Source organism: Pseudochaenichthys georgianus, chromosome 1 (genome assembly GCF_902827115.2).
Source record: "Pseudochaenichthys georgianus chromosome 1, fPseGeo1.2, whole genome shotgun sequence".
Classification (NCBI taxonomy): Eukaryota; Metazoa; Chordata; class Actinopteri; order Perciformes; family Channichthyidae; genus Pseudochaenichthys; species Pseudochaenichthys georgianus.
In genome coordinates this window covers 24,969,738-25,041,826 of record NC_047503.1, presented here as the reverse complement: position 1 = coordinate 25,041,826, position 72,089 = coordinate 24,969,738, and the positions used below count along the sequence as shown (strand labels likewise).

The following is a 72,089-nucleotide window of genomic DNA, read 5'->3' as shown; positions in this document are numbered from 1 at the left end:
TTATTTTAATGATTTGGTTTAACTTATAGAGAAACTTTATTGTTATTGCACATATTACAGGTACTGAGACAACGAAATGCAGTTTAGCTTCTAACCAGGTGCAACAAGCAGTGAAGTGGAAAGTAATGTACACAATCTACAGAATAACATATAGAATGAATTGAATGATGAATAAACAGTGGGGTATGAATACACTAGATATCAGCCTGTGAGCAGTATGAACAGTGTGTATGAATATGCTAAGATATATAAAGTATGAAAACGGTAAGCAGTAGTATAAAATATATAGATATTAATTTCATGATGATAAACATTGTGGAACAATGATGAAAAATGGGAATGGATGTGGCGACGTAAAACTGACACAAAACAACAACAAACTTTTGCCAGCCAATTGGAGAGTTTCATCAGCAGCACGTGGTAAAAACCACCAATGAGCGCTCAGCTCGAGATACCAGCGAGCCGTTTCCCATCAAGCATTTCGCTTCCGCAGCTCGTGGAGAGCAACTGCGCCAACTCGCCTCGCCTCGCTCTCAAGGCTGCGGGCGTCTTTGTCCCGCGAGATTTCAAAGTCTCATGTGGGCGGGACTCCAGAGCAAGTCGGACAAAATGACTAACCATCATGCAACGCACTAGCAAGACATTGATCGCAACTGCGCAGGTCTGCGCAGGTCTTGCTTGTCTCAAACAAGCCTATTAAATGGCCCGCTGGCCCGGAAGCACTATTTCGACACCCCGGGTCAGCATAACGTACTTTCCACTTGCCCTCTCGGGTCACTAAAAATATAAAAATTGTCCTGTGGTATTGGTATTTTGACTAGCAATTTAATTAAATTGTTTCGTTTATCAACGCTACAACATAGCGTTCCGTGAGTCGGTTGTCGTTGTTGTTGGGTGAAAAGCAAACAGCTGTTTGCTCCGGAGCGCAGCGGGAGCAGGCTCCGGTGGGCGGGAGCGCGCTCCTTCACTACAGACTATCGCGCCACCTAACCATTCGCCAAATGTTTTTAATACCAGCGGTAACCGGCCAAGCGCCGGGCAAAAAACAATCTTCAAATAAAAGAAAGTCACCGGAGGAGTTGAAGGAGAGTGACAGGGAGTATGAGAAGAAGAGGGAGAGAAAGTTTCAGCCAGCTTGATCGATGGAGTTGGCTGCAGTGACGCGTCCTAAATCCCTTTTATAATCTATCGATTAGATTTATGATTCGAAAATTATAAAAGTAGGGTAGACATGTGGAGATTACCCGGCTGAACAAAACGTGCATTTATCAAACGGGTTTGTTTTCCACAGACCTTATTTCCAGCTATTTTCCAAACCCCTTGTCGAGGGAACCAGCAGCTTACTTCCTGGTTTTAGGACGCGTCACTGGCTGCACCTCTCAATATGATGCCAATATAAACAAGGTCTTCTGTCGGCTCTGTACATTAATGCCGACCTATGCTGACAAGTAAGTGAAGAGTAGACAATATAAAGGTATTGGCCAAATGTCCCACCAGTTTAGGATAATGAAGGTTCTAATCAAATCTATTACATATAGCCATTACATGTCTAACTCCTAATGACAGGAAGGCAGAAAGTGCATTATACAAATAATAATAATAGCAGACATTTTTTAACAATGACCACAATATCATTATTTTAATAAACCAAATATGAACAATTGAGGAAAATGAGGAAGAACTGATGATTAAAATGTTGTAGTAGGCTACAAGTAGTAATGTAGTTAGTGCATACATTACTATTGCAACAAATGTGTTAATTTTCTTCATTATTAGTCGATTTTTGTTTTGGAGGAATGCTCCGGGCCAGTGGTTACAATGGTGGGGCCAGTGATAATACAAGTCCACCAGCCCGGAGGTAGACATTATTTACCCTTAATGTCTACCGCTAGTAAATTGTCTACCCCCCCAGTCCCCCGACAATTTACTAGTGGTATTTACTAGCGGTATTTACTAGCGGTATTTACTAGCGGTATTTACTTGCGGTACCGCGGTGGGCCGGCGGTACCGAAGTGGGCCGGTCGAGAGTCCCGGGCTGATTTGTAGTCCCAGTCCGCCCCTGGCTGGATCTCTGGATACAACAACGTTGTAATGTGATTGTACACGTTATAAAGAGAGTAAAGAGTGACGCAATTTATAGTTTTAATTGTTACGTCACATCAGGTGTAGGACTCAAAGGACTCGGGTTAATCGAGAGGGAGACTCGTCACGACCGGCTCATTACTAGGATCCGGGTTAATGATCCGGATGAATCATGACTCGCCCATCTCTACAACGTACACCGATGAGCAGTGGATTAAAGATTTCCGAATGTCCAAGCAGTCTTTTCAATACCTCTGTTCTCGCCTGGGAGCAACGTTGGGGAGAAGCGACACAAACTTTCGGGAGTGTGTACCTGTATGTAAAAAAATCGCCATAGCACTGTGGAAACTTGCGACCAACTCTGAGTACAGGACCATCTCTCATTTGTTTGGAGTCGGCAGATCTACGGTGTGTTGCTGTGTGCACGAGTTCTGCTCCTCTGTTGTGACGCTACTCCTTCCTGAGTTTATGCCATGGCCGAACTCTGAGAAGTTAAAGGAGATGGCGTTATTTTTTGAGCGCAGATGGGGTGTGCCACAGTGTGTAGGTGCAGTAGATGGATCACACATCCCCATTCTGAGACCAGAGGAACACCACAACGAGTATTTCAAACGCAAAGGCTGGCACTCGCTCGTCTTGCAGGGTGTTGTGGATGGCAAGGGCCTCTTTTGGAGTGTTTTTGTTGGCTTACCAGGTAGCATGCATGATAGCAGAGTGTTAGGCTTGTCATCACTGGGTAGTTTTGTGGATAGGGGTGGTCTACTTCCTCATGTGACAAGGGATATTGGTGGACATGATGTGGGTTACTATTAGGGCTGTGCATCTTCACTGGTCTCACGATTCGATTCGATTACGATTATCCTGTCAACGATTCGATTCGGTTCGATATCCCGGTGCATCACGGTGCATCACGATTCATACCAATGCGTTGCATCCTCAATTTTCTATATTACTGCACATGGCTTATTTTTCATCAATGCATACATGCAGTAAATACATATGAACTCTCTTTTTATTATTTAGAAAGTGCTTCAGAAATCAATAACATAAATGTCTTGACATTAATTTATAAACCAAAATAAATGAATTGTATAGGTCTAGCCTCCGTGTGTGAAGTTGTTCCATCCTCAAAAACAAAAAGCTAATGCTTCTGCAGTCTAGCTGCAGCTTCTAGCAACAGTCTTTCAGGACACTGAATGTCCTGAATGAGGCATCACACACAGGACTTGAGTCTGAACACAGCAGACAACAGGAGTATTTACAACAGCATATACAAACAAAAATAGTGCATGTGGGTGCACACTTACATTCTCTATTTTACTGTTACATAAATCCCATGAATGTATGAGATTAAATTAGCTTCATTATATCTCAGTGATTAAGTGAATAATAAAGTTTCTATCGGGTCACTATCAGCATGTCACTCATTATTTTCAGGGAGGGGGCGGGGCTTGGAGGAACGGAAAGGAGACGGTGATCGCGGAAGCTTTTTTCCTCCTGCCTTCACAAACTTTACACACGTATATATCGTCTGAAAATTGCTAGAGGACATTCATACTTTGCAATCCAAGACTTAATTAAATCCACCAAAAACCTGACATGATTGTAACGCGATTATTTTTGAAAAACATAAATCCCTGTCACACTCCGTGTCGCTGCGGCTCAGAGACACAGGGACCCTGTGTCTCTGACACGGAGTGATTGAGAGCGGGTCCTTCTGCTGTCGGTTCTGGACTGGTGTTCTTGTGTTGGTGGATAAAGCAGACTGCTCCGTGTTGCTATGCCGCTGTCACGTCTGTTCCCTGATCTCTGCGTCACCGACCGATTTGATATTAAAGTGACAGAAAAAATGTTATAGTAAAGCCGCGGCCGGAAAATCAGGAAGCAACGTTACTACTCTATAACTGATTATCTTCCGTCACTGCATCGAGACCGAATCGTCCACGTCCGCATCGCAATGCATCGTAGAAACGATTATTTTCAACACCCCTAGTTACTATATCCTTGGTGACTCAGCCTACCCCCTGCAAAGATGGCTGATGAAACCGTTCCAAGATAATGGAAGGCTCACACCCGAGCAACATGTGTACAACTTCAAGACAAGCCGAGCACGAGTGGTGGTGGAGAACGCTTTTGGCAGACTGAAGGGCAGATGGAGGTGCTTGATGAAGCGAAACGACTGCAAGATTGACAAGATAAAAATCCAGGTGGCAGCATGTTGCATACTACATAACCTTTGTGAGAGTAATGGCGATGAGTACAGGGCCGAATGGACTGCCTTACCGGCGACCCAGCTTGATGGGCCAGCGCCAGCCATTGGCGAGGCTGGGGGGCAGCCTCCCCAAGACACGCGCACAGCCCTTATGAGGCATCTCAACAGTGTTGACATTTTTTAATTGACAATAAAACTGATATTTCTACAGTGCTTTTGGTTCTCTTTTATTTACCAGTCAAGACAGACACAATTGCAATAGTGCAGACACACCAGTTATACGGGTACTTTACAACTATGTACATTTATTTATATAGTGTCCTCAGGCTGATTTAGCAAAAGGATATTAACCCTTGTATTTTCATTATTTATCTCAATGATATGATAAATTATTTGTGTGTATGCGTAAGACTAAGAGAAATAAGCAAGATACAGGATCTGTTTAATCGCTATGTAGGTTCTCTTTTATTTAGCACAGTCAAGACATAATAACGGCATCACGCTGTCCCAGGTGTGTCGTATAAGTTAAAGTTTTAGTACCAAAACAATATAGTAACAGTGGCAATATATATATATAATAACAATACAAAATAAACTGTCCCAGGTGTAGGGATAGGCTCCGCTGCAGACACACACTAGTGCAAAAGTTAAGTGTCAGTATCAAAACAGTGGCAATATATATAACAACAATACAAAATAAACTGTCCCAGGTGTAGGGATAGGCTCCGCTGCAGACACACACTAGTGCAAAAGTTAAGTGTCAGTATCAAAACAGTGGCAATATATATAACAACAATACAAAATAAACTGTCCCAGGTGTAGGGATAGGCTCCGCAGCAGACGCACACTAGTGCAAGTAAAGTGTCAGTATCAAAACAGTGGCAATTACATTACATGTCATTTGTTAGACGCTTTTATCCAAAGCGACTTACATACTCAATACCGTGGACAACCACAGGAGCAATTTGGGGTGAAGTGTCTTGCCCAGGGACACAACGACATGCTGACTGCAGTAGGACTCGAACCGGCTACCCCCCGATTCTAAGTACAGCCTAATATCCACTGAGCCACAGGTGCCGCTGAGACACCTCAGCCTGGCGCGCCGATGCCTCAGCCTGGCGCGACATCGCGTCAGCCTGGCGCGACATCGCGTCAGCCTGGCGCAACATCACCATGACCAGATTGTTGTCCGTTTCCTGGGACTTATGAACAGACAACATCTGTTCGTCGTGCATCTCCCTGCTGGCCATGGCACGTCGGTCCTCACTCTCCTTGCTGGCCATGGCACGCCGGTCCTCCATCGCCGCGATGGTGTCAAGGAAGCTCTCATCCCGAGCCCGCTTTCCTAAGAGGACAAATAAGTGTTAGCCAGTTCAGCCTAGCATGGCCAGCTCGATCTACTGAGCAAATACAGTTACATATGAGACCAGTATTGTGCAGATTAAAACAGTGCAGTGTATGTAGTTTATTTTTACCTTCTTCGTCGTCGTCGTCGTCGTCGTCGTTGAACACTGAATCCGCCATTTCAGCGGCCTCCCACACCAGCGCGCCCGAATCGATTGTCGACGCTGTGCCGGAGAATGAGGGCCTGTGGCCGAGCAGAGCATCTAATATATCGTACCATTTGCTCGTCCTCCGGTCGTTACCACTTTTATTATTGTGGTCCTTTATTTTTTTGTAGTCCTGCCTGAGCTTCTTTATTTTGTCCCTACATGAGTTAGCGCTGTGGAAGATTCCCAGGTCGCGTAACTTCAGTGAACAACGGTCGTACAACTTGGCATTGGAAACTGCCTTTAGCAGAAGCCGCTGGGTCGCGTCCTCGGAATAAATCGACAGAAGCGCCGACACATCCTCATCACTCCACCGCTCCGATGACTTCTTTGCAATAACTGCTGCCATAACTGCTTTCAAAAACAATACTCTCTCCGTTGGTGCGCTGGGCAATAATGCGAGGAAATAAAAATGGCATTCTCAGAGTTTCACGGGGCGTGGTTTGCAATCCGCCCAGCCAATCAGAAATATAGCTCTTTTCTCAAAAAAGAGCCGTTCGAAAGTCCCTGCTCTCTAGCAGGGACTTTCGAGGGGATTAAAAGGTTCGCATGAACTACTTTTAGTACCGGCTCTTTTTGGTGTGAACGCGAGCATGAACTAAGTTCGCATGAACCTTTGTGGGAAAAGTACCGCAGTGTGAACGCGGCTAATGGGGTTGTTTGCGTGGTGCCGACACGTAAATGTAACAAAGTTTGTGACTCCACCACGCATTGTGGTGTTAAGGAGTCGTGGTGGAGTCACGCATTCTGGTGAGATCAGGTTGTTATAACGGGATCAAATCAAAGTGAATGGCCTGCTGCTGCTGAATGCATGGGGCAAGTGACTGGAAAAAGTTTTAAAAGTTATTACATCGTTTTAGATAATAAATAATAATGATAATTCATTGTATTTAGGGGCGCCTTTCAAAGCACCCAAGGACACCTTACAATTCATAACATATTCCAAGGAAAGGTTTTAAAAGAAGAATGCAGTCTGGGTGATGTTTTTTATGTGTGGTGCAGATGAGAGAGCTGTCCAGAATGACACCAAGATGTTGTGTTTGTGCTCTTGATAAGCCATTAAAACAGTAAAATACGTGTCTCCTGTGCACCAAAACATACCCATCTGATATGGAAAAAGAAAGTATTCCAAAAGTATTCCAAAAGTAATCTGCCACCGGTACCGGCGGGGATTGTTGTCCAGTGTCTCTGGGTCAGTGCACCGCTGAGGTCGCACACTTCTCTCTGCAGTGGTGGGCCAACCCTTCGTCTCTCAAACACCGGATCAACACAGAGGGTTAGTCCGTGTTCTTCTGTATTCTTGAAACCTCAGTTTATGTTATGTTCTTTGAGACTAAACCATCTCCGTTTCTCTTCCTTGTCCTCAGGATACTCCGAGCTGTGCTCCCAGCTCTCCTCGCCTTCTTTTAAAGGTGTCGACTCCTTCTACGTGTGGGTCAATCTCAACATGGAGCCTCACGGGGACCCTCCGTCTCTGGGTGTATCCTGTGATGATATTGTACACGTCAGAGACGCAAGACACAACCCTGTCCTCAGGAAAATATTGCAAAAACTCTAGCTCAGAAACATCAGGTTTTAACAGATGTATCATTTACAGCTTGGTGACACAGACAGATTGTGAACAAAGTCACCTGCTGACCTACAGTGACAATGAAAATGTCACGATGAATAGCATCATTTATGTCACACAGTCACTGACCATAAAGGGCCGGACATACAGGACTGGATCTGTGCTGCCTCTTAAAACACAGCATCAAGGGGAGCACTTATTTGGGGAAATTATTCAACTTATACCCCACTGTGAGACATTTCACTCTATCATTAGAATACTGCAAGTTCAATACTTTGATGATCATTTCTTTGCATACGTGTTATGTGTTTGTGCCCTGATCAGGCGCTCCTAGTGTGATGTGTCATGTCTAGCTGTAGTTTCCTGTTATGGTTTTGTAGTCCTTATCGTTTCTCCTCCAGGTGTACCCATTTGTAATTAACCCAGGTGTGTCTTGTCTCGTCATTACCTCATGTATAAGGATTCTGCTTTCCCCTTTGTCTGGGGCTGATCCTGTCTGTGCAGTACGTGTTCTTGTCTGTCATTACTTTATATTTCCTTTGTCCAACCATGGTGGTAATTATTAATTAAATTCTTCTTTTGACTACTTCGGCTACCGTCTCCTTTATTTATGTTGCCTTGACTCGACATTGAGCCTGCTAACAGTCAATGGTAACGTAATAATACGTTATGCAAGAAACTGAAGACTTTGAAATGATAACATTAGGCGATGTTGCTGATGTTACACCTCTTGATCTACTTTCGGATTTTAGCACTGACAAGCTTTATCTGAATCCGAGTTATAAGATTTTTTTAGGTGGGCTATAAACTGATCTGTTTTAAAATTATCATGTTTAAATGACTTTCTTAATGAAATAGTGTGCACATTGAATATTTGTATGATAACAGCTGGATGGAAACACATCGCAATGTCAAAGACTTCAAATGTTTTGGCATTTTCATAATAAAAACTCTTAAGTACTGTATATTTAATATTAATATTTAATAACATCTGCTTGTAGTGACTCAGTGATATTAAACATTTGACAATTATGTTTATGCAACAATAGTTTGCTGAAGATTAAGTTTGTTTTAACCAAGGTTTTTTTAGGTGTGATTTTATGAATTATCTGTTCCGTCAACATTTGATGAATTTGAAAAATATTAATGTTTTTAAATGTTAAAAATTATTTTCTTAATGAGATATTGTGCTAATGAAATCCTTGTAAATAAATGTCCAATGAATGTATTCTTGCATTTGATTTTTGAATAAAAACCATATCCACCACCTGGTACTTCCAGTAATCGTCATTGACATTGACACACAATGTGCAGGTATAACACAATCAAATGTTAATTCTGGTTAAAGAAATAGAACACAAAATGTGGAGAAATAAGAAATGAGTGTGTTCATCTTGGTTACACATTTATGACACACAATGTGTAAAATGTGCACATTGTGTGTTAGGGGCATGTAACACATTTTGTGTGTAAAATGATTTACACATAAATTAACACAACACGTGTTGTCCCTGAGCACACTCTGTAGGTGTGTTGAAATTCAACACATGTTGTGTCATTTTTTACACATCCCTTCTAAGAGTGTGCGACTCAAGGTTGCGGTCGGAAAATCCAAAAATCAGCTCCTAAATTCTAACCCTATCTCCTATTCCTTGACCTCTGAGTGAAACGTCACGGGGTTAAGGGATAATAGTGGATAGGAGAATTCAAAAGGACTAAGGAGAAGAGACTGTGGTACTTCAGAGAATCCGAATGCACTTTCACTATCCGACGTGTTTATGTTGCGCCAGAGGACGTCATAAATGTGCATCTGCTGCTGTGGGGAAACTATGGAAACTACAGTTTTCTATACAGCGGACTACAACATGGATGTTCAATAAGAACGAGGGACTCATCTAGAGACTCTGCACCGTGCTCTGATGCTGCTGCTTTGCTTTATGAACCTGGAGAACAGAGAAACATATTCTTCATGACCAAAGTTGGAATTTAAATAAAAAAGGAAAGTGAAACTTATGCTCGTCACCCTCTCCCTCCGGTCCACATTAATACCAATGATCCCAATACGTATGATTGTATGAAAAGATCTTAAAATCAATACAAATGTATTTATTATAAACGTTAGTCCTTAACATCTATCACTGTGTATATCACCATTCAAACATCTTTTAAAAGTTGAACAAACCCCACACAGCTCAGTAAAGACTGTGAGATGCTGACTTTATTTGATAACTTCAGTAAAAACTAACGTTCATATTTCTCTTTTTGATTATAATACTGATGAACGTTCATAAAAAAGCACTTTGGCAACTTACCACATACGTTTTAAAATGCTTAATAAGCACCGTAACTTTCATGATATAATTTCTCCGTCATAATCGTTTGTTTCCGTGAACGGCCGACTGTTGTGTGACGGCAAATGCTGCGGCTGCAAGGCATTGTGGGGCAGCATTTTCTCCTCTCCTTTCGGTGAGGGAGGTCCAGTGGTTCCTAAGCTAAAGGAGGTTATAAAGGAAGTTTGAAACCTCCTTTCCTATCATCTAGAGAATTGGAACGGCGCTTATCATGGCTGCCACTGAGGGACTTCCGGGTCATTTCACTCAATTAGGAAGGTTCCTAAGCTAAATGGACTATTCGACTTCAGCCCAAGTCTGACTCGAGTCAAGTCATGTGACTCGAGTCCCCACCTCTGCAACCTTGATCTGCCATTGAAGGCTCACTTCACTTGTCTCATTATGTTCTCGCATTACATTTCACTCTACAGTACGTCATTTTATGATATCAACTTAACTTCAAACTTTTGAACCTGAATCTGTTTTTTAAGATCGTCTGACTCTCTCTGGGCTACCTGTCAGTTGTAATGATACACATTTATATGTATTTGCTGTAAGCTAAAATTTAGAAACCCATCTGTAAGCGTAGTGGAAAAACAGTCAAACCAATGCAAAGTCATCCAGTTAGGTGTTGAGTGGGCCAATGTGTGGTCTTACTGTCAAGACAGTGCAGGTCACTGAGGTTCTTTTCAGTCTGAACACCTGTTCCCGCTCGGCTGAAAAAAAGTCAGTGTAGCTTGTCAATCAATCAATGTTTATTTATATAGCCCAATATCACAAATGTTACATTTGTCTCAGTGGTCTTCACAGTGTGTACAGAATATCAAGTTTGGGGTTATGTTTCTGCAGGTTGTAAGTGTGAAAGGTGATTTAGTGATTAAGTAACCGTAAAGTAGTGCAGTAGTATGAAGTGTGTGTGAAACTGTGGTGCAGTATCTGGATTGTTTCTACAGTATGTGTCAGCTTATGACTCAGCGGTGTCCTTGAGACACTAAATACCAAATTACCCTGATGGTAAAGCTAGCAGCTAAGGTAGTTTTTTGACATCCATGTGTGAGTGATAGGATTATGAGAAGCAAAAAAAGGTCTTATAAATACTATCACACTTTCTATTTACAAGCTTTGCCATGTACCTCATATCAGGACAGCATGGCCATTATGTGGTTGCACCATTATTATTAATTATTTAACTTTCTTTGCTGCATTCTGGTGACTTTCAATAAGTTATTTGCCTCCAATGGGAAAACAGCAATTTTCAAGAGCAACATCACATCGACCAAAATAGGGACAGAATTCTAAAACCTAGAAGATTTCAGTCGCAACTTATATCGCTTTAAATATAAATGAACAGATGATTTGAATAAATACGCGAGAATAATATGATCTCATGGATGTATGGCATCAGCAAATGCAGCTGAAACGAAGGCACTGCATGCATATAGGAAAGATGAAGCATATAGGGCACACTTATAATAAGATAGATGCTGCATTATTAATAATTCAAAATTATTTTTTACATATGTTTGCCTATTCCAGACCTGAATTTAGTTTGTTAATCCCTCTGTATGAAAGGTTAACAAATTACTATTTTACAGAAATGTAACACAATGAAAATGCAAGGTTCAATTCACTTGTGTTTCCGAAGCTTTCAAACTGAAATTGTGACAATCCTCATTAGCAGGGTTGCTCAACTGTCTCAGAAGTGCCTTTAGATTTTGGTTGTGGTTTTAGTTAGTTGTTGCTGTTCCTAATATTAAGATACACTTACGTGTGTGTGTGTGTGTGTGTGTGTGTGTGTGTGTGTGTGTGTGTGTGTGTGTGTGTGTGTGTGTGTGTGTGTGTGTGTGTGTGTGTGTGTGTGTGTGTGTGTGTGTGTGTGTGTGTGTGTGTGTGTGTGTGTGTGTGTGTGTGTGTGTGTGTGTGTGTGTGTGTGTGTGTGTGTGTGTGTGTGTGTGAGAGAGCTTTTTGGTTGCAATCATTTCCTGTCTTCTGGTTTAGAAAAGATGTTGGCATGACAACATGACACTTGGGAAGGGTTGGAGGGTAGACATGGAGGGAAAAGAGGAAAACAGTGCTCTCTCTAACTCCCATAAATAGACGACTGGAGGTTTCATGCCAGCTTTGAGTGACAACTTCTTGCCTGCATTTATTTGTGAACGCACATCAGATCTCAACTTGCAACTCCATCTAAAAATATCTATGAAATAACGGGGGGGAAAAAGTACAGATTTGAACATTAACATATATTTCAGAAAACAACCAAAACAACAGGGTGTTAACATAAAACTAATTAAATTATAATCATGTTTATATGTTGTTGTAAACATCCGTCTGTACGTCACGTTGTGTGTTTTCTTTCTGGCATATCTATATATAGTAATTTCTAAATTGGCTTAATGCATTCTCCGTTTCCTCATTTGAGAGGCAAAGCCGAGATGGCCAGTCATTATGAGACATTAAAGTAATTCAATAATGCTTGCATATTGATCCCGTATACCTGTTATTCCCTCATATAATATTTATGAGGAGGCAGTGTACTTTATTCCCCCATAACCACAGATACCAGTACGATTCAACACTGCGGTGTGACTTACTGCCATTCAAGTGTTTCCTTAAACTTTGTGGTATAAGTAAAAAAGAAACTGCTAATATCTAGCTGTGTGGATGTTTAACATTGCATGTTTTTAAAAAAACAATAAATAAAATGATAAATGCAAACATACAGTGCAAAAGAGAGGAGGAGGGTAAAACTGGGGATGTTATCACCTGAATTATTAATCATGATAATTCAAGTCTCAATGACAAGAATATAAATCTCTTCACCACATTGCAAACACACATTTTCCCATCTGCAAGCACAAAAGCAAACTCACATACACATTTGTTCTTGCATATGCACTACACACTTATATCTTGCCTATTTGACAGTTTAAAATGGGTCAAGAAGACAAAATGAAAATCGAGAAACTTCTCATTGCGTGAAACGGATAGACAAGGAGAGACACAGATACACAGGGGAAGGAAGAGAGATAGGTTGGGGCTAGAGGGAGGGAGGAAGACTTGTTTGATAAGAAAAGTTCCTTTCAAAACTCACAAGATTGCAAATAGAAGTCACCTCATGTTAGTAGATTCAGTATTAATATCAGGATTTTTTTTACACATTATGCATGTGTGGGTGGCTCTGTGTTTGTGGGTTCAACCTTGTGTGTATGTGCCGAGAAACAATGGACCCAAAATACACAAATAACAAAGTCCCATTCACCGTGCAGCGAAACTTGTTTTCTGCATAGACTTCTTTTTCCTGTCTGTTACCAAGACAACTGACATGTTTTATTTCAGCTCAGATTGCCACTGGCTTTATTTTCTCCCATAGATCAAAATGACTGAGAGCATACAGTGTAATAATATATATATATATATATATATATATATATATATATGGCTAACGATTCAGCTTTTGAAAAAAAATCCTTAACATAGGGGTGAATGTAAGAAGTACCCAGTAAATGTGAAGTGAGGCAGCAGAGGAAGACGAGGGAGCATGGCTAACACCCACATTGACAAATAAAAGACAGATCTTGGTGTCGGTATGATCTAATAAACATTTGTTGTATTTGCATATCTTTTTCTTTTCTGGCAATCAAATCTGTTTAATAAGGACAAGCTGCTGCATGGTAACACAGCTATTAACATTCATCATGGCGTCATACAAACATGCCTCGAAGCAGTAGTGCACTAAGCACTGAGGTTTTCTTCCCTCCCCTATTGCTGCTGGCTTTATAGTAGTCAAATAAAAGTTTTTTTAAGATCTAAATGGAATCAGGTTGAAAAGAACAATGCAACACAATGAGAACTGACAAACCATGACACTATCAAAATGTAGCTTTATTGAAATGTAAAAGGCAAACAGCTTCTGGACGCTTATCAAAGCACATTTCTAATCACATTGTCAGGCTTTTAGCTTGTATCAAGACATAGCAGCTGAAGGTCATTTAGGACGAAAAGCATGGCAATATTACTTTGATAAAGTGTGTGAAAGCTGTGCGTTTTGCAGTCTTACAGCATGCTTTTTGAGTCTTCCTGTCTCTGTTTGGTTTCCCCGTAGAAGGCTATTTATACCACTGCCTATGAAACATGTGTCTGGTGTGTCATATGAGGGTGTATACGTCCTATGGTGCACCTATAGGCTATCCTCCACTTGTATCATCACTCTGTCAGGCCTTACTGCTGGCTGAAGGATAAGAAAAGCCATGAAGGAAGAAAACACAAGCACAGATTGTTAGCTATTTTAAAAACATGCAGCAGGATATATATGACGCAGTTAAAACTCACAAACTTCATAAATATAAATTAGCTACAGTGCGCAAAGCTGACTTTTTGCATTTGTTGTACCAGTTCTCTTGTACTTAGTTATTGTTGCTGTCTTTACCTAAGTACAAGAGGACTGGATGTAGATAATATGTATGTTAAATGCACACAGAATATTACTATATACTCCACATCAAAACACACTTTGCAATCACATTCATTTGGTACAAATCACATAAATCCGCCTTGGTAGGATGATTCACATTGTCGTCTTGTGCAGTATATTTTGCATTTACAATATGTTCAGCTATGTAGTTTTATAGTTTTTAAATAGGTTTTTTTTCTTCCATCTATCACTGATAGTGTACCAACTGTACAATAACTTTCTAAAACTAACTATCCAGTTTCAACAACCACTTCCCACGTTGATTGGCCAGAGGTTAGAAAGCAGCCAGGGTTTGCACTTCTCTCTACTCTTCTTTCATTATTCACACAACGATTTCTGTCCCTTTTCATATGAAAGGAGAGACTGTCTGAAAATATGCACAGTAATAATACCCATTTCAAAACAACATTTCTGATGACCGGCTTTCCCTCCACCATCGAGTGTGACTGTTCATCACCACCTGTTAGTGGGCCCGAGGGCAACATTATAAGTTGAGCTGCTTTTGAACTAAATTCCACACGTCTCATACCCTCTACACACATATCAACACTATGAGTAGAGAAGAACATATATTGTAGAGAAATCTAAAAATAAAAATCTCTCTGAAATATATGCTCATGGCAACGAGGGTATTGAAAAGGTTGCGGTTAATTTGATGGATTGCTGAGTGCATATATAATAGAAAACGTGAGGCTATTTTCTGTAATAGCACTGAACATTAGACATAAACTGTGAGGAGCAGAATCATCAAATATGGAGGTAATTTCGAAGACTGGGGCTGGTTTATACCTCATTGGCTCTAAATTCATATTAAATACACAGTACACAGCAGGGGAGCACTTGGTAATCCAGCCTTGGATAAAGGAAGAAAAAGTGAGTGACACGGAGAGATGAGAGATCCAGATTACTTGAATGTAACTGCAATGCGTAGGATTGCACATTATATGACAATACATTAGCTGAATGATCATAATAACAGTACTTCAACATATGTGGAATTTGTTATGCATGATTCATTTGCAGTTCTAGCATCTTCCTCAAACACATTTCATTTAATTGTTTTCCTCTCACACAGCAGTCTGTGTAAGTCAGTCAGAGGACATTTAATTTGCCAGCCAACTCCTGCTGATAATGGCATTAACCATGTGTGGTCTTGCAACAGCCATTTTGAAACCCAGCTGCTACAAGAAATGCTGAACACCACAAGAGCATTTATGTTTTTAATTGTTTCGCCTGAAATGCAAATGTAAAGACATTATTCCAATATTTTCTTAGTGCAATAGGAAATGATAAGCTATAAATGTACAGTATAATGACATGATAAATATAATGATACCTATGATGATATTTCTGGCAGTCTGTGTCGTTCTTGCTACAGGTCTAGTAAAAATTGGCATTTTCCTTTCATCGTTGCCTCTGCCTTTTCCCTTCAAATGTGCTTAAGTAGTTTTAAATTCATTATTTTTAGCCCCTCACCCATAATAATCTTGCACCATGGATTTGCAGGATGAAACGGAGTGGACCATGTGGAAATGTTTAATAAGAAATCCATTGGGATTTCTGCACAATATGTAAATGAATGGAAATTGTCTGTCATGCATTTATAAGCTGTGGTGTTGAATTCTTGAAAGCTTTTCATATACACATTGAAATCATAAATAATGAAGAAGTTTATACAAATACAGGGAAAACTATAATTTTCTTCAAACATCCATACCACCATATTCAAAATACCTTTCTAACGTTTACATTCATAAGTCAGCCACATTTTAGTATTATTATGCAGTTTCCAGCATTTAATATACGCTGAACATTGCAAAGAACATACAACTACGAATTTCCTTTTTAGTACTAATAGTTATAATACAAAGTTTGCTGAGGTTCTCTGTACCACTCAACTGCAGTTACTCTGTACACACATGATTCTGCTGAGTACCAACTTTTGTAATATAAAATATAAAAAAGGTTGTATTGAAATGAAATATAGGATATGAGTTGCTGCACTGAAACATGTCGCAAACACGCATGATTAATTGAGACATTTTAGATGTTCATTAATCTAATAGCTTTAAATATTGAGCTCGTAAAGAGAGACTAAGATGCAACTGCAAAATGTTTCTATCCAGCAAAATGTCTGCCTATATGTGTACTTTTCCAAGTAAGCAAGAACATTTTTAGGAAATTAAAGGTTTCATGTGGGACATTCTGAACATTAATAAAGCAGCAAACAGCTATGAAGTTAAGGCCCTGGTGCACAGAGCCAACAGTCGGCTGTCAGTAAGCAGCTGTGGGCGCGCACACACACACACACACACACACACACACACACACACACACACACACACACACACACACACACACACACACACACACACACACACACACACACACACACACACACACACACACACTGTAAAGCTTATAGCACACTTCATTTGTGCTCTGACAGCGCAGTACATGTTCTAGATGAGAGAATTGACAGTTCAAGGTGACGGCTACCTCCAATCAATCCAGTGTTGCGTTGTGATGTGAGCTTAGGGTGTGTACAGGATGTGTGTGTGTGTGTGTGTGTGTGTGTGTGTGTGTGTGTGTGTGTGTGTGTGTGTGTGTGCGTGCGTGCGTGCGTGCGTGCGTGCGTGCGTGCGTGTGTGTGTGTGTGTGTGTGTGTGTGTGCGTGCGTGCGTGCGTGTGTGTGTGTGTGTGTGTGTGTGTGTGTGTGTGTGTGTGTGTGTGTGTGTGTGTGTGTGTGTGTGTGTGTGTGTGTGTGTGTGTGTGTGTGTGAGCGAGTGAGCACATATGTGTATGTGTCCTCTTTTGTAGTGTTGGTCTAGGGGGTTGCTGACAGGTGTCCCTTTTTCTTAGCCATGCAATTTATCACCCCACTGGTGGTAGGGACCTTTGCTTGAGTCCAAATTCCCATACAACAAAATGCTTTCTCTCTATATGTCTACCTCTCTCTTTTTAACTCTCTCTCTTTCTCAATTTCAAGTAAAACAAACCAATTTCAAACCAAAGCCTTACAAATATGATAATATTGCTCTTACAACATGTTATAGTCCCGTCTTTCTGCTCTGCTCCCTCTCTCCCTCTCTCATTAGCCATACACTGACAATGGCAGCGAATTTATTCTAACCAGAACAAAAAAGTTGAGGCATGCTGAGCAGCCATGGAGATTGTAAGTCTTTTGTTCTTCCTGGCTTGATAATAAAAAGGGTTGCCGGGCTCGGTATGAGCCAGCTGTCAGAAATAAACCATGGCTATCAATATAACTCCCCAGATATCATTATTTTAGTTCTTTTCAATTAATTATGAGAGCGTGGTGAGACGGTACTTTAGATCTCATTTCAGGGCTTAAATTGGTTTGTGAGCATAACAACCTTTTTTGTGAATGCCCTGTGGCACTCACATACACACACTTAGACATATACACACAAAAAATAGTTTCGAGAGTGAGTTTGGAGCCATCCATCTTCTCCCGCTTATCCGTGGTCGGGTCGCGGGGGTAGCAGTTCCAGCAGAGAGCCCAAAACTTTCCTTTCCCTGGCGACATCGACCAGCTCTGGGGATCCCAAGGCGCTCGCCAGCGAAGAGATTGAGTTTGGATATGGAAGTTAAATGCATAATTTGATCGCTGAAGATCACAACGTTTTGCTGGATATCGACCAGCTCATCATCAAGCTTTTATTGGAGGTAGAAGTGTCTCTCTTGATAGTTCTTTTTTTTTTGTATCTATTGAAATGCACATTCCTTCACTCTCTCCTTGGTAACTGTAGCTTTCTCCACTGGGGGCCCCTTACCAGTACCCCACCCAAACCACCCCCAACAGCTCTCCTTCTATTCATCCATTTCTGCTGTACCAAATCAGCTGGGGGTGAGGACTTAAGGGAGAGCGGGGGGAAGGGCATCAGGGTTATGAGGGAAGCCTTGAACCATGAAAACAACACAAGCATAAAGAAAAGCCTTAAAGCTGAGATACAGATTTGATTCCTTGTTTTTTTTCTCAGCCCTCTCTTCTATTCCTCTCGCTCTCCTTGCTGTCTTCATCTGCCCCATCTCCCTCTCTCTCCTTGGCAATGGACAGAAGGAGTCGGGGTGATAAATAGGTGGTGTCCGATGTGCTTCTCCTCTCCTGTCGTTCTTTCTCCGACTCTTCTGCTCTCCTACCTAGTCTCGCCTCGACGCACTGCCAGCCCAACGGCGTGTTCATTCCTGTCAGCAAAAAGAGAATCACTGGAACAACCAGATCTACAGCACACATGCGCAACAACACACACACAATCACATGCACACACACAAATACACACTTTTCCACATCACACACACTCAGACAGGCCCACAAACCCCCGTAAATAACTAGAGAGAACATATTAGGGTTGATCAAATAGGGCCCTGTTGGTATGTAAAAAGCACTTTGTGAATCACAAGCTGCTCACTGAGCTTACAGTACATGCAGAAACACACTCACAGCCAGAGTCTCTTAGTGTTCATAAAGCACACAGTCTGGATGAACTAACATCAGTGGTTTCCAGCATCACACTGCCCTTATTTATCACAAGCACAAGAAAAAAGGAGGAAAAGAAAACCTAAGTAGGAGTAGGTGGTCAATACCTACCTCAGTCATGATGGATTGTGGCCCTGGAGTTAAAGCTGAATGTAGCTTTATTCCTCCTACCCGCTAGTGACATGTGTCCTCCCGGAAAGCCATTATCAAAGCAAATGCCCGTATCTCAAGCAGCACCATATATGTAAGCGTCAGAGATTGGAATGGAGCAGAACCCCCTCATCCGTTTCAAATTATCTTGAAACAGCTACCTATCCAGATTTTATCAATATATTTTAAAGATGAGCAACACATCATACACTGCATTTAAGCTTATAATAACATAGCCTGCAGCTTCAGTTCCCCCTCTCAAAACACTCTCAGTGTAGTGCACTTCCCCTGACCCCTTGCTAGGTAAGTGAGTGTGTCACTGCAGCTTTATTGAGGAACAATTGGTGTAAGCATCCCCTCAACGCTGCCATGCATCACCTGTTGTATAATTGAAGAGACTGAGTGCCTGTTAATGATCCTCTGCTTGACCCTGGGCCTGCATTTGCATTGTTTTTAGCTTAGCACATGGCTAATAGCTAGCCTAAAGCCATGTCGGCCTTCCTAAGGATCGAACAACAATTTCCTTCATGCCAAAGGCTAGCTTACCACATCATTTGGAACTCGAGAAAAAACGTGCATGTCTGCACCTATGGTCTGCACACAAACACAGCCACTCGTTCTCTTTATTTCCTGCCACATGCACACTAACGCACTGTATAAGTCAATCTATGTGGCCGGAGGTTGTTGAAAAGGAACAGTAAAAGGTTCTATTTATTTAGCTGATGAGAGTGAACCTATTAGAATAGAGGCAGAAGGAGAGGCGCCTCCACCTCCAGAAACCTGACTCTTTTCTCAACCCAGTAAGGCATTTTAAAGAGGTCAGGGTGAAGAGCATGAAGCATGCTACAAAAGAAGATTGAGCCTAAATGAAACATGCTATCAAACAGACCCACCCCACACCCCGCCATTTTTCTGAACATGTCTTTTAATTGGGTTTTAAAAATGTGTATCTATCGGGTTTATGAGAATCCAATCTGCAACAAGGAGGGGATGAGCAACAGAGCAAGTGATAAAAACAAATAAATCAATTTAGTTACCGGGTTTATTTTCCGATCACAGAGAGAAGTGAGTAATAAAAACTGTATTACACCAATGCTAAGCTTCGCTTGCAGTTTTCATTTACGTGCATAGCATTTGCGTGTGTGTGTGAATATATTTGTGCAAGACAGTTGCCTCAGTCTGCGACAACAGCACTTTTTAGTGTGCTTGTGACATAAATGCGGGTTTCTATTAGCAGATGCACAATGTCATAACCAGTGCACAGTAAATGCCCACTGAGTTCCATTAACAATAAACTATTTCTATAGTAGGCTATGTGTGCAGATACAAACAATGTTATATCCTTTTCTCTGGCTCGCTGCTGTCCTCATGCTGTGTCTATACTTCACTCTCTTTATGGCATTTATTATTGGAAAGTCAACAGACATAAAAGTCTCATGTGAGTAGAAAAGCCCAGCCAATGTTTTAGAGACATTTGGCGGGTGTATTAGAGAGAATATTGGGAGAAGGGCAGCAAAATAGCTTCAATTAAAAAAACTATAGGCCTACAGGAAATAATTTACTTGGACTTTATGTCTCCAGACACTCAACATTTAAAATGGGCTCTGCTACTTTAATTGAAAGGGATAGAGGGACAGGGAAAGAGAGAGGAAAGCTGTTACACACAAGTGCGTGATTTATGAAATCCACCCCTCTGTTCGTCAGAGCAAGCTCATTATGTATGCGCAACAGTGAGAGTGTGAGAAGACGGATGAGTCGTCCCGGTGGCGGAGGAAGAGGAATGGCGGGGCTAAACTCCGCCGGTAATCAACTGGTGAAATTAAACATAAAAAAACCAGAAATGATTGTGTGCGGCAAAGCGATTTGTCTGCAATTAGCGACCAGTCGCATAACTCACACTCAGGCACACATAAACACATTCACACTTAATGGAACAAGATGTGTCACAGAATGTGTATTTGTGTGTGTGTATGCAGAAATACCGTATGGGATAACCATTAAAACAGCAAGTTAATAAACTTGAGAGACATTAACAGGACCTAGGGCAATTGGTGAATAGCTACTTCATTTGTCAACAGCTCTTATTGAACGTTTTCTGAGAGGTGACTGCTTGTATTTATAGCCTTTTTCGCCATCATTTGTTAATGCTATTTTACTTAATGTGAGAGAGGGAGGGAGAGGGATAGGCCGAGGAGGAAAAAAGAGACCCAACATTGTATTTATCGTCAGTGTCTTCATTGTGGTTTCAAAGCTATTTACATTACTTTTATTACATAAAGTATTGTAGATCCTTCCCTAAGAAGCTTCTGATATGTTTAAAGCTTGATCCAGTACACAAAATGCACTCAATATAAATGCAGTATGTCTCAGCTTTTTTTCTGAAACGGAAAGGCAGAAGGAATGGTTTCCTGAGCGTTGGAGCACTGGATATGGAGCTGATTTTGGACGGTTTTGTGAATATTGGCAGTATTGTTACCTCAGCAGGGGCATCACACAGCTAGCACTCAATGTCAATGCTGACAGTGTAGCAGGACTGCAAACATCTTCACTGGTTCTTTCTCAATGGCTAAGAAGCTGCTCTCATATGTCGTTCCTTTTGTCTAATTGAATTCTCTGTGTCGGGGGATTACTAGCTGGCTGAGCTTAAACTTTTAATTTCTCTTAATCTTTCACATGATTGCCTGTGGTTGTCTCAGTTGACAGAATAACCTGTGCCATAACAGCCCGGTAGCTTCAGACCTTCGTACTGAGTAACACAGATTACTGTGCAGATGTTGTCACTGTAAATAATCTGATATTTTGAGATTTGGGGATTTCCATCATTTTATTAATTGACCAGGGGGAAAATCTGTCAAGTCTAATATGTGTTCTAACTAATTCTTAGTTGTCAGTTAGCAGTTTAGCTCAATTGCTAATGGGACATAAGTTCACAGAGTTCTTTCAAAATGTATGTTTGCACTATCGATTCTTGTTTTATAGCTCTTTGCAAACAATTCCTCTTTTTTGGGGAGGATGAATACAAGTGGATTTTGAAATAGAGCTAATAAGCATGTTTGGACACTTGGTTTCCTTGCACATATTTACTTAGCCTTCATTAACAGATCAACTGGTTGTGGTCTTTCTTTTAGAATCACTTGATTTTCAAAAAATGCTGATGAGACCATCGGAACTGCGCAATGATCCAACACTCCAATAGTCCAAAACATGTATACATCGTATTACCTGAGCATTTGCTGTTTGTTTACAGGTTAACAGATTGTCAGGCAAATCGGCTTTCGGTTGCATGGGACATTTTTCAAACTATTGTGTTTTTGGAACAATGGCATGGCACCGTGACCGGGGCATAAGCCCATCATTTAAAAATGATTCAAGAATATACGTCTTCTGTCCAAAGTGCCATGATTGAACATCAGTTGTCCAGCAGTCACTCCAGTTTATTTGTGGAGAGCCCTAAATGCTTGACATCCCACCCTAATACTATCAGATTAAGTAAAAGTAAAGCAGTAAAAGATTGTCCCTTTACTGAGATTTAAAATCTGTATTCTTTGCTTTCCACTGTCCTCTGAACAGAAAATTGCCATGGTGCAGCTCACTGGGGGGCTGGGCTGGGTTCAGATCAGGGGAGCTTTAGCTTCAAATGATTTGTGTGAATTGCTCACACACCGTATGTTGGCCTTTAACCTCATGCCAGGAAGCAGGTGAAATAGTGTTGACTCTAAACCTGCTTTTTCGCAGCATGCAAAAGCAATGGTATGTTTCGCTCGGCTTGATAGGGTTCATCAGATCACACAAACTCCAGGTCCAAATACACATTCCAAAACCTCCAGTGTCTTTTTTTGTATAGTGCTCACCCCTCTCAAGCTATGTGTCCCCTCTGCAGTCTTCAATCTATCTTTACCTCTTTACCTCTGACCTTTTCATTTTTGAGTTTCTCCACACCAACCTGCTCTTCCATCGTGTCGTCTACGCTCTCCCTCAATCCTGCCATACTACTGACCTTTCAGTTTCATTCTTCCTCCATTTCTCTACCTCTCCTTTCCTCCTGGTCTGGGCTGTAATTCAGCTTGTTTCAGGGCTGGTTAGGCAACCAGTGGAGTTAATCTGTCTTTTCAGGTCATAAATCACTACTTGGCATCTCTCTCTCTATCTCCTTCCCTATTTATTTCCTTTCCCCCTCCTTCTTGCTCATACCTTCTGCATGGACGTAGAGCATGCTTTGAGGTGATTGCGTCTGACAGTCAATGCTGGTATTCTTTGCATGCATGTCTGTGTTTGCATATGTGAATTTGTGTGTGGCCATCACTGCTTTAACACCCAACAGATAGGGAGTGAAACTGCACTCTTGAAGTGCCACAACCAATAAGAAAAGATTGGTGAAATGTCAAGACCAATCAGAAATCATGCTTCTCTATGTAGTTCACTTTGGATCTCTCGCCCTTCCTCTTCGCCTTTTTGCAAGCACAACAAGGGCTTACACTCACACTAGTTAAAGATGGAATGTACCAGCTATTAATTCATAACAAGTGTGTGTGTGTGTGTGTGTGTGTGTGTGTGTGTGTGTGTGTGTGTGTGTGTGTGTGTGTGTGTGTGTGTGGTGTGTGTGTGTGTGTGTGTGTGTGTGTGTGTGTGTGTGTGTGTGTGTGTGTGTGTGTGTGTGTGTGTGTGTGTGTGTGTGTGTGTGTGTGTGTGTGTGTGTGTGTGTGTGTGTGTGTGTGTGTGTATGTGTGTGTGTGTGTGTGTGTGTGTGTGTGTGTGTGTGTGTGTGTGTGTGTATATATCTCCGACCTGGCAGGTGCATGGGAAACTGTTGGCCCCTACAACAGACAAAACCACATCAGGAACTAGAATGGCAGAATTGATGGGGGGAGAAATGTAGAAGAAAGAAGTGGAAGGAGAGAAAACAGCTTAGCGTAGCAGGAGGGAGGAGAGAGAAAGAGGGAGAGCGCGGGAGGAGAGTAAAGTTGAATAGCAGGAGGGAGGAGTGTGAGAGTGGGTGAATGAATGTGTTGTGGATCTATTGTGTCCAGCTCCTGAATAGAGTGTTAGTAAGCTAAGTAGTAGCTGGTGATTTACAGCTCTGAGGCCATAGCTGAAGTGGGCAAACAATAGCCTTTCATAAGCAACATTCAGCAACTAGAAGAACCATGTAGAACCGTGCTATTTTTTATCTAAAGTGGGGTGAAGTGTTTTGAAAGTCTGTGGTTACGTGCAAAAAGGCACTTCACTGTGGAGGGAGGAAGTAGTGAGATGGAGGAAAAGCTTGTGAGGGGCCGACACAGGAAGAGAGTGTGAAAATTGAGCAACTGGAGATAAGCTATTATCCCCAATATAGCTGTAACGCAATATTTTTGAAACCAATGTGTTGATTAGGTATTGTATTGTCTCTCTCACAAAGAGCGCTCCATGATGTTTACAATGAAAGATAAAGAGATGGCATTATAAACTGTGTTAAAATTCATCACAGAGCTGTGGGGTGCTTTTTGTGAGTGTAGATGTGTTTGGGGGTTGGGGTGGTATTGTATATAATCTTCACACTCTCTGCTGGCTGCAGGTTTCTAGAGATTCGTTTCCCCTCTCCCTCTAAGTTTGGAGCTATGTTACATTACATTACATTGCATTTAGCTGACGCTTTTATCCAAAGCGACTTACAATAAGTGCGTTCGACCAACAAAATACAAACTTGAAGAAAACAGAATCATAAAGTACATCAGGTTTCATAGAGCAAAACATTTCAAGTGCTACTCAACTGGCTCAACTGGCTTTAGATAGCCAGCCCATGTTCAGAACCTTTAAGTACTTCCCGACCACCTAAAATTCAAAGACACTATAGCTTCACTGGAAATGTTATAACAACAAGCTGCATCAATTACAAATGTGGACGTTTACATTTCACGAATATATTTTCAACCACTTTCTATGTCAACCACATTCTCTGTCAGCTTATCCCCCACTGTTGGTGAGAAATGTTGAGACGCCAGTCATTATGAGCAGAGCCGCCCAGCATGGGGACCCTGAACGCAGACCTACCCATGGCATTAGAAAAACAAGCTCTGTGACGAATGGGAGAAAATAGAGGAGTCGCACTGTGTCTGTGTGTGTGTTTGTATGTGTGTGTGTCTTTTCGCTACACGTTGGCCATTCTGATTTGTTTAGCACACACACACACACACACACACACACACACACACACACACACACACGCACGCACAAATGCACGCACACACACACACACACACACACACACACACACACACACACACACACACACACACACACAGGCCCAGCATCAACTGATCAGCAACTGCATTCCATAATGCACTGCCCATTCTGCTCTGCATATAGATTGCAAGAAATATAGTCCACAAGGAGGGTTCTGCGGAAGTGTCATGGAAGGGGGACAATCACACTCTGAAAAGCAACACACCAAAGTGCTGCAGGAGCAACAGTTGGCTCTAGCTTGGCTCCCTAAACCCATGAGACTTCCTTCCCGAGACCCCAGAGACCTCAGCCTTCCTCCTAATGCTCTCCATCACTTTCCAATTCATCCTTTCCTCTGTTCTGTTCTGTTCCTCCTCCTCCTCCTCCTCCTCCTCCTCCTCCTCCTCCTCCTCCTCCTCTGCCCTTCCCGCCCCGGAGAGTTCTCAGTTCTGACAGAACAGTTAATCATACACTCTCTACAGGTCTCATCCTATTTGTGTGTGTGTGTGCGTGCGTGTGTGTGTGTGTGTGTGTGTGTGTGTGTGTGTGTGTGTGTGTGTGTGTGTGTGTGTGTGTGTGTGTGTGTGTGTGTGTGTGTGTGTGTGTGTGTGTGTGTTTGTGTGTGTGTGTGTGTGTGCGTGTGTGTGTGTGTGTGTGTGTGTGTGTGTGTGTGTGTGTGTGTGTGTGTGTGTGTGTGTGAGTGTCAGTGTGTGCACGCGTGTGTCCAGATGTACACCTTCATTTTCATCAAGGCAGAGGATCTATCTCCCTTACCTTCATTTTTGTCTCATTTCTTTTCACTTCTTTGCCTGCCCTTCATCTCTCATATCTTACCTGTCAGATCAAAAAACAAAACAACTACATTAAAATAATGGACATTTTCTTATATAAAAAAAACCTGTATGCATGATGAGTAGTAGTTTTTGATAATTTAATAATTTGTATTCTAGGCCAAACCACAGTCTAAAAACAAATGCCTTGGCTCAATAAAGAAAATCAACGCAACAGTTTGCATCAATGTTTATTGAGTTAAGACAACTTCTAATGAAATTGTCTTAAAGCAAGTTATTTGAGTTAGGGGAGAAGGCTTTTCCTCTACAATCAGAGGTGTTTTTAATTACCACTTACTTAATAATTGGTAGCATAAACACAAGTTTTGAAGTGGATTACTCAAAAGATTAAGTTGTTCCGACTTGTTTTACCGTATGATTTAAAAGGAATTTTAAGTTGTATGTACTTAATTACCATCATTGTGAACACACATTTATAAATTAAGTTGCTCCAAATAAATTGTATTCAATCGTTTTTTTTCTTAGCTTTTTCATGTTTTTGCCTTTAAAGAAAGACATTAATTGATTCCACAACAAAAATATTGGGCAATTCACTTTTTATTTTGAACTGCAGTTGTTTATTTCAACACATGATGTTTCAATCAGGAGAGAATTCATTTAGTTTGAATATTTATTGACACATGCCATATGATAAGGTGCATGAACAGCTGAAATCACAGCTGACTGCAGGAGAGAGGAGAACCATTTTATAGTTTGGCTGCAGCGCGTTGATTGGCTGCTGGAGAATGAGGTGAAATGTAATAGGTTAAAGAGAACGCCTGTGATGAGTTGATTATATGCAGCTGCGGAGTGAATGTATATACACCCAGTCTTCCTGAAAGAACTTGCGCTGAGCTTCATTTCAATCTTGAACCGGTCACTGATGAAGGCGATATTCATGTCCTTTTGAAGCACATTGAATAATAGGTTAGCGCATAAGAGATAATGAATTAGGTAATTGCATACTTTTTAAACTGTCACTCTTAGCTAATTCAGAGCCATTATTACCAGCTGCTAAAGCAACGCTGGTATTGTTTTCACCTATTGAGTCTGCATGTGTGTGTGGTCATGGCAATGTGGTCCTGAAGACACACAGAGGTGCTTTTGAGTACTTTGCCTAGTGTTTAAATGCATGTGGACAGATTTTGTCACTCACAACCGTGCAAGTTTTAGTATCTTCTCATCTTTTTTGCAGGTTCCATACAATATTTGAACTGGTTAAGTGAAGAGCAGAAGCCACTTTTCAAATGTTACACAATCCTTTTCCCATGCCATTGCTGTCAACACCTATCCATGCTGAACGTTGCTAAGATATTATTGATTGGGGTGTGGCCAAAAGTGCAATATGCTTCAGAATGTAGCTGACAGAGAGCAGTGCTTTTGTCCTGTGTTTTTACACTGTGCCCATGGATTTTATTTTATTTCAAGATTTTTAATTACGTCGCTAAACTCCTTGAAAAGGTCCTCTTCCTTTTCTCCAAGGTACACGACAAGGCAGCGGATGGCTATAGTTCTCTGCGTACTTCAATTGTATTGTGCTATTTTTGAAAAAAAGAGAAATGACCTAAATGAATATATTCTGAATGGGTGACTGCCAACAACTTGCATTTCAATGACAACTCTAAATAAGGATCCTACCTCAAGAAGCATGTCCTTGATCTGCTTCACCGAGATTCATTTTGAATAAAAAGCGATATCATAATAGTAACCAAAGTATTTTTACTCTCACAGTAGCCTCTACTACTTTGTATCCTCTCACAGAACTATTCACAGTTCAAAGGCTGCTAATTTTGGTCAAACAGAAATCAGAGTTCAAATTACACACAATATTAAGTTGATGTAATTACCAACATTATTACGTCAACACAACTTATAAATTAATGTTTGCAACTTAAAATGTTTATCTGAATCAATTAACTCACATTTTTATCTGGCAACCATGCATTTAATTAAGTGGAGGTGAAAGGTCGCCTGAATTCGTTTTTAGAGTGCAGCCCCTCAGCATAATTTTTATGATACATTTCTTCCTCAGATGGCTAAAACGTGTTAGACAGTGTTGAAATCATCACACATATAACCAGGGAATAGCAACAACATTTTTTGGGTTCTGGGTACAAAAGGTATGCTGGACTGTAACATAGAGAAATACTCCAACAATAAGATAGATTCAAAATAAAGAGTTGAATCAAGTCCTGTACTTTTGAGATACTTATGCTTTATTTGATTATGTTCATGTCCTACAATACATCTACTAAAAAAATTCCCAGATTTAAGTTCATTTGACTTCATTAACCTAATTTTAACATCAATTTAATTGATCTATGGTGAAATTCACAAACAAAAGAAATGTAATTAGCTGCAATACTCACGTGATGAAAAAACCAGTGCATCACCAGTGAAAATTGAATAATATAAATCAATTTGAAATGGATCATTTTGCTAATTGAGTTATATTACTTTTCAACCTGAGTACATTTGAAGGCTAATACTTCTATCATTTCAAATAAGGAACATTTCAAACGCAAGATTATTTTACTCGTAAAAAAACCCTGAATCCTTCGTCCACCTCAAAACAAACTTAATCGATACCTTTCAATTGTAGAACTCCATTTTGAAAGTGCATTTTTAAGAAGTTTGGGAATTCACAATTATAGTATTAATAAAGCAATAGTCTTAAAGAGAAGAAGAAGATAATTGTTAGAATTGAGGGAGATGCTTCTGATTTTCACTCCCTATGATGTTAAGATGGAGCCAGATCTGAATTCCCGTTATGCCACTTACTAACATCATTAGTTTGACTCTCCCTGCAGCTCCCTGAAACTCCCACATCTTTTGAGTTTCTGTTTGCAGCACAGGCTGTTTGATAGGAATTTGCAGTCTCCAAGCCAAAACTGAGATAAGGCACAGAGGACTAGAACGGCTGTTTTTCACAGGCTAAGTAGTACTCCACATGCTCGTAATCTGGTTAACATTTGCAAAATCGGTGGAGTTTATTTAATCAGAAGTAAAAATGTGTTGAACTCTGGTAACTCCGGTGGTGAACTCTGGTTAGTCTGGTAACTGGTAATGCGTTTTCGATTTCTCATTCTGTGGCTGTTGTTAGTCTGGAGAAAAATGTTTTTAAAGCTAAAATCTGCAACTTTCCACACATTGTCGCCATGTGCTGATAGGTCTCTAGCAAAGACGAAATATCTCAGCTAGTGAAGTGTGAATCGACTGGGCTTATGCTCGATTTTGATGCGTGATACTACAAATGTGGTGTGAAATGTGTCGCTTTCAGTGTGCTCGCTCAGTTTTAAGTGGACTTTATTGCCCCTGTCAGCCAGGACAGGAGCAACCTGACAAGTCACGGCTATCCGATTAACTCACTCCAGACTACAGAGTCTTCATTCAGTAAATGTGCTGACTCCTGTGTGTTATATACAAAATGAATATCTTAATATATTGATTGTTTTAGAGGCACAAAGATCTGTCCAAAATATTATGAATTACATTTAAAGGATTAGCCTACACCACATATTCTAAACATTTCCCTCTCCTTTACCAACGTTAAAAAAGTAGTAACATTTAGCATGTACTGTATTACCTTGTATTGGTGTAAAATTGTCTTACTTATTTTACACATATCTCTTGGTTTAAATGCAAATTTAAAAACAACAGAACAAAAGTGAAAACATGAGGTAACTTCAGGTAAATAAGGTAAATACTTCCAATCGTAGCAGTAATGATCGTATGCCCACTCCCCATCCTGACCTCCAAACCTCTTCCCCTACAACTACACAAAGGCCCCATCATTCAACTTTGTCTTTGAACATTTGCATTGAAGGTAAAACATGAGTTGCGGAAACATTCAATTTGAAGGTCATTTTTGGGATATTGGAGTTTATACTTTAAATTGCCTTTTATTATGTTGCTTTGACTGGGTGCATTTATTTCTTCTGTTACAGATAAAACACAAACCAAATTTCCCAGAGTATCATGCGATCACATCCTCAAGACATTAAGGACAGTTACAACATTTTGAAAGCTATACAAATGTACAGACTCGACCCATTCCTGTTACCTCATATTTGTCTTGCAGTTTGAGAATCAGCACAGTGTTGTCCTTGTAGCCATCTTCTCTCTGAACACTGCCCACCACCAACTCTTTAACTCACCTGCCTCCAAGCCAGGCTAACAGGGAGAACACTAAACACCCTACAACAATTAATGTTGTAAAGAGTTCCTTTCCCCTCAAAGTTGTGAATGTTTTGTCATACTTAGAGAAAAGTAAATTAAGTTGGGGAATATAAAACTTGAGAAAGAGTTTGAAATGTAACACTAACATGCCAAACACCATTATCATGTAGGGAAAGATGCTGACGAATGAACGTTTATTTAAAACCATTCTTGTTCTTCATAGTTCTGAAACTATTTTCTATATTGACGCACATGCTCTCCCTCTTCCTTTCCCCCCCTCACACACACCCACTAAGCATGGAAGTGTGGGTGTGAGAGAATATCATGAAGTCAGCAATTTTGAGCTGTGAAAATTGCTCTTGCTCTCTAGGATATTTTTAATTTCCTATTAAACATAATTTCACATGATTATCCATTGAAACCACACCCATGCAGACAAACACACACACACACACACACGCACGCACACACACACACACACACACACACACACACACACACACACACACACACACACACACACACACACACACACACACACACACACGCACACACACACACACACACACACACACACACACACACACACACACACACACACACACACACACACACAATAGGTTACATGCACGCTCTCTCCCAAGTTCACACTGCGTGACTGCCCATGTGATGCTCATCCTTGTCCTCGATTTCATTAGACAGGGGGCCGAGTGAGCTATTCTGGGAGAGAACGGTAACTCTTTGTCGGTTGCTCGGCTGAGGAAACGTCTCCAATAGCAACTGAGACCTATGGCCTCCCCCCTGTGGTGTCCAGTGCTCATACTTGTGGCAGTGAGTATGTATGCCTGGGTTCAGCCCCCTGTGTGTGCAGCCTTTAAGTGTGTACCTGTGTTTTGCATGTGTGTTGGTGTGTGTACAGACGATACAGGATGCGATCTATCACTCATGGATCTATAACAGTGGCACACAGCGAGGGATGAACACGTTAGTGTCAGTTGCAGACGGGGGAGACGAGCAGAGGAGAGGAGTGATGTGACTGTTATTGATCCTCCCTGGTAATTACAGAGCGATTTATTACCAGAAAGAGAGGAGCAGGGTGGGGGGAAAAGGGGGGAAGACAGAGAGAGAAGGTATCATATTTAGTTTGGGGTTGTAAGTCAGGTTTTTGGCGAGAGTGAACAAGGTCAGAGAGAGACAGAGATAGATCACTTTACCCCCCCTCCCTTGAGTGCTGTGCGATCTGATCACTGTTGTGCTTTCTGACATCCTCCCTCCGCCTTCCTATCTCCTCTCATTCCTATTTTCTTTTTTTAAATCCTTGTACAACCATATGATGCTGGGAGCACTTGTTCAAGACAGCCAGACTCATGTTTGTTTTCTAAAAACACTCTTGTTTTAATGTAGGCTTTCCATGCATGGTGTCTCTTTGCCTGTCAGAAGCTTCACTTGTAATCAGTGCTGAGAAGAAGAGTTGATGTGATATGAAATGAAGGTGTGCTCTGTCACTCTTACAACAAGCCTGCCAGTGTTTGTGGCTTGTAAAAGTGTGGGAGAGTTGGGTTGTTTACAGCGATGTGTGGGCGTTAAGCATGATCTTGTGGGTAAGTCGACGCATTTATGTGTGTTTCTGTTTGTGTGGAGGCAAGATTGTTCCCAAACAGGTCAAAAACGATGTTCTTATTGGTGTACCACATCCCGTCTTTGAATGAGTCACACAGAAAAACACACTTTCACCAAAACACTCTACTACGATCATGCTCTCGTATACGTTTGGTTAAACTGTATGTCGTTTTTTTTGACCACCCTTATTTTGCTTTCATCTTAACACAAAAACAAGATTTCAGTAACAGTAAAACAATTCTGAAATAGTTTCGATTTAAGTTCTATTTTGTACACACAGAAGCACACCAAAACAAAGATACAAATATGAACCCTAAGAAAAGACAGAGCTTTAACAACTATTTGTTTTAATATTTGTTTCAAATAATTTGTTCATCCTTATGAAAGTCTTTCTCTGAATATTCTTCCTGCTGTCAAGATTAATTTATTTTATTGAACATATCAATAGAAATAGTACCTGGCCCCACTCTCATCTTAAATATTTGTATTTATATCAAATCCATCCATATGTTCCTGCTATAGAAGCATTATGTTATACTGAGGGATTGATTAGATTACAATTATTTTATCTAAGACTGCTAAATAAGGAATTGATTTGATATTACCCACAGCAGAGTATAGTTTTCTGGTGTATGTTGCTATGGTAATCCTGTTATTGGCAGCATTCCAGTGATAGATTGATTTGGGTCTGGTTATTCTATACACTTCACTCTTTACATGTGTGTATGTGTTGTGCATGTTTTTATTTTTGCCTTAACAATATGTAAGCGCTGTATTGATTGCCCAACAGATATAATATTTCCTCTAATGTGCTTGGGGCTGAAGAGTGAGGGAGGGGGGGGGGGGGGGGGGGGGCACGACAGCTTTCACTTAGCCTTCGAGCTCTTAAAAGAACATCTGTCTATCAACATTTCCAGGCATGTGGAGAGGTCAGGTAGGTGGTTTGATTACACACACACACACACACACACACACACACACACACACACACACACACACACACACACACACACACACACACACACACACACACACACACACACACACACACACACACACACACACACACACACACACACACACACACACACACACACACACACACACACACACACACACACACACACACACACACACACACACACACACACAGGAGGAGGAGTATGCATCTTTGAAATAGCAATAGCATCATGCAGCCAACACACCTCAGCAAAGCTTGAGCTTGTTGTTGTTTACACTGTGGGAGGCACAGAGCTGATGTATCGCAGAGAGCTGCTAGTTTGAGCAATAGATCCTGCTCTTTGTTGAAACAGCAGGGAGAGAAGAGTACCATTATTAGTGCCAGGGCTGAGGGTCTGGTATGCGTTCAGTGCGAGCCGGCAACATGTATCCAATGTTTTGTTTTGTTTTTAATTAGGGGTGTAAAGTGGCACTATCTGGATGCCTCCTGCCCTGACTCCTCGGATGATGTGATGCATCCCGATGATAATGTCTGTCCTTGTTTTTACACTCGAGCTCCATTTGCACTCTTCAGGCCTCGAACAGGAAACTAACAGAACCACCATTTAGCTCTCAGCAGGGAGAGAGATGAAGGGGAATCAGTCGCTCCTCCTCTCTTATCTCTCACTTAACAAAAGCCTCTGATGAAGACAACAAGCATTCTCCCACTCTCTGTGTCTCTCATGCTCTCTCTCGTTTGTCTCTTGCTCTCCTCTGTTTAACTGTCAGAGTGCTAGTTGAACATGGCAGCGCCGACACTTTTCACATCTCTAGTCCTTTGTTGTGTGTGCTCCCACTATGTATGTGTGTGAGGATACATCCTTGCGGGTGTTGTTGTATAAAGCACCGGCTTGTTTGTGTCTCTGCACTTGATTGCCAATGTTTGCGCTTTGTAATCTCGCAACCTGGGCTGTGTGGCAGTACAGTGTTTTTGTTAAACTGACCATATGCTCCCATACGTCCCTGTAATTAGCCTTATTGGTTAACAAAACACGCGTTGAATCACATACACATTGTGGCCGACACCGACATCTATGTGCAGCCGTCTAGGTTTCATTTCTGGCCTATTGTCTTCAACAAGCAGAATAGCAGTAGTGGTTCTCACCTTGCAATGTGGAGGAAAAGGGTGAACAGCCTCTCTAATTACACTTCACCCACTGACACTAATTTACATACAAACACAATCGCACTCCAATCCAAACCTTCATTATCTCTGGATTCCGTTCTGTAGGGCATGATATTCTGATATTCAAGCTCTCTTTTTCTCAGCACTGCTGCTTAGTCATTACACTAACTGAGAGCCACAAATAGGGTTTCCAGTGAGATATATTTCAAACTAAGTAGAGGGGTAAGTAAGAGGAGCATGATACTAGTATGGACATTGGCTTATATTTAATGAATGATGCTCATTATGTTCAACTGTGTGTGTATAATGTGTTTGTATAGGTCTATTTTGTATGTAGCCAGAAATCAGCCCAAACCTTTAGAGAGCTGTCAGCAAAACCGTGTGCCTGCCTATCTACGGGTTCATATACTTCCTTGAGACACACACACACACACACACACACACACACACACACACACACACACACACACACACACACACACACACACCAAATACATAAGCTCTATTGTAAGGCCATTACAATGTGAATGAGGGGCCCACTATCTTCATTGAGATGTGTGTGAGTGAGCGTATGTCAGTGCAAATGGGTTAGAGAGATTGATGAACAGGAAGAGAGAAGGGAACCCCTAATCAAGTTAAAAACTCTGTGTGATTGACATGCTGTGCATGGTTGATTGACATTCTGGAGAAGTAAGAATAATAGGCCTGAATTGCATGTGGGCATGAATGAGTGCAATTCGAATAGAGCATATCAGAAATGTCTTGTATTCATCCACATGATTGATACCATTCTTGATAATGTGGAAATGCCATTTTACACCAGCTACAGTGAAAGTGTTCCTTTTTTTCTTTCTTTTTACCCTTGACTGATACAACTTGTGCAATGAGCAAGAGGGAATCGGAAAGGCGCGCCATTAACTTGCACCGGTGCGCATCCCCCATCCGACTAACACCAACTAACGGGCCGTGAGCTTTTACCATCCTTGTCCGGTGATTGCTGAGAAAAAGGCTGTTTGTGTCAATCAAACCGAGCCCCTCCCCTTATTTCCTTTTACCTATCCCTTGTTCTCCCTCCCTTCTACCAACCACCTCTCTCTCTCTCTCTCGCTCTCTCTCCCTCCCTCTCTCGATCGCCTCCACTTGGGCAGGCGCTCTTAAACCACAGCATTTACACTCGGCTGTCAGTCTTTAACGGGAGGCGTGCTATCGGTGCTTCTCTGTCCATCCCCGTATGCTAATCTCTATTTTTAAAAGCAGAGATTAAAAGAGAAGTGTGAAAAGCGGGAGAGAGGAGAAGACTGCGGGGGAGACGAGAGTTTAGAGAAAGAGAAGAATGATGAAAGGGGGGAGGAGAGCCGATCATTCCGGTTTCCCGCATCTGCTGCTCTAGTGGAGAAGCAGCGAGAGAGAGAGAGAGAGAGAGAGAGAGAGAGAGAGAGAGAGAGAGAGAAATAGAGAGGGGGAGATGGCACAACGCTTGAGCATCCAAAACACACGGGAGTGGTGCACCACCGAGACCGGAGCCCCGGACCCACCCGAAGCAGCCTCTCACTCACCGGTCCGCCGGCACGCCTCTTCCACGCTCCGCAGCGCCTCAGCCTCGGTTAGAGGTAAGTGGGCGAGTCGGTGTTATTTTCTTAACATAAACTTCAGCGTCAGGAAGCGGGATGGAAAACTCTCCGGAATTACCTGCTGTTAGTTTAGTGACTTAATATATTGATATGGTAATAGCTAGCGATGTTTACGCTGCAAGTAGCTTTCTTTTACATTAGAGATTCATCCCCATATTTTAAACAATTTTCGAAATGTTTTCTTCCTTCAATTTTTTTCAATTTGTTTTTTAATCCTATACTTAAAGTTAATCAAATAGAATTAACACTGGGGACCACTGTTAATCTAATTGTATTAACTTTGCTCGAGTAGCCTAATATATTTTTAAAAAGATTCTCGTTTTAAATATTAATTTGTATTTATTAATATTACATGACGTCTAAAATACACAAATTCGATGTTGAAGTGTTGGAACATTTTAGGTTACACTTTTGAGTTTTACAATGGAGCGAAACTTTTTTCATGTTTTTTACAAAAAAGCATGGAAAGCTTCATGCATCTCTTGCTCGATCATTAGGCTTTTTTTTTACATTACATGCTTTAAAGTATTAGTTATTAAATTGACCAGAGGAAAACTCACGAGAAGTCTCGTGTTATTGAGCTAACTCAAGCGCCCTCCTGTGGCTTTTAATAGAGACTCAGGCATACCCCTGTAACAGGTTAAACCAACACCTACCAATAGTTGTTATGTTTTTCATAATTTCCAATATACTTACAATTCACCTCCTCTATTGATTAAGTGCACACGCAATTTCTTGGTAGAGACAATATCCCCCACATATTAAACTTGTAATGAAGCCAAAGATGATCTCCAACATAATTAGAGTAGTAATTCAAGTACCAATTAAGATCTTACAATTGTGATAAAAAATACTACCTTCTCCTTTTTGTTGGCAATAAAAAAGTGCTGTGAATTATTTCCCTTCTCCTTTTTTCCATTTTCTTGTATCATATTTAAGGAATATGACTGTCTCTCCTCTATGACCTTCTCTTTGCGTGTGTTCTCTAAAGGCGAGGAACAAGGAGAGAAGGATGGGGAACGTGAGAGAAGACTATTGATATTCAAACAGACGGAAGAAGAGAAAGAGGGGGTGTAGAAAGATAGAGGGGGAGAGTGAGGCGTAGAGAGAAAAGAGAGAGAAAGAGATACTGTGGGATTTTTTCTTCTCTCTGGCTCCCGGCACATACATTAAGATGCTAATCCTGGTCTTTTTTGTCTCTTTCTATAATTCATTGCATTTTGTTCATCTATGCTCTGTCTCTTTTATTCTTGCACTTTTCTCTTGCTCTCCATTTCCTCTGTTCTGTCACAGGCTCCCCCCAGATTGGTGCTCCTGGCAAAAGGATTCCAACTTTAATTTTGTGGTATTTCAGATGATTAGGTTCAGAAATAGGACAGAAGTGCACATAGTTTTGCGCAATTAGAGTAATTCTCCAAAGAGCTTTATGGGACTGATTAGTTGAAGTCTCATTCACCTCCCCACATTGCCACATTAACGCATAGCCAGCTGTTGTTTATTTGTGAGGATTCACGTTTTTGTTGTGTTTGTGCTTTTAACTGTGATGTCACTTTTTGTGTGTGTGCCAGAGGTTGGATAACCCCTTAGGATGCAAGTTGTTTTCAATCAGCTCTGTAGATACCAGCTGTGCCCTCACATTCCCCAGAGTGGCACAACCTATACACGCACTCCCGCGAGCAGGTTCTCAGAGAACTAATGCATACTATTCAACCTTGCCCAAAAAATGCACTCTTTCTTTTTTTCTCCTTGTCCTCTTTCTCTGCAGGCATTAATCATCACTCCCTCCGTCTCTGCGCGTGATTCCTCTGTGAGGATTGGAAGGAGAGTACCTCAACTGTGTTTCCTCAATGAAGACCTTTGTTCCCCAACATCCGGCACAACTCCCTTCTCCACCTGCCATGGTGACATGACACACCCCTGAGTGGCTTTGCTCCTTTCTCGCACGCAAAGACAATCTCTTAGGCTCCTCAACTTGTACTCACACTCTCTAGGCTCCATCAAACTAAATTAAGACATCTCCTCCTCCTCCGCACAATACCTCCCTAGTTTGCAATGACGGTGGCCGTGCGTTTCCGCCGCCACTTACGTAGGCTCCTGCTCTTGCTAGCCTCCTGCTGTCTCCTCTCCCTCCTCCTCTCTGCCTACTTTCTGTTTAACAACTCCTCCCCTTCCATGCAGCTTGGACAATCCCCAGAACCTGCCTGTTCCCAGCCACTTTCCCCGTATCATCAACTCCCAAACCCATACCCCCCTAACCCCCCTCACACACATGTCCACACCAACCCAGTAGTGCTGGTGCTTGTGGAGTCCCAGTACTCCCAGCTGGGTCAGGATATTGTGGCTATATTGGAGTCAGCACACTTCCAGTTTCGCATGGAGATCGCCTCAGGGAAGGGCGACCTTCCGCCGCTGACAGAAAAAGGCCGCGGCAGATATTCACTCATCATTTATGAAAATCTTTTAAAGTATGCACATGCGGACTCATGGAACAGACAGCTGTTGCATCAATACTGCACTGAGTACAGAGTGGGCATCATTGGTTTCTACCGCTCCACTGAGAACTCCCCACCGCTCCTCAAACTCCGAGGCCTCCCACTGGTACTTAGGACCAACCAGGCACTTTGGGACTGTTGTGTGGTGTCTAGCTCACCTCTCCTCCACCTGACCAAGCCTGGAGCAGATCGAGGGGCGTTACCTGGGGAGGACTGGACCTCGTTTTCCTCCAATCACTCCACCTATCAGGCTGTGCTGCATGCACGGTCCAAGGAGGGACCAGGGGCAAGCAGTGGAGATAATCCAGGACTTGGTTTTTCAGGCCTTCACGCCACTGTGGTGCAGGACATGGGACTCTTTGATGGGGTGAGAAGGGTACTTTTTGGCCAGGGACTGGGCTATTGGCTCCACAGACTCATTTTGGTGGATGCCATCTCCTACCTCACTGACAGGAAACTTACTTTGGGTCTGGACCGGCACATACTGGTGGATGTAGACGACATTTTCGTGGGGAAGGAAGGGACACGCATGAACACCAAGGATGTGAAGGTATTGATGGTTGATGGGAGTGTGATAATTGAATGACAGAGGGGAAAAGAGAGAGCGTGCATGTGGTGTCATTGGTGTTGGATTAAAATGGAACTTCTAAAAACAGTAATTGATGCCAGTGCAGTGGTGAAAATAAGATCAAAGAGATATTGCTGTTTAAGTCCACACACAAATCAGCAAAAACATTTGACCTTAAGTTTATTCCTGAGGATTTTAGCTCAGGCACGGGAGAGACTTTGGGAAAAGCTCCTGCCTGTGTTATGTCTGTGCATGTTGTGTGCCAATTGCATATGTGTTGGGGTACAGCGAGAGGGAATTTATCTCAAATGGAAGTTTAGCCAGAAGTAAAGAGGCCATTTAAGGGAACAAAGACTTGGAGTGAAAGAGAGAAAGCGAGGTAGTGAAGGAGCCAGTGAAAAGATGAATGGCACTTATTCCTCTTTTCCCACGTTCCTCCTCTTAGGGAAACCAAAGGAGAGTCAGCCATGCAGCCGCCTCTCAAGACAGCCATTGTTTCAACACACACGCCTGCATGAGCAAACACACATGCACACGCTAGATGTGCTTAGACGTGCACCACGCAGATATAGTGTTTGCACACGTTTTATACATGCATTCTAACCCCAATTTCTGTAGGAACTTAATTTGTAATTTTTTTTAAAGGGAAAAAAAACGTCTTATGTTTGCTGAAGTGTAGATGAGACGCTTCTGCAAGATGAATTTGTTTGAAATCGGCGGTCACATTCTCCCACTGCGACCTCACTCAGAGCCATTTAAGAGACAATTGTGAGAAAATATGTGAGATTTATGCTTCTCTGCACTGATGTGCATGAGCTAAATCTGGTCTGCCCGTCCTTCTGCAGCCACAGGATATACATGATAGGGAGATGTGCGTGTGTGTATATATGTGTATTTCTGTGTGGGTCTTTTTTCGAATCACTTCTTTAGATTAGAATGTCACTTCCCGTCAAAGGTTGACACCTGTCCCATCAGGCGCAGAAATAAAAAACAACCACCTGTCTGTGACTGAAACTTGGGGAAGTGATGACAGAAATGGGGAGGCTGAGAAAACAGGAGGGCAGTGGGTGGTGAAGTGGAGAGGAATTCCACCCTTGAATATAAAAAGGATGCTTGAGTCCAACAAGGATAAGAGAGTGCATATACACACACACACACACACACACACACACACACACACACACACACACACACACACACACACACACACACACACACACACACACACACACACACACACACACACACACACACACACACACACACACACACACACACAAAGAACATTCACAAAATGAGCACACAATCCCTCTCTAGTTGAAGTTTTCATTTTAAGTCTGCCTGACTCTTCAGCTTTGTACCATAAGCAGAAGGAGGAAGAGGTGGAGAGAGTGAGGGGCAGAAAAAGAGAGTGATGCCATTTGAAAGACTCACTTATACCTTCTCTCTCCTTCAGTATAGCTGGCAATCACAGTGAGGAAGACGAGAGGAGAAAAAGGGAAGAGTTGGGAGGAAGGGAGGAAAGACTGGAGGGAGGGAAAGATAGAGAATGTAGCCTAAGGGAAGAGCTAGCAGCTAACTTTGCGATTTCAGAGAAACAAAATGCTGAAGGGAAATGGGAAAGCAGAGGAGGGAAGCGGGAATATGGTGATTTGGAGCAGCCATTCCCCTCAGAGAGAGCCTAGGGTAGAGTTGTCAGATTACAGTTTGAATAAGGCACATTTTAAGTGAGAAATGTAAAATAATGTTACGTCAATAAACATCCACAACTCTCTTGCTCTGTTGATTGGACATTTGATCTTTCGTTCATTCGGTCGAATATTTTATGAGTTGATACAAACTGCCACCTTTTGGTGTTCACAGTGTTAGCTATAGGAGCGACACATTTTGTCATGGATGTCAAGTGTGTGCATGTGTGTGTATTTGGTCACTGCTGTTTAAATAATGTGTGGTTGTCTTGCTGTTATCATGTCTACATTTCTTGCATACTTTCTGTGATAGAGGGGAAGTTTGATAAATCATGTCGGTTAGTTGTTATTAAGCTCATAGGCGAGCGTCTCTTGCTTCTAGCAAAGTGTCGTTGTAAAGCCGTTGAAAGGATGACTCATATTAGATGACCAAGTGTCAAATCTAGCTTTTTAGGTGAAGGTGACAGACATTTCATCTTTTATTAAATATGATGTATGACTCAATACTTACTGTAATTTTGCAGCAATGAGTTCGCACACACTTTGTCATAAGCTGGTGATTGGACGACATTATGGTCAGAACAGAGTGACTAATGGCCATCATGGAAATACAAAGAAATTTATATTTCCGAAAATATACATGTTAATTCTTCCATGATATCACTTACTTTCATGTTAAGACATGTCAGAATATGTAATTCTACATGTTCTTGCATTGCAGAACACATTTTTTTGTAATAAGCAAATTAGTTGCAAGACACCGCAGCACAAGCGCATTGCAAAAAAATCATTGCAAAAAAATCATTATGAATGACAAATGATGTGCAAATGTAAAGCTTCTCTCATCCCTGGTGCTCCAAAAACAGCTTATGTCTAACATGATGGGTTATTGACCAATTAGTAGGACAAGGCATTTGCAGGGCCATTGTTAGAAATCCCCTCTTACCTCCGTAACACCAACATTACATCTCCTGTTCTCCCCGAGAGAAGAAGAGAGGGGAGTGAGACATAGAGAGGCCAATTAAAATGCCTCCCTCCTCTCCTCTACACTCTTTATTAGTCTCACCCCACGAGTTCATCTGGTGACAAACAATACCTACACCCCCTTATGTCTGCACACACACTCACACACACGCGGCTGTATTTTCTCTATTAAAATGATTCACAGGGAGGCACGCCACGGATGACATTTCTCAAAATGAGGGATGATGCCAGTCAAAAACTCCTATTAATGATTTGCGCGTCGGTGTTTGTGTTTTTTAATTCATGCCTGCAGGTTTTCTCATCTTGTCTGCCTCGGAGTGGTCGTTAGGGAGGTGTCCGATGCACATCTTCAGATCGCTCTTTATCACCTCCTCCTTTCACCCCTTCCTCCTTCTCCTCCTCCTCCACTCACTGTCTTCCTCACCCCCTCCTTGCCTGAGTCATTCATCACTATCTCCGACCTATTTGTATTCCCCCCTAAACCTCTCTCTCAACTCGTTTCAACTCTTTTACTTGCTCTCTGCTTTCTTAAGCGGTGTCATCTGAGTTGAGTGGACCCCCACACATGTGAAAACACATACCGTGCCAAGACTCGTTCTTTTGGGGTTGCATTTACTAGAACTGACTATGTTGTCATCTAAAAGAATGTAGTGGCTCAGTGATATGCACACATACTTAGAATATTTATAGCTTCTGTTTGCAAATCTTCCTCATATTTGTGTGGGTGCATTTTTAGATTGTCTACTGATTGACTGCCACCATGTCAGAAGAAATCCCCTGCATTTGGCACATTATATGTTTTTGCAGTGTGTCTCTTTTTGCTCCTGCAAAGAAGTCCTTGGTTAATTACGACTGAAACATGTGTTTTTATAGACACAGTGGGGCCATTGAGCACTTTCATTACTTTGTTTAATTTGGCAAGTCAAATAATTACTGCTTTCATGTGGCCTAATAATCCATAAAGTGCAAATGTTCCTTTGGGGCTAAATAGTAAACCTGTTCTAACATATTTTCCAGCTGGAAGGTTGTTTTTCTACATATAACTGCATTGCACTGAGTAAGGTCTGACTAAAGGGAACGGATAAGGGGGCAGGGACATTTGGAATGAAAACTTGACATTCTGGGCTTAAGTATATTTTCCCGATCACTTTGGTCTGGCGATGGCATGAAATTGAAAACAAAACAAAAAAAGGAATGTCATAAAATGTGCAATCTTTAGACTTCAATTACGATTTTTTTGTTGTAGCATTCTGTAATTAATTGTGCGCTACTTAGAGTTAATTCTGTAGTCTCATTAAGTTTTACAGTTACGTTATTATAAAGAAAAAAGGCTGTTACATGTTTATGAATCAAGGGTTATGAAATGTATCTTGGCAGTGTCATTTTAATGAATATTCTCTTAAAGCATCTGTCAACAAGATCATTAATAACTTTTTTTGTTTAATTCAGTTTTTGTCAGTGCTCTTCTTTTTACTCCAAATTAACTCCAAATGTGGCAGAGTTCCATGCATTTCTTTCTACAAAATGAGGCAGGTTTTGCGGTCACAGCAATCACGGAAACTCAAAATCCTTGAGGGGCTGCCAATAAGAATTTAGTATAAGTATCGCAATGCCAAAGCAATCACAAGTACCTTTGAATCTGTAAATGCAAGTGAAAAGATGGTTTTGTAAAATGCTCAAATATAAAAAGCTACACTGACTTGAATCTGACAAGCAGGCTGCAATGGGGACAGAGATGGTAAGAGTAAGCAAAAGGAAGACTGACATTAACTTGTAAAGTGCTCTTTGTGCTCATCAAATAGAGATGCATGACTCAGTTACATTTGCTGGTCTAGCTTTCACATTACATGTAAAGATACAAACAACTAGACACAAACAAATGCACTAATTTAGATGAATTCAAAAAGTTTGACCTGCTTTCCCATGACATTTAAACCCCGTAATTGTTTTTCTCATTCCTTTCAATCTGTTTGCACATGAAATCCAACTTGCAAATTACTTATCTTGTTATTTTATATCTCCTAGTCTAGTTAAAGGATGTGAAAAGAAAATCTGTAAGAAATGTTGCAAAGGCGAGAATGACAGAATGGGGATATGGTGGGGAGGTGGTTGGTGTAAAGGGTTTGTGAAAGGCAGTGAATGCCAGCTGTCCAGATGCCTGTCTCCCATCTGTTTGAACCCCAACATCTAGCTGGCACCTCTTCTAGTGCTTACCACACACACATGGAAGAACACACCAACAACCACGCAGCCACTGTCGCTTTCTCTAACACAGAAACAAACTGGCATTGCTTCTGACACTCGCAGTGTTAGGCAGCTGTAGGATTGGGCACAGAAATAAGGGCTATCACTAACTGCTAATCCATTTGTGTGTTTACCTTCATCACTAGGATTGTCAAGATCGAATGCTACATAGTCCCACCTCTTGCTAATCCAAATCCCCCCTTCTTTTAAGTATATCTTATTGGCCATTTCAAAACAATATCAAGCTTTGAGCTCAGTATCCAGTGGACAGATTGGCTTCATATTGCTTAAAGTCATCCATGCTTCTGGATCTGCTGCCACCCTCAGAAAAACAGCAGAGGGGCGGCTTCATTGTCCCAGACGGAGCTAGGGTTTTGTCGTATGCTCAATGCTGTTTTTTCTGTTAAAAAATATCACTCCTTTTTTATTGCTGGGCATAGTTTAGTTCCACAGTGCTGCCACCTTATGATGAGCCACCGTGGCCCCCTATTGTTTTCTATTCTTAAAAGAAAGGCTTCTAAAGACAACACTCAGGTCAGTAAGGCAGGCAGTAAAATGCCCCAATTTGCCCAGCACATGATGTGTTTTTTTTTGTTCAATTAGGTGTTGACAAACTATTGATATACAAGTGCTGTGGTTGTGTTTTGAATATTATGCAGTTAAGACAACCCTTTGATGGATATCATCCACATTAAAATCGCCATTGTCAGTGGTTATCTGCTTTATAGATAAGAGTAGGTGCAGAAGGGTTGATCTATTAACATGGTTGCTGACCAATTGAATGGCCTGAACAATCGAAACAGGTAAACCATTTTATCTGTGGTCTGAAGAACCTGTGAGTGAAGTGTTACAGAAGCAGAGAAATTAAGCAACTATACAAATCGCAATGGCTCTTAAGCATGCTTACACTACATTTTTCACACGATCAAAGCCTTTTTACCTCATTCACATCAACGCAACTCCGGTTCAAACTCTGTGCTAGAGCTTTTCAGGTTCAGAACCGGTTCTTCGGTTTAGCTCCGGCTCTTTTCACACCGCCCAGAGTCCGACTGGTGCTGCGTCATTGCGTCATCGTTTGCGTCATGACGTAACCGTTTGCGTGCCTGCTTCATAAAGCCAAACCGCGCTCACAGCTGAGACCGACAACAACAACAATGGCCGATTGCGCTCCAGCTTCCTCTGTACCTCTTGAGAAGACCAGATTCCCAGTAGGTAGCTGGTCTCTTCAGTGGACCACTGCTGCTTGTTAAGTTTCTCTATCGTTGTGTACAAACTGGATAAAACGCCAGCTTCTTGTTGTTGTTCAGGAGTTGATCCCGCCCCTGCCCCCGCCTCGACGTAAGCGTGACGTATGCAGTGCTTTTGCTCTAGCCGGACAATTTTTTGGTGCTTGAAACGAAACGATTCCGGAGCTAAGAGGCTGATCCACTGCGGTGTGAACAGGAAAACCCGGTGCTTTTCAAGCTCCAGCTCCGAACCGGCCCAGAAACACCGTTGGTGTGAATGAGGTTTCCATTAAAACAATATTAGTATCAGTTATTGGTTAGAGTTAAATAAAGTCATTATTCAGCATCAAATCTCAACAGGACCATTATATGAATATCAAACAGTTTGAAAAGGTAAAATAAGTGAAAGTGCTGAAATATAAAAAAACCTTGTTTTGAAATATTTAAATGTATTACATGTCAGTAGTGTCCTTTCAATTTCTCAGCAGTATATGGTACAAAACTAAACTGAGAGTTTATTATTAAATATAGGCCATTCAAAATATATCTTTCTAAATGTTTTGAAAAAACACTTTGCAGAGACTTAAAACTTGCTTGAGAAAGATGATCCAATGCAGTTATCATTTTGTAGCTTGTGAAAGTTTCATATATTAAGTTATTCGGTTACTAACAGAGAAGATGCCCTTGTTTGTTTGTTCACTGTAAGATTTGAGCGTTGGCTGCTGAACAACAACGTCTTTAATGTGAGAACTGGCCAATTTGAGAGTTTTCTTTTTGGTGTTCTGGATCTGTCAGCTAAAAGAGCTTTACAAATTGTTCTCTGCTCACAATGGCACTGCTGCACAATAAAATAGAACTTTCCCAAGAAATAAATAAATAAAGGTGATAAAATGCTCTCTGCGAGAGTAAAAGGGCTAAAACATGCAAAAGCATGCTGTGGGTCACTTGTGGCTGTGACGCATCTCAAAGGTTGGTCATCTGTGTGGCTCTTCTGTTTTCTGCTATGGGTGTTAGGTAGCAGAATACAAATGAGGTCTTTAAACTAATATACTGCACACTTGGACACCCCCTACACTGAGTCTTACAGATACCAACAAACGTTAATAATGCATTGCGACCAAGTGCATCGGGGAGTGTACTGTATATTGAGTTACAATGCAAAGCAGTCGGCTATAAACTTAATTTAAATCTTGTGTCTCTGTATTCACACATTGGCCTGTGTGTGTGTGTGTGTGTGTGTGTGTGTGAGATTTAGAGGATGTCATAAGAGAGGAGACAGGGGATCAGATTAGGGAGCTGTGCACATCTGTCAGCATGCAGCCATCTTCAACACCATTAGATTAGAGCTAATGAAGACACTGTGTGCATGTGTCTGTTTATTTGTTAGTTTAGCACACACACACACACACACACACACACACACACACACACACACACACACACACACACACACACACACACACACACACACACACACACACACACACACACACACACACACACACACACACACACACACACACACACACACACACACACACACACACACACACACACACACACACAGGAGGAGAGAGAAAGAGTGAGAGTCTGCCTGGAACCGATTCCTTATTCTGACATCAGCTGTTCAGGTCTCATAAATCAGGCAGGGTTCCTGGGGAAGGATTAAAAGCAGCATAACACAGATTGTTAATAGTGATGTGGCAGGGTTGGGTACCGAGAACCGGTTCCGGTTCGGAACCGGTTCCAACATTTCGATTCCAACGGTATCATTTAGAAATGTGAATTTCGGTTCCGCTTTTCGATTCCTGAGGAAATGTTTCTCGCCGCTCTCCGTAGCCTACTGCATGACTGCAGCGGGGCGGGAAATGTAGCGTTGTATCTACATTTCCTACAGTGTAACCTGAGACCAGGGCCGGCCCGTCGCACTGGCATTATAAATGTTCGCCTAGGGCGCCAGATCTGTGGAGGCGCTGCGCTGACAGCTCTGGGAGAAAAAATAAATGTTTTGACCGTTGGTGCTCATCCTAATTTTCGGCCTTGATGTAACAACATTCATAATTAAGTAAATGTAACACCCTTTTCATCCCGGTTACACTTTTCATTTGCCCTGTACGTTGGGCGCTGCAAGTGATGAAAATGGGGGATGTTGGCTTATCTGGCAACCGCAGCTCACGAGGGTGCACTGGAACCGGCGCTGTTGTTATTAGCATCTGGTGCTAGCTGCTCTTACGGAAGAAGAAGATGTTTCTACAATGATGTGGAGGGAGAGTCCTCTCCAGTCAGACTGAGGCTGATAACTTCAGCTCAGTGAGGTAAAGGACTCTCAGTGTTTAGATAGTTCACTTTAGTCTAAGTTATCTCAGTGGGTCTCAAACGTTTTGATCACAATTTATGTAAACACATATTTCCAAGGCACTCCTTTATAATTATTGGGATAAAACAGGTTTGAAATCATTCCAATGTATACTATAGGACAGTAAACCAGACATATCGTTTTAAACTGGAGAGATAAAAAAATATGCATAAATAAAATAGTAAAATAAGATATGAATGAACAACAAAAATAAAATGCATTACATGTAGGCTATTTGTTATTTAATTATTCAAATGTAAACCGATCTTTTTCATATGGGTGTTTAGAGTTGTACCCCCTAGATCTAGTCTCTAGTAATTCTGCGTGTGCACCAGATTGAAGCATTTTACTTCAAAATGTTCAAACATTTCTTCCCGGTATGCCTGAGAAGGCAGATATGCTTGTTTTTCTCAACAAGAACTGTTTTTAAAAGTTGAACTGTTGTAGCTTCAGTGGTTCTCAGGTTAAAGTTACATAGCAGTGAATATAAACAGACTGATTAATGTGAATATTACTTTAAACTAACCTGTGTAAAAGTTTCTCGAATAAATGTAATTTTTTTGGTGGAAGAAGCATGTATCATTTTTTTACCCTGCCCCTCAAAGAATCGGAATCGAGAACCGTTAAGAACCGGAATCGAAAAGTAGAATCGGAATCGGAATCGGAATCGTGGAAATTCAAACGATACCCAACCCTATAACCAAACAGAAAGACCCTTTAGACCTAAATACACACGGAGTTATAAGAGTTTCATAAATAAACAAAATACCTGTGGAAGGGGGAAAACGGTGAAAAGTGCAACAATATAGTAAGAAGACGCAAAGGAAAGAGCAAGAGGAGAGTGTTTTAGAAAGGGAGTGAGAGCGATCCTTCCTCCATGCTGCTTCAGCCTTCCTTTCAAATTAGAACAGCCCCGTCTCCTGAGAATGTGACATTTTCACGGAGCAAGCGAGGGAGAGATGAAGGTTCAGAAAAGGGTGGGGGGGAGTGAAGACAAATGGGGAATGGGGGCAGAAAGGCGACTGCAGGTTCTCAGAAGCGGGAAGATGGAAGAATAGAGGGAGAATCAGAAAGAAAGGAGGCAGGAGAGGAGTGAGAGAGGGGGGGGGGCACGGTTTTACTTGGTAGTGTTAGGGATGGATGGAGAGAATTATGAAGGGAGGAGTGTGTGCGGGGGTTATTAGTCAACCCTCCAGAGGCTACTAATACACTGACCTTCATTAACTCGCATCTCTGTCGGTGTGTGTGTGAGTGTGTGTGCCAATGTGCAACTGTCTTTAGTTAACACTCATTACAGAGTCTTTGTTTAAAGGCCAGTAAACTAATGAAGTCATTAAATAAGTGGAGAAAATCCTGATTCAAGTATTGAAACCCAGAGACTGAGGTAACTTTAAGGACAGCACGGCCACTGGAAAAACTTGGTGCACAAATAAAACAGAACACAATAATAAGACACACTGTAACCATATTATATGCACTGATGAGTCCACATAGCCATCATGATAGTTGTCTAAGGGACCAGAGTTCACTCAATTATACAGCATAGGAGCTGAATCAGACGTCTCAGGTGTTTGTGTGTGTAAGTTTTGACTGGGGATAGATACACCTGATAAACTGTCTGTCTATCTGTCTGACTATCTATATCTCTCTATCTGCAGGCTCTCCTTGAGACTCAGAAACAGCTTCGTTCTCAGATCTCCAACTTTACCTTCAACCTGGGCTTCTCCGGGAAGTTCTACCACACAGGTGTGTCCTTTGTATTTGTTTTCTTAATATACACACCCTTGTAAAATGTACACAGTAACTCTAACAGATATAAATATGCTTTCAAAAACATGTCTAGAAAGGTTTTTGTTATATATATATATACAGTGTTTCCCACAGATCTGAAATATACTTGGGCGCGGGGGGGGGGGGGGGGGGGGGTCCGCGAAAAAAAAAAAAAGTTGTATCAACATGTTTATTTATTGACTTTTCATTCCTGTATAATAATTTTTGTGCAAAGATGGCACTGTTTGTCAGAGCACTTCATCCTTCTGGGATTTCATGAAGAACAGCTCCAACGCCTGTGTGTATGGGAACGCCTCTGGTGCTGGTCCATTAACTGCCAGTGTTTCCCACAGATCTGAAATATACTTGGGGGGGGTGGTGGTAGCGACATTAACATTAACCTTCTGTTGGTCGCTTGTTGGCAGATCCTTCACCGCGATGGCAGAGCGAACAGGTACAGGCAGGGCCCATAATGATAGCCCTATAGTTTAAATCTACTACCCACACATGAACATATGGAATGGTTTACTATTTAAAAAAATAAATGTATTAGGAAACCTATCCATGCGATTTTAGTGGGGGTCGACCTCAAATCCTCTAGGGGGGTCCAGGGCATGCCCCCCCCTGTAAGATTTTATTTTTTATTTTGGAGTTAAATGCATCAATCTGGTGCATTTTGATGGGAAAATAAAGAGACTAGATCTATGGAAACACCTATATGAAACAGAACTGTATACATTTCAATAATCATAAAATCATGGCCATAACCAATAACATACCATTTCCAATATGAAAAAAACACTGAAACTTGTTTATTAATTTATTTTTGGTCATTTATAGTTGTGAGTGTGTCTGTGCTCCTGAATCAGCCTCTCCTGTCTCCCTCCTCTCCCCCCTGCTCCTCTTTGAGGCAGCAGCAAAGACTAGTTTTCTCTCAATAAGTTTTAAAAGTGTATCTTACCTTTTTTCACCCAGTTAACTTTTTATTTATTTATTCATGCATATTTTACTAATCACATTACATTTTATTTAGCTGACACTTTTATCCAAAGCGACCGATTACAGGGACATTCTCCCTGGAGTAACTAAGGGCTAAGTGCCTTACTCAAGGGCACACTAGTGGTGGTGTTCCTGGCGGGATTTTAACTCACAGTCTTCCGATCTTCAGCCCACCTCACTATCCATTAGACCAATCACTACCCTCTCAAATGGAAATATGTGTTTACATAAATGGTGACCACACCGTTTGAGACCCACTGAGAACTTAGACTAAGTTAACTATCTAAACACTCAGAGAGTCCTTTACCTCACCTGAGCTGAGGTTATCCCGAGCTTGAATGACACACAGAGACCAATCAAGGGCTTTGATTTATGATCTGTATGACAGTGGCCATGTCGGCAGGCCACATCCAGTCACCCTGTGTGAGGCAGGCCACTTAACAGGCCAGAAGGAGGAGAGATCAGAGCAAGGGAGCGAGGGATCATTGTCCACAAGTTAATCGATCGCAGATGGCGTCGTGGTCACGGACGAATAAAAAAATATATATTTAAAAAAAACGTATACAAAAAAACAAAAAACTAATGGGTCACGAAATATACTTGGGCGGGCCGTTAATATACCTGGACGGCCCGCCCAGGTATAGTCTATGTGTGGGAAACCCTGATATATATATATTAGAGTAATGTTTTGTATCAAGGACATTCACTACACATTACTTTATTCATTTAGGTTGGTTTTTATATAAGAGGTAAAATAGTTTGCCTTTTATAAGAGCTATCCATTTTTTGTTCACTTGTTTTTTATATTTTAATTTGAAATTCTATTTTTTTTCACCGAGCACACTCCATCAATTATATACCAATCTAACATGATATGATGTTGGCTTACTCAATATAAGTAATCTATTTTTATGATAAAGTCTAAAGAGCACTATTTGTCTTATGGTGGTTGTGTGGAAAATCTGTATTTGAAACATGGAAGGTTACACAATACTGTCAAAATGTCAACTGTTGATTGAATTTATATCAATGTTGTATATCTAAACAAACCGTACAACTAACTTTCAACATATTCATCAAATAACATGGCTTTATAATTGATGTTATTATGTATCGGTGTAAAATAAATGTCTCTTACATTACGCTAATGTAGATATGGTACGGAGCCCCTAAAGGGACATGGACAAAAAAAAAGTTCGTTGCGCACGAGAAAGTTTCTGGTGAGCACGAGAAAGTTTCTCATGGTCACTTTTTTTACCGGTTACCGGTTACCAGTTACCGGTGCGCCAAGGTGGAAGTGAAGCGCACAGGAGACAACCATTTAATTGCAGACTGTTATGTTTACGTGGGGAAATGACAGTGCATACATTATTTGAGATATATATCGTACTTAGACTTCACTTTAAGGACATTTCGGCCAGGGGTGTGTGGTCACTCCAGGAGGCAGCGGGACGTGTAACTCAGAGAAGAGCAGCACCAGCGCTCAAAGAGCTTTTACGCACCACCTACACTGTGTTTACCTTCATTGAACAGCTATACATGATGGGCGGACTGGGACTAAAAATCAGCCCGGGACTCGCACCCAGCCCAGCCCACGTAAACTGTCAACGGGCGGCCCACTTCGGTACCGGCCCAATGGGATTCGTCCCGAACGTCCCGATGGCCAGTCCGCCACTGGCTCTGTGTGTGTGTGTGTGTGTGTGTGTGTGTGTGTGTGTGTGTGTGTGTGTGTGTGTGTGTGTGTGTGTGTGTGTGTGTGTGTGTGTGTGTGTGTGTGTGTGTGTGTGTGTGTGTGTGTGTGTGTGTGTGTGTGTGTGTGTGTGTGTGTGTGTGTGTGTGTGTGTGTGTGTGTGTGTGTGTGTGTGTGTGTGTGTGTGTGTGTGTGTGTGTGTGTGTGTGTGTGTGTGTGTGTGTGTGTGTGTGTGTGTGTGTGTGTGTGTGTGTGAGCTGCGTGTGTGTGAGCTGCGTGTGTGTGTGACAGCTGCGGGCAGCAGGTACTCTGAGAGTCACGGACATTAATTCATAGATCAAAGCAGACTGGTTTACAGACTCTCCTGTTTTTTGCCAATCCGGTGCTTAAACCAATAGCTCTACACCCCTGGCCGAAATGTCCATACAATTAAGTCTGACTTCAAAATATATCTCAAATAATGTATGCACTGTCATTTCCCCACGTAAACATAAAAGTCTGCAATGAAATGGTTGTCTCGTGTTCCACTTCCTCCTTGGTGCATCGGTAACTTTCTCAAAAAAAAATAAAGTCAGGATAACGGATTCGTTTTCTCGTGCGCACGAGAAACGAATCCGTTATCCTGACTTTATTTCTTATTGTCTCTCTCTTTTTTTTTTTTTCCATGTCCCTTTAGGGGCTCCGTACATATGGGCATTGCAGTCCATGTTTATTTACACTAACAAAAACCCTTATAATATAATAAAGACTTTTACACCCTAAGTCATCACTAATTAATCTACCAAATAACATTTACCAAAGCAAAAACATACTTTCAGGACAATCATCAGACAGAATAATCAATCGCATGAAGTTGATAATAGCTTGTAGTACAATGAAATACAAACAATACAATACATATTTGTATCTTACCTTTATAATAAAAGTAAAGAAATAACCTTAAGGCGTAAGTGTGATGAGGTGACATACAGCTGTGCATTCTAAGTTTTGTTGTTGTTTCAAGGACAGATTTGATTGATTTTCTAGTGAAAGTGTCTAAATCTGCAGCAGCAGAACACAGGAGTAAGATACAGTCAAGACAAATAATAGAGGTGTGACTGAACATAATTATAATTAGGAAATAGCTGATACGGACTAGAACGTATTACCATGACTTGTTGTCACCATGGTATCAGGCCGCCACCTTATTTAGCAACCCAACCTTAAAACAACCCAGTTGCTTAGTGATGATATACCATCATGCCACCGTGAAGCTGTATATAGCAAAGGTCCATAATATGCTCCTTATCGACATGAAGTGTGCATTTATACATATTGTTCCATGTCCTTTTGTCCTTGTGTGTGCGTGACCATGTGTGGGTTTTGTGTGTGCAGGCACGATGGAGGAGGACGAGGGAGACGATTTACTATTGAAGTATGTGGATGAGTTCTGGTGGTTCCCCACATGTGGAGCCACATGCAGCCTCACCTCTTCCACAACGAGTCATCGCTGCTGGAGCAGATGGTCCTCAACAAGGAGTTCGCTCTGGTGAGATAGATGCGCACACTCAGACACGCACACTCATGTCTTGCAGTTGTTTGTTCTATTGTTGCATTTTTGTTCTTGTGTGTCCTTTTAATCATGCTCGCTTCCCATGATTGCATTTTCTTCAAGGACGTCTGTTGCTGTTAGTAATTGCTATTTCTTTGCTACAGCAGATTGCTGAGATGAAGTTTGCAGGTCAAATCACTGGAACTATTCTAACACAAACAATACACTTTGTTACATAAACTACTTTACAGGAAATATAAAAATGCTTCTTTGTTTACGTTGCATAAAAACATTTTCTAGTGCGGAAAGTTTGGTGTTCATATACCAGGACTATGAAATTGTAAACTTGGTTTACTTTCCTGTGTCTAATTGTTGTTAGGTTTATGTTTTGATTTAGTTTTCACAAGCTAATACTGTAAAGAAAACCTTTGAATGTCTTGAAGGTGCACAAATATGTTGAATTACATTCTTTACTCAAATTACTTCCATATAAACTCATTTTTATGAGGCGGTGTTCGGAAAATAGTTGTATTTGTCAGCGAAGAATAATTTTTTAACAGAGTGTAGTACTAATTATCCGCTGTAAAAAACAAACTAACGACATTAATATCCCTGTTGGGCAGCGATGCACTTATTCAGATGGGCACACCTGAGCCCAGTTTAATCTGAAGTCCACCAGGTTATTCTAGCCTTCCTCTGCATTATTTTCCTTTGCTTTGTTAGCAGATGTGTGACTGAGTTCAACCAAACTGTAGGATCATGCCCTATCGCACATACAATGCAGAGAGGGGGGTTGGTTCATGATGTTGAAGGTGAACGCGATCATAAAGTGTGATCCCTCACCTCCACACACACACACACACACACACACACACACACACACACACACACACACACACACACACACACACACACACACACACACACACACACACACACACACACACACACACACACACACACACACACACACACACACACACACACACACACACACACACACACACACACACACACACACAATTCCTCATCCCCTGACCGCTGATGCTTAGCTTTGACAGTGTGTGTAGGTGTGTGTCAGAGCGAAGGACAACACCATCAGTCTGCAAAATGCACCCGGCACCATCCACCCTCACACTCCCACACATACACATGCTCACACAAACTATTTTCAACCCGAAGGCCGCCGTCGTAACAAACAAAACACAAACCAGGCGCTTCTTGTACAAGGTCAGACTGTTGGGCCCGGTGTTTATGTCCCACCATGTCCTCTGTCAGAGTTGTAAATGCGCCATAACTTCTGTTTATGTATATAACCCTCACATATATGTCTCTGCGTATGTATGTCCTCCATCTCTAGGAGCACAACATCCCAGTGGACATGGGCTACGCTGTGGCCCCTCACCACTCCGGTGTGTACCCAGTTCACCTGCAGCTGTACAAGGCGTGGAGACGTGTGTGGAACATCCAGGTCACCAGCACTGAAGAGTACCCCCACCTCAAACCTGCCCGCTACCGCAAGGGCTTCATCCACAACAACATCATGGTGAGGACACTACCCGAGACCCTTTGTCATCCCCTTTATCAGCCTTGTATCTCAATCAATCAATGTTTATTTATATAGCCCAATATCACAAATGTTACATTTGTCTCAGTGGACTTCACAGTTTGTACAGAATTTCACTAGCAGGAACCACGCCACAACAAGGTGATGTTTGTAAGTTTATTGAAGTAACATGTGAATGATATGAGGGGGGTGAAGAGATGATCTGGGAGGACGAGCTGTGGTCCGTGCAGTGGGAGACTCAGAGTGGGGGTTCCGTCTCCGGCATGATCTGCGTGGGCTGATTACGGGCCCCCCAGACGATACCTGGGATTTAAGGTGTTAGTATACGCAGTATATAAACGTGCACCGTTTGAATATAGATGGTGACGGGCAGAGGATGTTGGGATGAAGGGGGGAGGGAGGGAGGGATGTAGGGATGAAGGGATGAAGGGATGAGGGAGGGAGGGATGTAGGGATGTAGGGATGAGGGATGTTGGGATGTAGGGATGTTGGGATGTAGGGATGTTGGGATGAGGGATGTTGGGATGAGGGATGTTGGGATGTAGGGATGTTGGGATGTAGGGATGTTGGGATGAGGGGATGTTGGGAATGTCGGATGTTGGGCTGAGGGATGTTGGGCTGTCGGGAGGTTGGGCTGACGGGCTGTTGGCTGTCGGGCTGTTGGGATGCAGGATGTTGGGATGTAGGGATGTAGGGGTGTGGGGATGAGGGATGTTGAGGGAGGGAAGAAGGAGGGAAGAAGGGATGGGTGGATGTATCGCTCGGTGTGAGTCGGAAGGGGAACTGTAGGGGTAGAAAGGGAGAGGGAGGGTGGGTTGAAAGGATGGAGACGAGCAGTGGCCGGAAGTTTTGCCGGATATAAATAGGGGTGGCCGTGGTTCGAGGTGGAGTTTTAGGCGTGGCCATGCTCCTGAACCTATGTTAACATTTTAACCTCATTTCACTAGCAGGAACCACGCCACAACAAGGTGATGTTTGTAAGTTTATTGAAGTAACATGTGAATGATATGAGGGGGGTGAAGAGATGATCTGGGAGGACGAGCTGTGGTCCGTGCAGTGGGAGACTCAGAGTGGGGGGTTCCGTCTCCGGCATGATCTGCGTGGGCTGATTACGGGCCCCCAAAAGAGTCGGATTAAAGCAGCTGACTTAAGCGTGTGCGTGTCTGAGATCATTAAGATTGTTGCGGATGTAAGCGTGATACGCTTGGGATGACGAGCGGCCGAGGGCCTGGATGGTTGTATACGGGATGCCCGGTCTAGCTGCTGTGGACGCTGCGCCAATGCGGGAGGAATGGCTCGAATAATATTCTGAGCATATCCCCAAAGTGAGCGACACGTTTGTGGAAGTGTTTCTGGAACCAGAACGTGTGGCCCTTTTCCCTGTTTCGGTGAGAGAGAGTGGGTGTTGAGGCGTTGCGTATGCATCGTATCTTGCGCTGAAGTATTTGGTTAGTGGCTCGTATGGCTGGGATACGAGTTCAGGCGGAAGATGTGGATGGGGAAAGAAATTCCCAGCTGATCCGTTTTATTCCGGAGTGTGAATATGAGAGTCGTTTGCCGTGGAGGGCTAACGGCTGCCGTTTCGTGCATCTGTCTGCCTGTAAGTAGTTTGACAAGAGGAAAGTGATGCGCTGTACTTTCTCTGAGGATAGAGAAGCCCGGAAAGACATTGAGTCCAGGGTGATGCCTAGAAACTCAATGGAGGTTGTAGGCCCTGAGCCTAAGCATGCTAAGGCTGGGTGGGCAGGGGGCTCCGCATAATTGGCAAGGGAGGGATGCGCGTGCTGCGAAGATGCTGCAGTAACGCTCGGAGTCTGGAGCACCCGGTATGTTCCCTGGTTGAGCGGGTTGATAATAAATAATAATAATAATCCTTATATTTATTATGGCGCTTTATCAACGACTCTCAAAGCGCTTTACAAATACACTGCACGTACAGATCATACATACATGTAATGGTCATCTGATGCGGCCGGCGGCTTGGCTAGCGAAGTTTATTTTATTATTTGTATTATTTATTTATTTTTCTGAGAGAGAGACCGGAGCGTCTGCTCACGGCGAGAGTCGGAGAGAGAGAGACCGGAGCATCTGCTCACTGCGAGGGTCAGAGAGAGAGACCGGAGCTTCTGCTCACTGCGAGGGTCAGAGAGAGAGAGACAGGAACGTCTACTCACTGCGAGGGTCAGAGTGAGAGAGACCGGAGTGTCTGCTCGCTGCGAGGGTCGAGAGAGAGAGACCGGAGCGTCTGCTCACTGCGAGGGTCGAGAGAGAGAGAGACCGGAGCCTCTGCTCACTGCGAGGGTCGAGAGAGAGAGAGACCGGAGCCTCTGCTCACTGCGAGGGTCGAGAGAGAGAGAGACCGGAGCCTCTGCTCACTGCGAGGGTCAGAGAGAGAGACCGGAGCCTCTGCTCACTGCGAGGGTCGAGAGAGAGAGACCGGAGCCTCTGCTCACTGCGAGGGTCGAGAGAGAGAGACCGGAGCGTTGGCTCACTGCGAGGGTCGAGAGAGAGAGACCGGAGTGTCTGCTCACTGCGAGGGTCGAGAGAGAGAGAGACCGGAGCCTCTACTCACTGCGAGGGTCGAGAGAGAGAGAGACCGGAGCCTCTGCTCACTGCGGGGGTCGAGAGAGAGAGACCGGAGCCTCTGCTCACTGCGGGGGTCGAGAGAGAGAGAGACCGGAGCCTCTGCTCACTGCGAGGGTCGAGAGAGAGAGAGACCGGAACGTCTACTCACTGCGAGGGTCGAGAGAGAGAGACAGGAGCCTCTGCTCACTGCGGGGGTCGAGAGAGAGAGAGACCGGAACGTCTACTCACTGCGAGGGTCGAGAGAGAGAGAGACCGGAACGTCTGCTCACTGCGAGGGTCGAGAGAGAGAGAGAGCGGAGCGTCTGCTCACTGCGGGGGTCGAGAGAGAGAGAGACCGGAACGTCTACTCACTGCGAGGGTCGAGAGAGAGAGAGACCGGAACGTCTACTCACTGCGAGGGTCGAGAGAGAGAGAGACCGGAACGTCTACTCACTGCGAGGGTCGAGAGAGAGAGACCGGAGCGTTTGCTCACTGCGAGGGTCGGAGAGAGAGAGAGAGAGCGGAGCGTCTGCTCTCTGTGAGGGTCGAGAGAGAGAGAGCGGAGCGTCTGCTCTCTGTGAGGGTCGAGAGAGAGAGACCGGAGCGTCTGCTCACTGCGAGGGTCAGAGAGAGGGAGACCGGAGCGTCTGCTCACTGGGTGAGGCGCTGCTGCTACGGGGTTAGCTGCTAGAGGAGGAAGGTAAGCGGAAGCTGGGTTGCTGTGGATTGCTGAAGGTAGGAAAGAAGAAGGGATGGAGGGATGAAGGGATGTATGTGCAAGGGGATTTTTGTGAAGCCTGTGAGCAGGTACAGAGGGCAATACGACCTGGCCCCCACCAGGGGGTGCTGGTGAGTCGGGCTGTGTCCGTGGAGGAGGACGGCGGCCTGTGACGTCACGACCCGTGGTGCGCGCGCCGCACGGTGGTTGGCTCTGGAGCAGGAAGAGCTGTGTGTGTCGTTGCTCTTGCCGTTGTGCTGCTGTAGGCTTTGTAGAGATTGAACAGTCTAGCCTTGTTGTCGTTTCGGCGAAAGTGGATGCCGTTTTCTCTCAGGAAACGTTGGAGTTGAGTGAATGTCCACCTCCGTAGTTCAGGCTCCGTTTCGGAGCGCGGCTCCGTCCGAGAGGCGTGTCGCGTGCGCCGCCGCGAGTGGCTGCTAATGAGGCAGGCTGCCGGTGGTGGGGAGATTGGAGCTGGCTGTGCCTGTTGTGGCCCCGGTTGTTTGCCCTCGCTGGCGGAGTAGACGAAGCCTGGGACCTGTCTGGAGTTGGAGGTGTCTCGTTGGGGGAGCTTGAGTGGGAGCTGTGGCGGCTGGTGTGTGGAACACTGATTGCCGAGCGCACGCGGCTCCGTTCGGATGCTTGGCTTAGATCCAACTGCTGAAACGTGGATGGCGGGTAGCCGATGTCGAAGAGATCTTCGTCTGACTCTGGTGAGTTGATCAGCAGTTCGGGATCCATGGTAAGTTGAATGTTCTGGTGGTAGAGTGTAGCTTGTTTGAACCGTGACGAAGCGCGGCGTGAGTCACGGTCTGGCTGTCAGTCCTTGAAAGGATGGAGACGAGCAGTGGCCGGAAGTTTTGCCGGATATAAATAGGGGTGGTTGTGGTTCGAGGCGGAGTTTTAGGCGTGGCCATGCTCCTGAACCTATGTTAACATTTTAACCTCATATCAGTACAACAATTCGACACCCTCTGTCCTTAGACCCTCACATCGTACATTACAAGGAAAAACTTCCGGAGAAAACCCACAGTTTAAAGGGAAAAATGGGAGAAACCTCAGGGAGAGCAACGGAGGAGGGATCCCTCTCCCAGGACGGACAGACGTGCAATAGATGCCGTGTGTAAATTGAAAAGATAATACATTTGCAACATCGGTAGTCCAAATGTTTGGAAATGCATGTGTGTATATCTTTGGCCTTTGGTTGTTTTATTGAATATAGCAGACAAATCAATCAATGAAATATGCTCAACCTTAAAAGCACTTTGATTAATTGACATATTTTGGAACAACCTACAACATTTATAACCACCTTCACAGCTATTTACCGGGTAGTTGGTGATGAACAACTCATTTTATTTGTTAATCTTAACGCAGATTGTTTCATTATTCATAACCATTACATTGTGTAATCAATAATTACTTATTAATGATATGTCAAATTAAAAATAATTGTATTGTGCGACTTATAATATATTTCTACTAAAGGTCTTGAATGTAGCCTAACACTCAAAGCGTATTATGTAGTGTCCTTGCCCTCCATGACAGAACAATTACTTGATTCTCTCATCTAAAATGAAAATGATGAGTTGTAAATTCTTAGAAAGACTACCTCAAAGCTTAAATGCAGAATCATTTAGTGTCAAGGAGTGAACTCTGAGGCATGAACTCAATTGCACGACTCAAACTCAGACTCGGATAGTGTTTCAAAATAAGACTTTACTGGGATTTGCACAGTAATGAAAACAAGGAAAACAAAAACACTCTTTCGAGGAAAACTAGAACAGTGATCAATAACATAGATCCGTGAGAAGTCCGTGAGGTAAGCAGTAACATAGGTCAAAGAGAGACAACGAACTGACAATGAACAGGAGGGAGCTAACACAATATATACACAGGTAAAGGGGACACAGGTGGAAACAATCAGGGCGGGGAAAACAATCAAGGACGCAGGAGACATAAGGGGGCGGGGAGCGTGGAGGCCTGAAATGAGAGGGAGAATTAATTAAGGGAATAAACATAAAGCACAGGACAAAAGGACATGACAAAACTAACAAAGAATAAACTTACACTATAAGTGTCTTGGACATGACAGTACCCCCCCCCCCCCCCCCCCTTCTAGGGACGGCTCCTCAATGAGGCTTATATCTATGATGAAGCGGGAAGGAATCCATGTCCTCTCCTCAAGACCATAACCCTTCCAGTCAACCAGTAGCTGTCGCCCTCTACCCCTTTTCCGACTAGCCAATAGTGTTTTGACTGTGTAAACCGGACCTCCATCGATCATCCGGGGGGGCGGGGGGGGTTTGGCAGTGGGAACCATAGCGCTCTCCTTCAATGGTTTTAGTTTCCCTACATGGAATGTGGGATGTACCTTCATGGACCTGGGAAGCCGTAGTCTCACTGAAACCGGGTTGATGACCTTGGTGATGGGAAAAGGACCCACAAACCGGGGAGCCAATTTACGGGAGAGTACGTGGAGGGGAAGGTCTCGTGTAGAAAGCCAGACTTTTTGGCCTGGCTGGTATACAGGGGCTGGTCGGCGTTTTCGGGCTGCTGCTCTTTTAACCAGTTGTGAATTCCTGAAGAGGACCTTCCTAGCCGCAGCCCACACGCGCCGACAACGCCTGACCAGAGCGTGGGCAGACGGGACCGTGACCTCTCTCTCCGTGGCTGGGAACAGTGGCGGCTGGTAGCCATAAACACAGTGAAACGGGGACAGGCCCGTGGCAGAAGTAGGGAGGATGTTGTGCGCATACTCAACCCAGGTTAGGTGCTCGCTCCAGGAGGATGGATTCTGGGACACCAGGCAGCGAAGGCAGGTCTCCAGTTCTTGATTTAGGCGCTCTGTCTGGATGGTATCCAGACGAGAGACTGACCATGGCACCGATGAGGCTGCAGAACTCCTTCCAGAAGCGTGACACAAACTGGGGACCCCGGTCGGAGACAATATCCTTTGGGAAACCATGAAGCCGAAAAACATTATGCATCATGACCTCAGCCGTTTCCTTAGCTGAGGGCATCTTGGGCAAAGCAATGAAATATGTCATTTTAGAAAACCGGTCCACTACCGTGAGAACTGTGGTTTTACCTCTAGAGAGGGGCAGGCCAGTGACAAAGTCCATGGAGATCTCTGATAGTCCTATTCGCGCTCTGGAAGAGGTCTTGTTTCGAGCGCAGACAGGGCACGCCTCCACATACTCCTTCACCTTGGATGTCCACCATAAACGTTGTTTTATAATGAACATAGTTCTCTTGACTCCGGGGTGACAGGTGAGCAGCGAAGTGTGAGCCCAGTGGACCACCGGTGGTCGCTCGGCCTCCTGAACGAAAAGCCGGTTAGGCGGGCAACCCCTTGGTGCAGGACCTCCAGCTTTGGCTCGTATTACCTCCTTCTCTACTGACCAATTCAGCGCTCCTACCACCTGGTTTAATGGGATGATGGGTTCCGGCTCCTTGACTGTAGGCACAGGGTCAAACAGACGGGACAAAGCATCAGGCTTGACATTCTTAGACGTTAAAGTCAAAACGGTTAAAAAACAAGGTCCACCTAGCCTGGCGGGAGTTCAGTCTTTTGGCTTTTCTTATGTACTCCAGGTTTTTGTGGTCGGTCCAGACCACAAAAGGATGCTCGGCTCCCTCCAACCAATGCCTCCACTCTTCCAGTGCCAGCTTCACGGCCAGCAACTCACGGTTTCCCACGTCGTAATTTCTCTCTGCTGGAGAGAGCTTCCTGGACAGAAAAGCGCAGGGGTGAAGTTTGTTGTCCTTCTGTAGTCACTGGGAGAGGACCGCTCCCACCCCTTCCTTGGAGGCATCCACTTCTACCACAAACTGACGAGTGGTGTCCGGCAAGGTGAGTATGGGAGCAGAGGTGAACATTCCTTTAAGCCGAGAAAAAGCCTCCTCAGCCTGAGGAGACCACCAAAAAGGCACTTGAGGGGACGTGAGGACATGAAGAGGGGTTGCAATAGCACTGAAACTCCGCACAAAACGTCTGTAAACATTTGCAAAGCCTAAAAATTGCTGCACTTTCTTACGAGAGTCAGGGGTAGGCCAACAAGCTACTGCGCTAACCTTCTCTGGGTCCATCCTAACCTGACCTGGAGAAATGATGAAGCCCAAAAAAGTGACTGTCTCTGCATGGAATTCGTATTTTTCTGCTTTGACGAACAACCTATTCTTGAGCAGCTCTTGTAGGACCTGGCGGACATGTTGTTTATTGGTGTCAAGGTTAGGGGAGTAGATCAGAATGTCGTCAAGATATACAAAAACGAAACGGTTCAGAAACTCCCTCAACACGTTGTTGATCATAGCCTGGAAAACAGCAGGAGCGTTTGATAATCCAAATGGCATTACGAGGTATTCATAGTGGCCTGAAGGGGTGTTAAAACCCGTCTTCCATTCATCGCCCTCCCTGATCCTGACTAAATGATAAGCGTTACGCAGGTCTAACTTGGTGAAAACCTTGGCATCCTGAAGCTGCTCGAAGGCTGACGAGATGAGAGGAAGGGGTTACCGGTTTTTAACCGTAATGTCATTGAGAGGTGAGTAGTCAATACAAGCGACCCATCCTTTTTGCCAACAAAAAAAAACCCCGCTCCTGCTGGTGATGAGGAAGGGCGAATAAGGCCTGTTTTGAGGGAGGCATCAATATAGTCCTTCATGGCCTCTTTCTCAGGTCCTGAAATAGCATATAGTCGACCCTTAGGAATTGGAGACCCAGCAATCAGGTCAATAGCACAGTCATAGGGCGGTGAGGAGGAAGAGTCAGAGCCTTGGTTCTCATTCATAACACTCCGTTCGATGTCTCACTATGGGATGCGCCTCATCGCGGAGCAAACAGAAGCATCAATCTCATTACGCCAATCCTGATTGGCTGGTGATCTTGACGTCAACGTCAGGGGAATCCACCCCCTATAAGTAGCTTGCGCTACGTCGCATGCGTCATTCAAACACCTCTTCTCGCTTCAGAGCACATCTCTATGGTAGCCGGGCTAGCTTAACAGTCCACAGACTGAACCCAAAATCTAAATTTCGGTCGACGGGCGCTCGCCGGCTACCCTTCCTGCTTCGCAAGAAGACTGCTAATACTAACACACCAGTTAGTATTATAATCGACCTCGCCGTTTCTTCCTCGGGAATTAAGGTAAGGTTTTGATTTTTTCAAGCTAGCAACACACCTGTCGCTAGCTTGCTTTCCCTCACTACCGACTCCACGGTAGCGAGGACGTTTTTCTTTTCTCTTTCTCACGGAGGAGGAAAGGATTCAAAGAATATTAACACACCAGTTAATATTCTTTGAGAAAAAAGACCTACACCGTCCTTTTTTTCTCCGGATTAAAGACAGGTTGGTAACACTTTTTTCTCGACGACGTACCTGTTACGAGCAGGTCCTCTCCACGCCACGCGGCGAACAAGATGGACACCTCTCTCTCTCACACCAGAGGAGCCAGGGACTCGGAGGCTCGACTCGGATGCTGCGGGTTGAAGATCAGGCACAGACTCACACCAGCTCTGCTCGGGCTGGAACACGCCCAGGAGGCTATTGACAACCCCGGCTCGTGCGGGCATTGTGCCCGTTTCACCATAAAGAGCCTCCGCCGACGGTTAGCATGCCAAGCTAGCTTGTCGGGACAGGACCCCCTCATGTCCGTTGATTTGCCGGCTGGCAATCAAGACGCGGGGGCGTCCGCCGCAGAGATTGAGCCCCGCACTGTGTCGGTCTGTGGCTCATCAACAGCGGCAGCTGCAGAACCGGAGTCCCGCGCCGTGTCAGGCTGGGACCCGGTGGCGGCAAGAGACGCAGGAACGGAGCCCCACGCTTTACCAAGCTGGGGCTCCCGGCTGGACCTCACCATGGTATTGCCCGCGGAGGATGTCCTGGAATTGGATTATATGGAGGACGAAGAGGGTGCCTCTGAGTTCCTCCTGTCTGATTCGGATGAGCAAGAAGACGATATCTTCATGTCATCGGCTCAGGCTGCAAAGCCGGGAGCGATGGCTGCTCTCCCGGGCGATAGCACACCAGCTTCGCCCTGTCTGAGCATGGACCTGCAGGCCGTGTGTCAGCGTGCCGCGTCCAGACTAGACATCCCGGGGCTCGAAATGGCCAAGGAGACCTCCAGGTCCCGTTACGAGGGGAAACATTTTCCCCAAGCAACGAGGACAAAGAGGCAACTCCTTCCGGTCTTCCCGGAGATGTTGGATGAGGTGTCGGTCTCGTGGAGATACCGGCCCTTTAGCAACAAGGCCCCAATCCAGGATGCCTCCTCCCTAGACTGTGACGGTATGGAGAGGCTCGGCCTGCTCCACTCCACATACCGCCTATGGAACCACTGGCGGCAGCCCACCTCCTACCGAGCAGGAACCCCACGCTGCCAGCGAAGGCGAACCGGTTCCAGTCGACCATGACTGAACGGTCCTACCGAGCCGCAGCGTTGTCCGCCAGGGCTTTGAACGTTTCCTCGCTGCTAACCGCATACCAAGCTGAGCTCTGCGAGGATCTGTCAAGCAATAAGCAATCCTGCACCAGCCTTTCTGGACGAAATGGCCGCGATCACAGACATTTGTCTTCGTGTTCAACGGTGCACCGTCCAGGCCACGGGCAAGGCAATGGGGATCATGGTGGTGCAGGAAAGAGCTAGATGGCTCAACCTCACCAACCTCCCAGATCGGGAAAAGGAGGATGTGCTAGACATGCCCATCGTTCCCGAGGGGATTTTCGGCTCCGCTTTCGCCTCCATGCGAGTCGAAAAAGAAGGAGGACGAGGCCCTCCACCTCTATCTCCCTCGAAGGGTCCAGCCGCTGCCTTCACAGCGGCAGTCCTTCACCCAAGCTGCCTCGAACCCTGCTCGGTTCAAAGTACCGAAACAGCAGAGGTCGCAGCCCGCCCCGAGTCCCCAGCCCAGGCAGGAGACGAGGGTGAGTTGGCCTAGAAAATCTCCGGTTCCGGCTGCAGCCAACCCAGAATTTCGGCCAGCAGTCGAAGAAGAAGCGGGCGGCCTGACAGCCCCCCTTCTCCCCTCTGTGACAGAGCTGGAAGTCCACGGTTCCCCAGCTCTAGATGTGTTCCCGCTGCCTCGAGAGATGCCTCAACACCATCCTCAAGTCCGCAAAAACACATGTCACAATATTGTTGTTGTTTCTCACATAAACCATTTTCCGCTGACGCATTCAGGCTTCAGGCCAAGGGCGCAGCTCAAAAAAAATGAAAAGAAAAACAATAAACAGTCTGTCAACTGTTCCCCTTCTGAGAGCAGCTATGGCCTCTCTCAAAAAGGCGGATAATAGACGGGTCTGTGAAGGCACCACCGTCACGCGCATGCGCAGTGCCGGCTGGGGTTGTGAAGGCACCACCGTCATGCGCTGTGTCGGTGGGGATTGTCGAAATGGGGTACCACCGTGTTCAGACACTATAGGGCCCCATAACACAACAAATAGAGACTCAGAGGGTAAGAGACGTGACATCTCCGCTGGCTCTAAGGAGCCCAGTGGGAGATGCTCACAACATCTGCTTGGGTTTTCAAGACAGTAACACGGGGCTACAGATTCCAATTCGCTGTCACCCCCCCTCGCTTCTCGGGCATTCTGTATTCACAAGCCCGAGGAGAGTCAGCCCATATTCTGGAGAGAGAGATCCTCTCACTTCTAGAAAAGAGGGCTATATCTATAGTACCCGCCGAGCAGAGTCAGAGCGGCTTTTATTCCAAGTATTTCCTCGTTCCCAAACGAGGAGGGAACGGAATTCAGCCAATACTAGATTTGACGGCTCTGAACAAATATCTAAAAAAGATACAAATTCAGAATGCTCACTCACACATCTCTGTTGCGTCTCGTGCGATAAAATGACTGGTTTACATCAGTCGACCTGAAAGATGCGTATTTCCACATCCCAGTATATTACCCACACGGGAAATATCTGAGTTCGCATTTCAGGGGATCTGTTATAAATACAGAGTACTTCCCTTCGGTCTGTCTCTCAGTCCAAGAGTGTTTGTACGATGTATGGAAGCCGCGATAGCCCCGTTAAGACAACAGGGTATTCGCTGGCGACCTACCTAGACGACTGACTGCTTCTCGCACAGTCGGAGCAGGAGGCTATTACGCAGACAAATGTCCTCGTAAAGCACCTGCTCAACCTGGGGTTCATAATAAACACAGAGAAGAGCATGTTGTGCCCAGCACAGACTGTACTCTTCCTGGAGTTACACCTGAACTCGGTACCCTTTACAGCCCGCCTGTCAGCGGAAAGAGTGAAAGCTTTCAGAGCTTGTCTTGCTCATTTCCAGCTGCGCAAACATGTTCTCTTCAGATCATGCCTGCGGGTTAATGGGGCTCATGGCGTCAGCCATCCTGGTTGTACGACTGGGACGCTTACACATGAGGGAGTTTCAGCGCTGGGTAGCTGCTCTAAAACTAAACCCCGCGTGTCATGGTGCGCGGGGAGTAATGGTTGCGGGTGAAATGCGTAATGGCACTGCGTCACCTGGCTGCACCCGACTTTTCTAGTACGGGGCGTGCCTATGGGTGCTGTCCTTTCACGGAAGGTAGTCACCACGGACGCATGTCTGACAGGGTTGGAGAGGTATTTACGAAGGTCGTCCGGTGAGGGGTCTCTGGATCAGAGACCTCCAGCGGGCACACATAAATTACCTGGAGCTTTTAGCTGTGTTCCTCACCCTAAAACGCTTTCTGCCTTTTCTCACAGGACATCATGTCCTCGTGAGGACAGACAATACGACTACAATATCATATATAAACCGCCAAGGGGGTTTGCGTTCTCTCCAGTACACATGCTGGCACGCAAACTGATCTTATGGAGCGGCGGACATCTTCCTCTCTCTGAGAGCGACGCACGTACCAGGAGTGATGAACCTCGGGGCAGATCTACTGTCCAGAGGTGCACCACTATACGCAGACTGGACTCTACATCCAAGGATTGTGAGTCAGCTGTGGGTGGCGTTACGGCAGAGCCGCGGTAGATCTGTTCGCATCAAAAGAAAATGCTCAATGTCAGCTGTTCTTTTCAATGCGCGATCTAAATGCACACCGTTAGGCGTGGACGCGCTCGCGCACGTTTGGCCTCCAGGCCTTCTGTACGCCTTCCCACCCCTGGCTCTGATACCCCCAACTCTGGCCAGAGTGAGGGAACAATGCAACACACTATCCTGATAGCTCCGCACTGGCCTGCAATGTACTGGCTGGCGGAGATATATCAGCTGCTGTGCGGGCAGCGATGGCAGCTCCCACTACGCAGGGACATACTGTCTCAGGCGGGGGGTGGGGGGGCGGGCGATCATTCACCTACACCCAGAGCGCTTGGCACTTTGGGCCTGGCCCGTGAGTGGTACAATCTGACAGTGGGACTCCCTCAGAAGGTGATAAACACTATTCAGAGTGCGAGAGCTTCCTCCACCAGGTCTCTCTATGACTGTAAGTGGAGGGTGTTTGAGGAGTGGTGCCTTAAAAAAAGGACACACTCTCCTTTTCAATGTCCTGTCGGCGGTGATTTATTCATTTCTACAGGACTTGATTGATAAACACAGAGCTTTCTCTACGATCAAAGTGTACCTGGCTGCTATTGATACGAGTCGGGTCGGCGTGCTCATTCGACTCGTGGTCTGGCATACATCCTGGGCTTTGTTCAAGGGTGTTTCCATCCAAGACATTTGTGCAGCAGCGAGCTGGTTCCCTCGCCGCTCACTTTTGTCCGCTTTTACAGGATAGACATTCTCTGCTCCTAGTGTGGCCCGAGCAGTGCTGGGCACCTGTTGAGTCAGAGCTCTACCTGTTAAGTTCTGGTGGTTTGGTGAATTTCGAGATAAGCTCGTCTGGCAATACGGGAGCTACAATATCCCATAGTGAGACATCGAACGGAGTGTATGAATGAGAACTATAAGTACTTACGTAAACCCCAGTTCTCAGAGTAACATGTAGTGAGATGTCTCACCAGACGGCCCCTCCTTGCTATGGTTGAAGCGAGAAAGAGGTTGCTTATTTTGAATGACACATGGGACGTAGCGCAAGCTACTTATAGGGGGTGGATTCCCCTGACGTCAAGATCACAGCCAATCAGGATTGGCGTAATGAGATTGATGCTTCCGTTTGCTCCGCGATGAGGCGCATCCCATAGTGAGACATCTCACTTCATGTTACTCTGAGGACTGGGGTTACGTAGGTAACATATAGATTTACTGAATACTTCACTTAAATCGTAGTAGCAGGAAGGGACTGAAAGTACATCAGGAAAATATATTTCTGGGATAGTTCCCTGCCTAACCCCCAGTTTCCACCGGGTCCGTCTGCGCCGCGGCCACTCTAGTCAATGGGTGCTATTCCACCACACGCGCCGCGTTACGGCTCAGACAAGTCCCAGAAGCGGCTCGGCACAGCGCTTCTCTAAAATTAGGATGAATCCTATTTTTGCCGCGGCGCTGCCGAACATAAGGTCGGGCAGGCAGCCCCCCCCTCGCAGGAAGTGGAAAGGTGAGCAGGGCCAGGCCCATCCCCCACATATACTAATTTAGCAGACCCCCCTCCTTCATCACAACACCTCCACTACGATACGCACGACGAGATTTTCATCATGGAAGTGGAAAAACACACTATTTTATATGATGTAACCAATGCTTACTACTAGGACAACATCAGAAAGAACAAGGCCTGGTTTTTAGTCGCTGCTGCAGTTTGTGGAGTGGAAGGTAACAACTACATATTAATGTTTTAAAGTTAATTAATACTTGTAGGTACAGTACAGAGCCATTCAATAAACACTATTTAAACAGACACAAACATAAAACATTTAACTACGTAGCCTACTTACTTTCTTGTAGAAGTACAAATGTCCAGGATGCCCAAATCAATAACAACACTGCGAGCCTGCACGCACGACGCTACGCTTCTGGGACGCGTCCGGTGGGTTATGGCGCTAGAGGAGGTCGGACCAAAACCTCGGCGCAGCCGTGATGCGGCGCAGACCGACCTGGTGGAAACTGGGGGTAACACTCCCAGTGTTACCTCTTCTGTCAATCTCCGCTACCTGCTTAACACAGTGATCTATGCAATTCTTTCCCCACCCCTCCATCCTCCCAGATTGCCAATCTATTGCGGCTTTCACACCAGCGCTTTTCAGTTTCTAGCTCATCGTGAGCACTCGCTTCAAGAGGCTGAGGTAGAGGTTTAGTTTTTATGTCCAATTTTTTAACTAAACCCCAATCCATAAGACTTTCGTCTGCCCCTGAGTCAATGAGAGCACCATGAGTAACTTGTCTCTGATTTTTACCTGGTTTACCTGGTCAGGGTGCGAGGAGGAAAGTCAGAGGAAGAGATCCGGCTCACCAACGTACTCCTCATTATTGGTGAGCCTCCTCTTTTACGGAGCGTCCACACTACAGCTCAAAAAATAGCTTGGAGCTGGGCTTGTCTGGAGCTTGGGGATTTTATTCAAGCAACACGGCCAACAACCAATCACATGAATCTCCCGCCCCCGACATACAAAGCAAAAACCCCCGGGGATTTTATGCGAGCAATATATATATAAACTCCCCAAACAGGCGAAAACCTACCAGTTTCCCCCACTGTCTCTGCCACCTCCCTCCATGCCTGGTTCCTCCGGTTTGTATCCCGGTAGGTGAAGAGGGTCTGGTCATACAAAACCGGGTGATTTGCTACGGCGATAGTTAGTTTCTCCTCCGACTTTTTTTGAAATATAGAAATGAACGGCGGGATATCTCTCCCAGCTTAGACGCGGTTTGATTGGCTATAGCTTCAGCTGTCAGATTTTGGGAAACGGGATTTGATTGGCTGGCGCTGGCTACTCCGGCGTCTCAGGCGACAGAAGTTGAACATTGTTCAACTTCTGTCGCCTGAGACGGACCGCTCTGCTACCCACAATTCAGTTCGGCGAAAAAGCGCGGCTACGTGACGTCACCCCATTGAAAGTGAATGGGCAGATTGGAGCAGCTTGGAGCTTTCGACGCTGTCGACGCTGTAGTGTAGACGGGCCGTTACCGGACAAGCCGCTTGTGGATGTCCGCGCTGCCCGCAGAAGAAGCACAGACCCCCCTTTAATGGACGCTGACGTTCTGCCATCGAAAGCTTGGCGCGGCCCAACTGCATTGGCTCCTCCACTGAGCCAGGGGGCGCTGTTGTCCGGAACGCAGGTGGTGAGGGGTGACGGGGCCTCCAAGAAGAAGTAGTATCCAGCGGCGAGGGTCTCCTCTGGAGAGGCGGATCAACCGCATCCTTGGATTTATTCCTTCTCCTCTCCGTTAAACGATTGTCTATCCTTATTGCCATGGATATGACAGAGTCCAAGTCAGCGGGCAGATCGAGAGGCGCCAGCTGGTCTTGTAGGGGATCCGAGAGACCGCTGACGAAAGCGTCAAACAATGCAGCGGAGTTCCAGACGCTGTCGGCTGCCATAGTCCGGAACTCGATGGCGGAGTCAGCCACACTCGCAGGTTAATCAGAGCCCGAGCTGCGTCCCTGCCCGGCGTGGTTTGATCGAAGATCTTTCTCATAGTGTCTATGAAGTTTTCCAGAGACCCGCAGATGGGGGAGCCTCGGGACCACTCTGCCGTAGCCCACGCTGCTGCTCGGCCGGAGAGATGGGAGATCATGAAAGCCACTTTGGAATTGTCCGTGGGAAAAGCAGCCGGTTGGTGGTGATAGTGTAGCTCACACTGCATGATGAACGGCCGGTGGCCTTAGGAGTCTCCGGAGTACTTTCGGGTGGAGCCAGACGCATGGAAGTACTGTGCGGCTCAGAGCCCGGTTGGGATCGGATACGGTCGCCGCTGGAGCCGGAGGAGTCGTAGGAAGAGAAACAGCCTGCAGGTGAGTGAGCACACGCTGAACCTCTGCTGCCAATATATTTACTTGGGTCGTCACCGAGGTTTGTAGTTCCCCATGGCTGTTGGTTAGATTCTGCACTGCACTCCCTGCTGCATGGTGGCCATATGCTCCTCTTGTTGCCCAAGACGTTGGTCATGAGAGCGGATGGCGTTCTGTATCTGATCTGAGTCAGCGGAGTTCATTTTGTTGGTCAGTTCGTACTGTCAAGGAGTGAACTCTGAGGCATGAACTCAATTGCACGACTCAAACTCAGACTCGGACAGTGTTTCAAAATAAGACCTTACTGGGATTTGCACAGTAATGAAAACGAAAACACTCTTTCGAGGAAAACTAGAACAGTGATCAATAACATAGATCCGTGAGAAGTCCGTGAGGTAAGCAGGAACATAGGTCATAGAGAGACAACGAACTGACAATGAACAGGAGGGAGCTACACAATATATACACAGGTAAAGGGGACACAGGTGCAGTGTGCGAACTATACCACGGTCTCCGGGGGAGCCTGGATTTGTTGTTGTTGTTGCGGCGGGGGGGGGGGGGGGTAAATGCTGATCCCTGCATTAATAGCAACAGCACAGACATAGGCCTATTATAAAGAGAACACCTGTTGCACACGGGGTGGTGCCACAGGTCTACATTTACATGAAACGTCCCGATGGATCATGTTCATGTCAACAGATTTCCCGAGCATGTATGGGCTACGCAAATTTCTATCAACTATCAACTTGACAATAAATAATCCACGGACCAATGTAACGTTTGACTGTTTAATGAAATCAACTTAAAATGACTCAAAAACAGGCTACATTGTTTCACATGGGCTATAGCCTATTATGGCTGTAGCCTACACAGAGCCGAACACACGCGATAAGAGCAGCCAGCGGCACCAACCATGAACAATATTATTAATAATACAGCTATAGCACAACACAACCCTCTCACTGCCTGGAGAGACGCGACGCCACACACACTACACAACGGCTCGTCTTCTTGTGTCTCTTCAGCCCCAAGTTAACGTTAGCTGTCAAGTTAGCACGAGCACTGACGTTAGCTCCCTCCTCTCTCGGTTCTGTTGTAGCAGCAGTCACAACGTACGATGTGCTACCACCAGCTACATTCGGTTGGTCTTCTTGATCAGGTTGTTTGGCCGTCTTTTTAAAGAAATTGCCCAAGGTAAGTTGTTTTTTTCTTTTCGACATGTCAGCAGCAGCAACAATGCCTGGTAAACATGCAGTGCTAACTAAACGAGCTTGTGAGTGAGTGGTAGTGGGGTGGGTGGAGCTGCGGGCAGCGTGCAAGCAGGCGACACTTTTTTCATGAATCATAAACTCTAAATATAATTTTATTTCACTTATTTTACACCTTTGAAAAAAAAAATGC

At 44.1% G+C, this 72,089-nt stretch overlaps 1 pseudogene; it reads left to right on the top strand.

The window, feature by feature from the left end:
• The first annotated feature begins 35,010 nt into the window (after window positions 1-35,010).
• Window positions 35,011-58,023, top strand: LOC117452518 (bifunctional heparan sulfate N-deacetylase/N-sulfotransferase 4-like; annotated as a pseudogene).
• Window positions 58,024-72,089: the final 14,066 nt, after the last annotated feature.